At 41.2% G+C, this 72,089-nt stretch overlaps 3 protein-coding genes across 6 annotated transcripts; 1 reads left to right on the top strand and 2 right to left on the bottom strand.

The window, feature by feature from the left end:
- Positions 1-14,213: 14,213 nt before the first annotated feature.
- rnf144aa (ring finger protein 144aa) lies at positions 14,214-39,285 on the bottom strand. 4 transcript variants are annotated; one of them, XM_026302215.1, is made up of 9 exons: positions 39,134-39,235; positions 38,685-38,906; positions 25,821-25,971; positions 24,382-24,486; positions 23,531-23,591; positions 21,902-22,118; positions 20,136-20,283; positions 19,800-19,889; positions 14,214-17,882 (listed from the first exon to the last, which is right to left on the bottom strand). In XM_026302215.1, the coding sequence occupies exons 3-9, from the start codon at positions 25,953-25,955 to the stop codon at positions 17,751-17,753; spliced, it is 888 nt and encodes a 295-aa protein (XP_026158000.1). In that variant the 5' UTR covers positions 25,956-25,971; positions 38,685-38,906; positions 39,134-39,235; the 3' UTR covers positions 14,214-17,750. The 4 variants fall into 4 exon arrangements, with proteins under 4 accessions (XP_026158000.1, XP_026157982.1, XP_026157992.1 ...); XM_026302197.1 differs by lacking the exon at positions 38,685-38,906 and having other exon boundaries at positions 39,134-39,285; XM_026302207.2 differs by having other exon boundaries at positions 38,685-39,234.
- An 825-nt stretch (positions 39,286-40,110) lies between these two features.
- rsad2 (radical S-adenosyl methionine domain containing 2) lies at positions 40,111-42,178 on the bottom strand. The gene is made up of 6 exons (XM_026303813.2): positions 41,839-42,178; positions 41,587-41,748; positions 41,202-41,431; positions 40,959-41,108; positions 40,739-40,771; positions 40,111-40,467 (listed from the first exon to the last, which is right to left on the bottom strand). Exons 1-6 carry the CDS (start codon positions 42,170-42,172, stop codon positions 40,303-40,305), a joined length of 1,074 nt encoding a protein of 357 aa, XP_026159598.1. The 5' UTR covers positions 42,173-42,178; the 3' UTR covers positions 40,111-40,302.
- Positions 42,179-42,332: 154 nt separating this feature from the next.
- On the top strand, positions 42,333-46,459 carry cmpk2 (cytidine monophosphate (UMP-CMP) kinase 2, mitochondrial). The gene is made up of 5 exons (XM_026303802.2): positions 42,333-43,066; positions 43,679-43,793; positions 44,180-44,381; positions 44,595-44,828; positions 45,748-46,459. Exons 1-5 carry the CDS (start codon positions 42,494-42,496, stop codon positions 45,866-45,868), a joined length of 1,245 nt encoding a protein of 414 aa, XP_026159587.1. The 5' UTR covers positions 42,333-42,493; the 3' UTR covers positions 45,869-46,459.
- Positions 46,460-72,089: the final 25,630 nt, after the last annotated feature.

Below are 72,089 nucleotides of genomic sequence, written 5' to 3'. Positions count from 1 at the left end.
TAGGATTAGGAATCTACCTGCTGTGAAGATCAAGCCTGGCTTAAATTGCATGGAGTAGCAGTCCTGTTTGTTTCATCATCCTCGTGAGAAGCAACATCTGATTCAACCCCACATGATGCAGCTCCTGACTTAGTGTTTACAGTATCTCTGCAGCTGTTGTATCACACAGGTTATTGACAATGTCACAGCACCCCCTTCAGCTAACTCACCAGAAGTGAGTGGCATCGTGTCAAAGAGCATGAGCATCTCTGACCCTTTCCAACAGTGGTGAATGGAAATGTATGCTGCAGTTGGCTTTGATGGTAGTTTGTTAGCTGTTTCTTTTCAGAGCTCCAAAAATATTTCTAAAATTGAAAAAAAAAACATGGCTCCAAGGCTGAAAGTTTCTGCCAAACTTTCTTCTTCCGCTGTGTTTGCTGTTGAGTCTATGCGAGCGGGGAACACTTGAAAATGAGAGAACAGCAGAACATGGTGAGGAATGGAGCAGTGCAGGTGAGGAGAGGGGAGGTAAAAAGCTGACAACGTTAATATGGAACCAAAAGGAAAGTGCAACCTGGCAGTCACTCAAATCCTGCACCTGCACCTTTATAAAACAAGCTCTCTGGTGTGCCTCTCTGGCTCCCCCTCTCTCTTTTTGTTTCCCTCATTTCTCACTCTTTCTCTCTCTCTCTCACTCTCTCTCCCTCTCTCTTTCCTTTCCATGTGCTATGGCTTGGGGCGTTGTCATTTTCGGCATGTTTTCTCTACACTGTGCACTCTGTGTGTGTGTTAATTGCGGCCATCCTTGGGGAAAGAGAGAACGATGAGGAGGACCTGTTTGAGAGGAGCCGTGCCAGGTTTTGTGGTACGACTCAGTGTGGGGCTACAGACACCTGGTCTGTCTGAAGGGCAAGAAGAAAGGTAGACTTGCGTTTGCTGTTCTCCCTCCTTCTGCCCTCCCTTTGCTTTCTGTCCAACCTCTCTCCCTTTTTTTTCACTCTCTCACTTTCACACCCCCGCTCTTTGCTCTCCTCGAGCTCGGAGAAAACAGCTGCTATGCAGCCTGTGCACAGGCATCCCACCTAACCAGCCCAGCCCAGCCCATCAATCATGACATACTACTCACGGCCATTTGTATGGATGCAAGTACACTAGGAAGGGAGAAACTTAGGATTTTGCGGGTCAGTGACTTTAAAACAATTGATACAGAAGTCCTGAGATCCCTGTACCTGCCTCATAAGTTAAAAACATATATCACTGACCATCCTCAACAACTCTTGAGTAAAGTTATCCACTTGCAATGCAAGACTCCCACTGTCCGAAGGTATGCATACATTTACTTAGTCCTCAATAAGTGCTGAGCTCTGTAAATATTGATTACATAGACTGATTGGACAGGAAACAGCAGTAATAACATGATCAGAAGAGATGTAAACACGACAAAACTTAGGAGTTTAAACTGAAAATCACCTTAAATGTCATTAAAACTGTATTATTTCCAGATGTCAGTAATTAACCTAATAAGTAATGTTAGCAAGTTTCAATCTACACTAATGTTATAGGAAATATGCATAGTTTTCTGACAGTGTATCTACATGAGCAGCATGTTTGGCGGCGCAAAAAATAAAACTTATTTCTCAAAATACTGGACTATGCTTTGAAAGTAGAATCAGTAAACACGAAACAGGTGATGGTGTTAGTTTTTACCTATTAGTCCTACTTCCTATAAATTTATTTATTTTTCTGCATCAGTCCAGATTTGAATGCAGTGTTTTTAAATAGACCATGACATTATTTCTGTAAACTGATCACCACTAAATTTAAAAACTGCATTGTGATCTATGTCTGTCACCACAATGGGGCTTGCATTTCCAGTCTGCAGTGCTTTCACTTTGTCGCTTGCTCCTTGGCCTTTCTGTTCAACTTTGACATTAACCATCAGCTTTGTAGCCATATGTGCACATGGTGGTTGAGTGATGAGAAAGTTGCCCGTTTTCATATTCAAGTCTGACATATTGAGGAATGGAAAGATGCTCATGGAGCGCTTGTGGGCAAAGACAGTGACATACGGACACAGTCTCTCTCTGTCTCAGATACATACACATACGCACACAACTCTTGGTCAGCAGCACAGATGAGTTCTGGGAAAACAAGCAGCTGCAGGAGGAGGAAAGGACCATAAGGCTGGATGGCTTGCCAAATTTCATCATCTATTATGGATTGCCTGAGATGCACACTCTACTGCAACCAGGGGCATGTCTCAGTTTTACATGCAGACGACAATCTGCATGCACACATACAGTCAGTCAGCAGTTTATTAGGTACATTAAGTTACAACTAACACTGTCTAATTCAACAATCCTGCATGAAAGTGGTACTGTGAGGGGTGTTGGCTCAACACTTTGGTTTGATTTTGGAAAATGTAGTTCGTGGTGCTGTATATTGCATTGTACCAATAGGTGTTTCTATTGTTTTGTCCACATGGTGGTGACCGGCACTTGTGTAGAAGATACTGTTGAATATTTGTCCTTACCTTTTTAGTGCCATGCATAGCTTTTTTTACTGTCTTTTTCAACAACACCACTAGGAGTCACCAAACTTAGAAAAATTCACTGTGAAAATGAATAATGTGTTAGCAAATTAACAAAAAGAAACACCCACATTAGTGCTCATGCAAGATTTTAGGAAACCACAACAATGTGGTGAAGTGGTTTATTCATGGGAGCAATTGCTCTGCTGATACTATGACACCAAGCCAAAGATCAGATTTATGAAACATTCTACAAGTGGGAACTATGGATATACTGGATAAAAGACCAGTACACTATAAACACAAGAGCATGAAAAAATAGACATAAAAACCTGATGTGGAAATGTCAGTAGCACAGTATATTGAAAATGCTTTTCTGAAGATGTTGCTTGTGGGCAAAAGTATGATGTCTGTTGTGCTGCTTACCAGGGCTAATGATTATCTACTCAGGATAGTATCGTCAATGTGTCTTTAGTCTATTGTTGAATATTGAGTAGATTGCTGAGTTTATGTTTGTTTATGTCAGTACACTACAGAGCATATAGTCTGCAAAGGCTTGTTATGCTTTGTTCGGGAATGACCACATGGTGGTGGTGACACTTGTATAGAAGATACTGAGATAGTATATTTCCTGAGCGGAGGGGCCACACAGCAGCTGGTGACTGGTCCACATACAGTAGATTCTATGTAACAGCTGCTGTCATACTCAGTATCTAATGTGATTTTGTGCTGTGCTCAGCATGGCGTATGGTTTCTGTGGGTGATGAGGTCAGAGCCTAAACATCAAATATTAAATTCATAGAATCTGTAAAAAAAAAAAAAAAAAAAATCTGTAATACTTGTGTCGACTTGTCTGGGAGCTAATTAAAACACATATTCAAGTATATAAATCCAAAATACAGCCAATGCACCATGTGATATTTATGCTGTCTATGCTTCACTCTCTTATTTAGCTGTATGCTCATTCTCCAGTGCTCATTTACACACACTTGCTCTTGCCCCAGCTGCTGCAGCTGTTTGTGTGTTGTGCTGAGCTTATTATAGCTACTTACTCTATATAGCAATTCATAAGCCCAGGTCCCACCCCAGAATCCAATTGCAGCCTTTCAAGGTGCCAGTGTGCTTCATCAGAAGTGCCAGTCAGACAACTGGACACCTTTCCAGTGTCAGACTTGGTGGGCTGTGTCCAACAATATCTGTAACTTTATGAAAGCCACAATCTGACAGTGACATGCAGTGACTGGCAAGCTCTATAGAGGTGTAAAACCAAGTTGGCGTTGAGCTTCTCTATCAAACTCAGTTTTTTAAAATCATTTTTCATACAATGCATATCTGTATTGTATATCTGTTTTTTGTATTTATAAGTGTAACATTATGAAGACCATCCAGAAGAGACCATCTGTAAATATGTGTGATTATCACTCTCTGCACTCTCTTTAATGGCTTTACTTTTGCTTACCAATGTGGTTGGAAAGCACTTTGTATCAACTAATTCTTTTCTAGTATCTCTGTGCTTTGAGTCACAGTTTTCACAAGGAAGGATTTTATTACCATCACTCCCAAAAATCAGAGTGGGCCATTTGGTCTCACTGTGATTTTTTCCAGAACACAGAACACAGAGATGTTCATTGTGGTTTTTTTTCCCATTTTTTTCTTGTATTTGTTATTGGACTTTCCTGTAAGTGGAACATTGAGACAAGTGCCTTGAACATGCAGTAAATGGTGTGGGCCTCAACAACTCACTGGCTCATTCTGTGGTTACAATTTATAGTTAGGTCTTGGCATTCTTGGTCCCATCTTCAGGAAGGGAAATGGGATAACTTGTTGTTCTGCATGTTTGTGTATCTTTTCAGAGGGAGCACTTTGGCAGGCACCATTACCACCCAGCAGTAAATTGCCTTGTAAATTACAGTGCCGGGGTAATAAAGCCAGATTTGTATATCACCGGGAGTGGAGACTGTGTCTGTCTTGTAAATTTAATTAAACAGCAGGTGCAAAATCAGGTCATATGGCTTTGATGTGCCCCATGTGAGAATGACAACCAGACAAAGATTCTAATACGGGCAGCATTTACATATTTTTGCATGCGGCTGGCGGCTTGTACGGAGGTAGGGGGAGCCTCGCCTATCACCTTGTAGTGTATTAAATTTCCCCCAAATTAAAGAGGATTCAAATTAGCTGTCACCTTCAATTTTAATAGATCTACAGCAAAATAAATAGTTAAGCTCTTCGAAAAACAGCCTCTTGCTTGTTTAGAGGTGCATAAACGCAGCCATTACCAACACCTAGTGCCGAGTGAAACACTTTCAGACTAATTGGCTCTTATTGCCTGTCTACTGTACATTACACAACATCAGAACCAAGCCATTAGAGTGCAAATAAAGTACTTCTGAAGAACTTCAGTTAAACAAGATGTGACACCAAGCTAAACCAGCACCTGAAGTATACAGCATTAGACAGAGTGGGATTCTCTAGCCAAGTAGAAGTTTTTTTTTAATATAGATCTCCTTCTGGCTGATGTGCACTGAAGCCAAAAATCATCCTCTTATGGCTGTGCTTGACCTGTGACACTGTCAACGTGCTGTCTGGGCCCCAGAAGGGCCTTTCTAGTGTGTCGGTTTGAGCTCTCTGCCAGAGAGCCTACAAATGTGTCAGCGGCATCAGTTGACCTGACGGCAACACCTTCCCTTGTTTCTTTTTTTTTTTTTTTGTTGAGAAGAAGTGGTTGATAATTACCACCTAGGATGTAGCCATCTGTGCCGCCCTTTCACGGCCTGTTAAGCTCGCTTTTCAGAAAGTTTACTGTTGACAGAGGGCACGTGAGAGGAGTGAATGCAAGAGCGCGTTAAAAAGACTGCACACTCGAGCAACATTAAAAGCACTGCTAAGGAGCTGATTTATACGCAGTAGGTGGAGGAGGCAGCAAAGGAAGAAGGATAGGAAGGAAGAGACAGTTGTAAACTTGCATCAACAAAAGTAATCCTGGAAACTTATATCCAAGTCAAAACCAGAATGAAAATGAGATCACACTGACGTCACACAAGTTAATAATCTCTATCTTGTTTTGTCACAGTGTGCAGACTTTCCTCTTGTTCCACCTCTGTAACTTTTCATCAAACCCGTCCATCACTCAGAGGTGCCTATTGTCATCAGCCGTGAGGGACACCTGTGTTTCTGCAATAAGGCAGCAGTTATCATCAAGCTGTCGGATATCTGTCACTATGGCAGGCTCTATGTGGAAAACCTTCGCTGTCAAAACCTGTCAAATTTTACTGAGCCTTTAATGAGAAAAAGCCAAGTTGAAACCACAGGCACAGACGTGTGTGAGTGAGAGTTAGAGATAGAGCAGGCTGAGGGAACAGGTGCATAGCTGGGAGCTTTGGTTGTGGTGGGAGCAGTAGGGGCTCAGTACAGTACGACATGTCTGGCTGACGGTTCCAGTCTCACTAATCAAACGCACATCAACTGCCAGTGACTAAAAGACACATGACTGACATTAAATAAAGAGCAGGGCACTGGAAACTTCTATTTCTTAAACTTCATGTGAAGTCCACATATAGAAACACATTTGTTTGTTTTTTTAATTGTAGCTGTACGGATATAAAAAAAAATCTTTTGCGAGCTGTTTAAAAAGAAAAAGGTTTATGCTAAACCAAAAGTAAACTGAACTTCAGAATGTTTCTTTAATTTCCCTACATTTTTCTCTTTACACCTGGCTATTTGTTGACTGTGCACTCATTGCAATCCAAATCCCTGCGGACTTTGCTGTTCTCAGGTACGTCAGCGTGACAGAAAACAGAGTTTGTTATGTTACCCCGGGCCCTCGACAACTGTCATCCTCACCAGGTCGTCCTGCTGTCCCAGCAGGCCTGTCGGAGACCAGGTGAGAAGGCTCAGGTGATTGACCCCAGGCAAAACTCTCCCACATAAAATTGAGAGAAAGGAGGGAGAGCGGGGCAAAACAAACACAGAATGGCACAGATGAGTTTTAAGTCAAGCATTGCTGAAGCTTAAGGGAAAGGAGGTAATGTGATGATATATGAATAGAGGAATGCAATCAGTCATTGACACTGACAGGCCTCTATGCAGTAGCTTGGAGGAGTGTTTTGAACATACTAATATATACTACAATACTATATTATTGAAGCAAAAGTTTGTACAGTGGTAATTGTAAAAAGGAACCACAAGAGTTATTTTATTTTAAATTGAACATGATTTTTTGTTTATCAAATTGTTTTTATTTATTTATTTTTTTACAAAGATTTTATTATTATTATTATTTTTGAGAAATACACTCATTTGCTTTGCTTAAATGAAGCTGATACCCATCTTATGTATGTCTGATAACTATAAATGTACAGACAGTTGGTTAACTTAAGCTTAGCTGAAGGACTGGAAATGATGTAGTGTCGTGGCTCTGTTTAAAGTAAAAAAAAAAAAGATCTACTTGTCAAAACCCATGGCTTCTAGAGAGGCTTGGCCAGTGGTTACAAACACACCATAATCTACAAATATATTATTTAATGCATGAAGCTGGTATAATAGATTTGTTGTTCTTACTACCACTACCTTCAAAACTCATATATGTATATTTGATAAAATGTTATTGCTTTGGCATGTTATATGTTTGTTTAATCCATATTAAATTCTAAATTCAAACATAAAAAGTAGTCATTTCATTGTGTGTGTATGCGCTGGATTATTTCTGGGCCAGGAGCAGCGGTGTCTCCATCAGTTGCCTGGTACCTTCAGGAAGTCACTTCAGGTTTTGTAACTAAACTAACTATAGAGGTGTTGATCAGTGGAAGGTGTTTCTGCTTGTTTTATTCTTTATGCTAAGCTAAACTAACAGTTTACTGTGTGTAGCCTGATATTCCCTGTACAGTGATGTGAGGTATTGATCTTGTCATCTAGCTCTCAGCATGTTGAATTAGTCCTTTCAATGCGATTAAATCTTGTAGTTGATTTGACAGTCCAGAGCACAGTCACTTTGAACCACAGGCAGCTAATTAGAACTAATAGGTGTCAAAAGCTTAAGGGACAAAGAGCAGTACTACGACCTATTGGGATAAAATAGATTAGAGGCAGGACCCAGTCATCGTATGTCAGTCGCTGGCTGAAGTACAATGGCCCTTGGTCACAATTAGAGTGCTTCGAGCTGTTGTGTGCAAGAATGAGCAAATGTACATGCCTATTATTAACCCTTAACCCCCATTGAGACGTGGCAGGGAGCTCTTAGCTTTTATTGTCAACGTGTGTTTCCTCCATTCTTTCCTCGTCAGTGTCTGACGAGGAATGAGCCTCTACTACAGGCATCAGTGCTCACTCGGGCAGAAAACACATAGCTGTATATTGTCGTATGGTGGACTGAAGACAACTAGGACACACAAGGGTGCTGAACCATGAATATCAGATCTATTTAATCCTGGCTGATTTGAAATGTGTCTGCACCTTATTTGTCATCCATTAAATGCTTCACTTCTTAGGATTTAATGTATCGAAGTGTGTTTTACAGCACTCTAGTTCCCTCTTCTGGCAAACAGATCTACCATTAATATAAAGTGGGTCTTAGTGTTACATTATGTATTCAGTGCTCTGAAAACAGCAGGGAGGTGTATTCAACTGCACAAGACATTATAGGTACAGGTGCAAAAGACAGAAACAGGAGCTCTTTGAAGACTTTATTCCATGAACTGAGATTTCAGTGCAAGTGATCCAAATAGTTTTAGCTGGTTTGCTGACCAACGTTTTTAGATCTTAAATATGTAGCTCCCATGAAAAATATGTGATTTTCTCTGGTGACCCTGTTTCCGGTAAGCGATTACACTTCCTGTTGTGTTGTGTGTTGGTACAGCTCCTTCACAGATAAGCTCGTCTAACTCACCTAAACACTATCTAGATTCTCTGTACAGCGACTCATACACCGTCACATATTCCTGTACTAGTCAAGTACCGTCTTTTTTGTCCAGCACCTCTTGTTATTTCCAGACTTAGCGTGTTGCTTCTGTCTCGTTAGCCGACAGTTAGCTCAGCTAGCTGCTAGCATGGTCTCTCCCTGTCTCTCCTGCTCGGTGTGTTACATGTTTAGTTTTTCCTCTGGCTCCTTTAGTCACAATGAGACCTGGAATAAGTGGGAGGTTCTGGTCGCTTTGGATGTGAGAATCACTGAACTGGAAGGTCCGCACCGTTGAACCAAAGCCAGCTAGCCTAGCCCCGTTAGCGGGTGTGGAGCCCGTTAGCTGTCCGACGGAAACCTCCCGCTGAGCAGAGGCCCACGGCTCATCACCTGCCCGTCCACATTTCTAACAGATTCCCCCACTCAGCGACACACCCGTGGAGAAACCGACTCTGGGAATTGGCAGCTTCATAGTGAGAAACGTGAAGTTAGAGACTCCAGGTATCACCGTCCAGGGTTTCCTGGGACCGGAGCCACATGGAGTCAGATCTGAAGCTGCTGGATAAGGCTGATCGTAAATATGGTCAGATTGTTATTCACGTCGGCGGCAATGACACCAAGGAGGTCACGAAAATGAATATTGAGTCGGTGAGTAACTTTTTTTAAATAAAAAAGTGCTTAGTTGAGATAAAGTCATTATAATGGTAGAGTAACATACACGTGGATGTTGAAATTAATAGTTTCAGCACTGCATTTAATTCAGTTTTAGACTCAATTGGTTTCTCTCAAAATGTAAACAAACCCACTCACTTTTTAATCACACCCTTGATCTTGTTCTGACATATGGCGTCGAAATTGAACATTTAATAGTTTTTCCCCAGATTTTCAACATTAAAAAAGGGACCACTGGGTAACAGGTTTTACAACACTACCACTGCAAGGATCTTTAGAGGCTACAATATAGTCAAATTTTATATATATAGAAGTCAGACAAAAATCATGCAGCTTCATCTGGACAGGTTATAAAATATAAACTGCTGCTCGTTTAGATAACTGCAAAGTAGAACTTCAGCTTTTCTAAAATAAACTTTCCTTATTTTCCCATTCAAGGTTTAAATATTAGAAGCCAGTCCTAAACTGCAGATCTAGTCAAACACATGTGCTGATGTTATTGATCCCTGACAAGCCTCTTCTGCCCTAGAAAACAAGTAATTACACAACGTGACACTGCAGTGATTGTAATGTTTGCTATTTGGCCCTTTTATGTTTGTTGCATAATACAATATCTACCTGTTCAGTGGTGCCAGCAGACATGGCTAACAGAACATACTTGTGGGGAACAAAATGGAAGTGGCCATTATTTATTATTTATCAGGATTTAGAGCACATTGTAGTAAAGAAACAGCTTTATTAAAAGTCACCAATGAGCTTCTCTTAGCCTCAGATAATGGACTCATCTCTGTACTTGTCTTGCTAGACCTTATTTGACACCATCAACCACAGCATCTTATTACAGAGACTTGAGTGGGTGGGTTTATGTGATTGGGATCAAAGGAACAGCATTAAAATGGTTCCAGTCTTATTTATCAGGCAGATTTCCAGTTTGGTCATGATGACCCTTCTATGTTATTGTATTTGGGCCTAAAAACCCTCAGCAATAGCTTTTCTAAAATTATAGCTACTTTAGATGGCATAGCTTTGGCCTCCAGCACTAATGTGAAAAACCTTGGAGTTATCTTTGACCAGGACATGTCCTTTAACTCACACATAAAACAAATCTCTAGAACTGCCTTCTTTCACTTGCACAGTATTTCCAAAATTAGGACCATCCTGTCTCAAAATGATGCAGAAATACTAGTCCATGCATTTGTTACCTCAAGGCTAGATTACTGTAAGTCATTACTATCAGGATGTCCCACTATCTCCATAAAAAAGCCTCCAGTTAATCCAGAATGCTGCAGCCAGAGTCCTGACAGGAACTAGCAAGAGAGATCATATTTCTCCTATATCAGCTTCTCTTCATTGGCTCCCTGTAAAATCCAGAATAGAATTTAAAATCCTCCTCCTCACATTCAAACCCCTTCATGATCAAGCTCCCTCATACCTTAGAGACCTCATAGTACCATATCATCCCAATAAAGCACTTCGCTCTGAGAGTGCAGGTCTACCTGTGTTTCCCAGAGTTTCCAAAAGTAGAATGGAAGACTGAGCAACAGCTTTTTCAAGGATTTTAGAAATAAATGGTAGGTTGGATATTGGTCTATAATTAGCCAAGTCTCCTGGATCAAGACCAGGCTTTTTGAGTGTTTGATTACTGCAGTCTTAAAGGCCTGTGGTACATAGCCTGATACTAGAGATAAATTTACTGTCTAGTAAAGATGAGTTGATTAATGGCAGGGTGTCTTTAAGCAGTGTAGTCGGGATGGGTTCTGAGAGACACGATGATTTAGATGAAGCAACTACTGATGTAAATTCATAGAGATCTATGGGAGAGAAGCAGTCTAAACATAACTGAGGTCTAACAGATGATTTAAGAGCTACTGTAGTAGAGGATTCATTAATGGCAGCTATAGGAAGCATCCGATGAATCTCATCTCTAATAGTTGTGATTTTATTTGTAAAGAAACTCATAAAGTCATCACTGCTGAGAGCTAAGGGAACACTGGGCTCAACAGAGCTATGACTTTTTGTCAGCCTGGCTACAGTGCTGAAAAGAAACCTGGGATTGTTCTTATTTTCCTCTATTAGTGATGAATAGTATGCAGTTCTGGCTTTACGGAGAGCTTTTTTATATGTTAATAGACTGTTTTTCCAGGCTAGATAACATTCCTCTAAATTTGTGGAACACCACTTCCTTTCCAGCCTTCGTGATGCCTGTTTAAGGTACAAATATGTAAATTATACCATGGGGCTAATCTCCTCTGATTCACTAACTTCTTTTTCAGAGGGGCCCCAGTATCAAGCGTTTCACGCAGTGAGGCTACAGCGCTGTCAACATGATCAATTTGGTAGGGAGTGGGATTGAGGCAGCTGCCCTCCACTGTGTTGGCACATGGCATAGATGTAAATAAAGATGGAATCATTTTCTTAAATTTATTAACAGTGTTGTCAGATAAACATCTGCTGTAGTGGAATTTTCTTCCAAATGCTGCATGATCCATCATCTTAAATTCAAAAGTTATTAAAGAATGATCTGACAATAGGATTTTGGGGGGAAACTATTAAATGTTCAATTTCAATGCCATAGGTCAGAACAAGATCAAGGGTGTGATTGAAACAGTAGGTGGGTTTATTAACATTTTGAGTGAAACCAGTTGAATCTAATATAGAATTAAATGCAGCGCTGAGACTATTATTTTCAACATCTAAATGAATGTTAAAATCTCCCACTATAATGACTTTATCTGAACTAAGCACTAAATCAGGCAGGAAGTCTAAAAATTCAGTTATAAACTCTGAGTAAGGGACAGGTGGACGGCACACAATGACAAGTAGAACTGGTTTTTGTGTTTTCCAGTTTGGATGTGAAAGGCTCAGAGTGAGGCTCTCAAATGAGTCATAACTGTTTAATAATAAGTTTGAGTGGAAGATTGCAGCTACTCCTCCATCTTGACCTGTGCTTTGAGGAACATGACAATTTTTATGACTGAGGGGGGTTGATTCATTCAGAATGACATATTCATCACCAGCTCCCAGTCTGGGTTCAGGAGGCAGACACCCTCTATACTTTAAGGTTAGATTTAAAACCTTCGTTTTTGACAAAGGTTACAGTTAGAGTTGGCTCAGGTAACCCTGAACCATTCCTCAGTTATGCTGCTATAGGCCTAGATTGCCCGGGGACCATCAGTGCACTGAGCTCCCCTACCTTCCTCTTCCCTCCCTGTCCTCTTCTTCCCTCTCCTCCCCCCTCACATGTATATACCACCATTGAATGTCACTAACGCTCTTCTGTAGTTTGTCCTCTCTCTCTCTCTGTACTTTCTGCAGGTGTCCCTGGTCCTGGAGCTGTATATTGCTTATGTGCAGTTACTGGCCCCACCAACCTGCAGTGTCTATTTGTTGTTCATTGTTGTTGTTCTTTTCTCTCTCCTCTATCACAACATCTCTCGCCTAACCCCAACCGGTCGAGGCAGGTGGCCACACAAACTGAGCCCGGTTCTGCTGGAGGTTTCTTCTGTTAAAGGGAAATTTTCCTCTCCACTGTCGTCAAGTGAAATATACATGTAAGTAAGTAAATATGTGATTTAAATACGTGATGTAGTTCCCAAATAAGTGATTGAAATACGTCATGTAGGAGCCATGAAAACTATGGGATTTTAGATATGTCAATTCAGACATGGACCTGTGTTTGGGTTTACAAGTAGACAAGATTAATGTACTGCAAACTAAGCTATGACAAACTAAGGAGGTTGGGAATTACTCTACTGTCAATGTGTTAACACCCTATGTGCAGCAGAGAACCCAGTTCACAATTCATAACATATTATAGACCCGAATCATTCAAAATACCATTAGTCCTTCTTAATTCTGTATGTAGTAAGATTTTCTATTGCCTCTAGCTTTGTTACTATTATGTATTGATGGGTTAAAAATTTGCTGGTTGCTTTGTAAATGTAGAGCAGCAGAGGAGAGGATGCTGATGGGGAAACAGGAGGATGACTTGGCAGCAAGGTGTTGCAAGGTAACGCCAGAGCAGATCAGCCTGATCGGCCTGCAGCCAGCACACATGTGATAGCAGAACCTTGTGCTTTATACAGAGCAGGTGCAAAGGCCTTGTCTCTTCTCTTTTCAGCATACAGCTTGGCTGGCCATCTTCTGTTACTCCGAGGTTCAGCTTTGTCTTCCAGGTGATACACTCCTCCCTTTCTCTATGTCCATCTCCCCATTTCCATCCTCACACCTCATGACTCTCTCTCTCTCTCTATCCTGTATCATACTTCATTTGCTCCAGATAACACATCAGCTTCATTGCCCATCGTCAAACCCTGTCACCATGGTGCCCACAGATGGCAACTTCCTGTGGTTCTGCCCAGTGATTGGTGGAGAGACTTCCAAACAGAGAACAGCTGGTGAGGGATGATATATCACTGAGTGTTTGCACTTTCATTTTCAGGGTTGTCTTGTTATTGCTCCCAATCCAGCATCTGGCAGGAAAAAGACACAAAGGCAGGAGAGGGAAAGAACAACCTGTTCTTTGGCAGACCTTAACAAAAGGCTGAACCACGTCTGATGAACAGACAGAGCCGCAATAGAACAGACAGGACTAAGTCTAGATAAGCTTATGTGCACATTTTCTACAAAAGTTCATTAAGAGTGGGAAATGATAAATACACCTAATAATCAAAAAAGCAACATGTGAAATGTTACTATGCTACTAGTACTAACCATGTTGAAAGAATGAAAAATAAAATACCTACTTTTATGACATATCACATTTTTGATGGTATGTTGATTTGAGCTTTATGGAATATCTCCAGGAAATAGAAACGAATTAACAGAACATAAGTCAATTTGTATTGTCTAGGATAAAAGCCCAACTCAATTCAATTGTCAGGTTTAGTTGTTCTCTTGAAGATGTTCAGTCATTATTTTTCATACTATATCTTTTTTTTAGACTGATATTTCAATCATCATCTCTTGTTTAACTGCCAACAGATTTTTATATATAGTTTCTTGTATTTTAGATTGAAGTGTACATTTTAACACCAGAGGGAGCCATTTCACAACCCAAAAAGACGTCAAGGTAAGTTTGAAATGAAAAAAAATGTGAAATTTCAATTAAGTGTGTGTGAATGAAGCAAAACAGAATCACAAAAAACAACAACCTTTAATACCTGGTGTCACAGTGTTAGTGGAACTGTAGATATACCAAGATGCTGAGTCTTATAGTTGTACAGAACTGATAAAAATATGCCATTTTACAGTGTTGATTTCTTTACCCCCAACCCAAGTTAATTAACTTTAAATCACTGGTTAAGCTAGAGACAGTTTACCACGTGTAAACACACAAGTGTTGCAAGTGTTGTGTACAGACAGCATTCCCTCTGACAATAATCTGCTTACTGAGGTGACTGAAATTTAGTCGCCCAATCAAACCTGAAGAATGATGCATATTATATGGCTGAACATCAAAACATATTTTGTAAAAGAAAGGGAACAAAAATTTAACATAAAAAAAAAAAAACAGACCACTGGGCAACAGGTTTTACAACACTACCACTGCAAAGATCTTTAGAGGCTACAATATAGTCAAATTTTATATATATAGAAGTCAGACAAAAATCATGCAGCTTCATCTCTTGACAGGTTATAAAATATAAACTGCTGCTCGTTTAGATAACTGCAAAGTAGAACTTCAGCTTTTCTAAAATAAACTTTCCTTATTTTCCGTTCAAGGTTTAAATATTAGAAGCCAGTCCTAAACTGCAGATCTAGTCAAACACCTGTGCTGATGTTATTGATCCCTGACAAGCCTCTTCTGCCCTAGAAAACAAGTAATTACACAACGTGACACTGCAGTGATTGTAATGTTTGCTATTTGGCCCTTTTATGTTTGTTGCATAATACAATATCTACCTGTTCAGTGGTGCCAGCAGACATGGAAGTGGCCATTATTTAGTTAGTGCTTGCTGAAGACTAGTGAGGTGGTATTTTTGTGTTAAAATGTATACATTTAAAAATCTTTTTTTTTTTTTAGCAATGATATATAACCCTGCTAGATTAAACTGTGAAAAGTACAGCTGTAATGTCTCATATATGCCGACTTTCCTTTTGAGCTGATATTTCTATTAACACCTCTATTAAACAGCAGGCACCATACCTTCATCCAGTGCAGATCATTTTTAGAAGTAACACAACAAAACCCATGTACAGTATAACCCTTACATAAAAAAAAAGCATGAGAATATTTTCCACCCTGTAAAGACTGTTAATATGCATAAGGTAGACAGCCTCATTACCTTCTCTCTTCCAGGAAATCTGCTTGGCACGATTGTCATTAAAAAAAAAAAAAAAAAAAAGCAAAAGCCTAAACTCTTTTTAGGGAAGGAACCAAACTTCAAAGGCAGATAATTGGACTGGCTTTTATATCAAATTATCATGCTCATACAGTAGGTTAGGTCAGTGAAAGCAACACAGACTACAGGTAAGGTACCCTAAATGTAAAGCTACTAATAACAAGGATTATAATGCTAAATACAAAGGGCATTGCTGATGATTAGCTACTGTATAGCTTAGATTAGCTACTGTTTTTAACTGCTGATCACCTTTTTTTATTTATTTTTTTTTTATTGGTAACAGTAGCCAGGAAACGCTACATGAACACTGGTGACCTCCACCAGTTGGACGGGATAAAATAAATGGCTTATTCAAAACAGTGGAATGGCTGTTCATGGTAGTGAAAGTCAAATCTGTTTAATCAGAAACAATGACACTTTTTTTTTTTTTTTTAAACTTTAGTCAATTAACATTGAGATTGTTGGACTGTTAAAAGGAATTTCACATTTCTCAGAAAAACAGACATTAACAAACATAAAATGGCCAAATTCTGTCAACCTTAAAAATACAGCTAAAAGACATAATAGTAATATACATGATGTATGGATGGTTTCTGAAAAATTCCCTGATAAATAAAAGCAATGATATGCACATGTATCGTGACATCCTGCCTATGACATACGGTATGACCAGTCAATAGCTTTATGAGAATGGTAACGTACAAACTTGCATAGATAAGGTGATAATATAGAGCAGCTTTATAATAATGTGCCCACAAATGGAACATTCTCTTATATTTTCTCTATAGGCTTTTCTGATATCCCCGCAAGGATTAGCTGCTTGTTGTTGGAGGTCTAACTACCAACAAAACAAAATGTTGAGACTCGGACCACTAACATATGCAAGTTTGCAATTTGCCCCAGCAGGTATTTGTCAAGTCTAAAAGAAGAGGAGAGCTGGTCAGAGTGAATCTTCAGGTCAGCCATGATGGTGGCTGGGTGGATGTGGACCAGCACTCCTGCTCAAGAAGGCTTAGGAAATACAGGCTTTAGGTCACACACATCATCAGGTAAGGACAGTTTGTTTTTTTACAGTATGGCTATTAACAATGTGGCATATGGATGACATCATAGAATCATCTCTATATAAAGGGCTTCACTGACTTTTTAATGCTTTTAAAATGCCTTTTAACATGCTCTCCCTGGGATTATTTGGATTTTTAGTTTGAATTGTTTTTAATGCACAGGGGGAAATGATTTAGTTTCAATTAAGGCTATTCATCTCTATTTGGCTAAAACACTGTCTGGGGACTGAGAATTACAGGAGTGACATCTCTTCTACTGAAATATTAAAATGATTCCACAACATGTGGATACAAAGTCCTTTGATAGAAATTTATGCTGAAATTAAAGGGGATCACCACTCAATTTTTAAAAGGTCCAGAATTATAAAAATCTGTAACATCTGAAGAAAAAAACAGTCTCCCACGAAGATGACTGCGATTCATAGGTGCTAATGAATTAGGAGAAATGGTAATATTAATGAAAACCATAACCTTGTGGTTAACAAAGCCTTCGCTGATGCTCGACAAGAGAATATGAGCATAGTTTTAGATTTGAGTGGCAATCCCCTTTAATGTGTACCTAACAGTTTGGACAAGACACAGACACTACTCTGAACACAATCCTATTAAAAGCAACTGGTTATAAAACATTGACATCATCAAGAAGACGTGCTGTACATGGAGTTGAGAGTGACAACAGCCTCCCATCTCTACCTCAGTCGTGAACATGACGAAGAAATCATGTTCTGTGTGCAAATCGAGTGAACACCAAACATGCGTGGTGTAACCCTAATGCTACTGACTGAATCTGCAGAGCTACATGACGTGTGGTGGTAGGGGAAAAATTTTTTGAGTATGACAAAATGACAAAACAGAGTGATAAAGAAGAGGGTCTTTTCCTAATGCGGCTCTTGCATTATATTGTCCGTACAAAAGAAAAGCATTTCTCAACATTGATTTTACCCTACAGTTTAAGACCACTTAAAGTGGCCCAGATTTACTTGAACCACCAATGTCTTACAAACATGGACAAAATGGTCCTTCAACAAGTTTGACCTCTGCTGACCTTTGACCTGGCATCTTTTGAGGTCTTCAGTCTAGGGTCACTTTTCTACCATGCCTCTTTCATGCAGAGCGATGGATCCTGAAGCGGCCAGGGGCTGGTTGCAAGCTCAGCCCAAAAAAATGAAGCACTCAAAGCTGGTGGGAGGAAAAGGATGGAAAGGGGTGAAAAGAGGAAAAGATAGCCCATCCTTGGAGTGGCTCTCTGCTCCAGATCCGATGGCTTAGGTTGGCAATGGGTCATCATCGCCTTTGCTGCACTTGCACTTGCAGCAGAGGACGATGGGAGTGGCCAGAAGGAGGAAGGGGGAGGCAACCAACAGGAGCAGACCGAAGCCAGCAAAGATCCCCACGACCTACAGAGAGAGAGAGAGAGAGACAACAAATATGTTAATGTGAATGCATCACTCTTAAAAAGCTAGTAGCATTTAGGTGTTGCACTACTGCCATATTATTGTATTATTTTCTATAAATCTACTTAAAGTGAACAACATCTGAAAGTGTTATCTGACTCTTCCACAGGTCTGGCCTTGAATATTCCCAAGCAACTACAATACCACATGTTGTCCAGCAGAGGTCAGCAATGCATGAGGACAATAAACTCTACAGCAGTGTTCAAAGCTTTGCTTTCTCATTAATCTGGAAATTTAAGGGTTATTTCAACTAAAAATATTTAACAGCACTTTCTCTTGCTACTGCCTACCTCTCCAAGTAGAACTAGTTATATTATAATCAGTTGTCAGGCACTATACCTTCTTGAGGAAATTCAAGGGTGTGATGAAATGTACAAATAAAAACCTATTAGTCTACAAGCTAGAGGGAGTGCTGCACAGTGCAATACAAAACACAGAAAGCATTTTGGTCTTCAGCATAGTGTTCAGACAAGGACTAGCAAATAAACGTACTGGGCTAATGACCACATATGATCTTGGTAAGTTGATGTTCTTCTGTATTTATTAATTGCTTACCTATTGTTGGAACTTGTACTAGAACTTGAATCTGTTGGTACATGACCTACCATGACTTGGTTGCATGCCCTGAATTCCACATGTAGTTACATAATCATGCAAATCTCAAATCAACTGACCATAAGTAAGGTTACTTTACAGCAGCACTGTTTGGAAAAAGTATATAATTAATACCAAATACATTATTGACTTGGAAAATCAATGCAGTTATAAATATGGGATGGTTTTACCAATTACTAGATATACTAGTAATCATATTTTTAAATTTCTATGCACTTCAGTATTGCCAAGGCAAAAACAGATACTGGATTGCATTAGAATTTCTCTGACCTCTTAATTCACCACATGGGGGAGCCAGACACAAGCAAATTTAAAGCCACAGAATGAAATATACAACACAATCACATGCAACTGTGACTTATAAAAGCACAATGCTTTTCTTTCTGTTCTGAGGGGATCACTTGCATGTAGGTTTCTGCTACTTATTAAAAACACACTACTGCATTACTAGGTCTGTTTTTTAACAGTAAACAGTGTTGTGTCTTATTAACAGACTTTTTGACTGATTGCATTGATGTTTAGGACATGACCTGATGGTGCGGCTCTTGCTGACCCCATCATTTACAGACTGGGAAACAAGATGTTTTTGCCCTGGTGCATACATTTATGAGGGAGGGACTGAGAGACAAAGGAGCAGGGGGTGAACTGAGGAGAGCAAGAGGGAGACAAAGACACCCAGAGCAGCAAAGCTATAGCTGGCTTCCACCAGCTGAACTGTAATCATATGACTCAGCCTGCCCCACTAGGCAACAGATGCCAGTGTGTATGCTAATGTTGACAAAATAACAAGTATGTTGGACAAAGGGACAAACCATCCAATGAATAGATTATTTAGCTAAAGAGAAACACTGAGGAAAAATTTGGGAGCAGAACAACAGGGTTTTGATCTCACAGGCTTAAAACACATTATGACGTAGGAAAGTAAATATAAAATCATTGGGTGTTACATATGATGTGTCATTTTGTTTGGTTACCTAATACTCATGGAAGCCTTTTTTTTTTTAAAGTAAAAAGTACATAATAATAGGCTTAGTTGAAAACAGCAGGATACTGACCATCAGATACCACGTGGATCAAGCTGTCCTTTTCCTACTGTGCTGTCAGTATAATACTAGTCCGTCATTGAATGTGAGCGCGTGAGCCAGAAAGAGGCAGAACCAGAGAGCACATGTAAGGCCGCATGCTCGGGGTGGGATGTGATGGAAGGAGCAGGGGAAGAAAAAAGGTGGAAGATGTGAGTCTCACCTGTGTTCTGTGCCAGATAACAGATGCTCTGGAGTGGCCAAGTTTGTTTCGACAGGGCCCTTTGTCGTAGTGGATCAGGAGAAAATCATCCTGTGACACAAACGAACACACGCAGTACAGATAAAGATTGACCATTAACAGTCTGAAAGACAGGGACAGATGTTCTGAGTGAAATTGCTTTTTAAATGACCTGCAGCCCCGGTCGTCTGTGCTCACATAATTAAGATTACATAAGTCACCCATATCCAAGCCACAGTGTTCAAACACACTATGGCGAAAAAAAAAAAAAAAACACTGAATAGCAATGAATGCAGAAATTATTAAGGACTAACTCACATCCAGGGACTCCAGACAGTACCAGCAGAAGGCATGTTTGCAGTTCTTGCACATCATCTGCGCACAGCCCTCATCCCTCTCGATGTAAACTTTACATTTAGGACAGCGCTTGATTGGTGCGTCATCCTCTTCGTTTTTATAGAAAGAGCTGGGGAAAAGAGACAAAAGTAATAATTAGCAAGTAAAAGTAGCAGTAGCCATATGATATAAAATCCCAAATCATTCAAAACTCACTTTACTAGAAGTGCTGGAGATGAGATTGCTTTAGTACTGTAATGAATATTTACAATCTTTGTGGTAACAGGATTTTGTGAAATGGAGGATAGTTTCAGTTTCTTCTAAAAACCACCAGTCACTGAAGAGTCTTGAAGGCCCTCCCACATTCTTATTCCTCATTCCTGCTGGTGTCAGTTCGTCTGGATCTTATTTCTATTTCTATGAAAGTGCTGACAGCACAAACCTGGAGGTGTGCAGGTAGCTGTCATTCTGGGCATTGTCCTGAACAGCAAACAAGCCCATTCTTTTCTAAGCCAATATCCATGAATTGATTCTACTGTGCTTTTGACTGAATTCTCCATATTCTCCATTCATCTGACGCCTGGCAGCCATCGTGGCACTGGAAAAATAAAGATTGCTCTAAATTTCCTTGAAGATTCTCGCTATGCATTTTAATAGTGACTTTTTTTTTAAAAATAGCATCTTCAGCAAATCTAGCAGTCAGCAGTGTGAGGTAGATGGGTTAAAATAAAAAAATGTGTCTGGAGAGAAAACACAAAAGAAAAGGGAATTTTCTTATGAAACAGACATCTCTTCACAGTGTGCTCAATTAGTCACTTTTAACATAAGTCTAGTAATAAGAGCAGGTAGGGAAGGGGCAGGTGAGGTTTAGACTTTCTTCAGTTATAAAATGTCAACGGTGCAAAGAAGAATCATCCAGCCTTCAGAAACACCCGATAGTGAACAGGTGTAGCTCAAATATAGAGGCTCTTTACAATTCTCTGACAGAATAGACTTGCTAATCCTCTCAGTCTCTTTTTCCACTGTGGCCTCAGAGCTTGGTCCTCAACCTGTGCAGATAGAGGAAAGCTCTGCAGAGCTAATGCCATTTCCAGAGTAAGAGGATATCACAAAGTAACGGGTCAGCTGCATAGGTCTCGGGGCAGTCCTCATCTATCCTCACAGACGGAGCTGATATCCTTAAAATGGATAACAAGGCCATCTCCAGCTGCTTTACTGCAGTTTAGTTTCAGCAGATTGTTTTATGCCTGCCTATTAATTTGTGCCTGAGCCCTGGCTGGTGCTCAACTGAGCCATGGCTGCAAAACAGCCAGCCAGACCAGCTGTCAGTCTACATTTAAAGATGCACTAAATGAGTCCTGCTGTATATCAAGAAGTGTTCCTGAACTCCAGGTGAGATGAGCATGATGTGGACTGCTGCTCCAGTTCTGACAAACTGAGCAGTATTTCCACATAAAGTATCTGGAGATTAGACCCAATCGTGTCACAGAACATGCTTCCAAAACAGAAAAACATTTTAAAATATAAAATAAAATGAATAAAAATAGTTACGTGCTGGGTAATAAACTGGAAATTGCTGGGAAATAACATTTTCAACTTGGTATTTAGCTTCCAAGAGTCACCAGAAAAGAACTGTCTAGTAATAGTGTACATGACTCATGAGATAGAGGATACAGATGTAAAAAAATTAGAAAATAAGAAACCAAGCTATAAAGAGGATAAAAATATATAAAGATATAAATCAGTACTTGTTTTCTCCTGGTAGGAAGGAGGCGATGGGGAGGCTGTTCTCTGGGCAGGCCTGCCCGGGGTGCCACTTGGCCTTACAGGCTGAGCAGAACTCGAGGGCACAGACGGTGCACTGGACTAACTGGGGCAGCGCTGCAGAATCGGCTTCCTTCAGTTGGCACACGGCCTGGCAGGTTGAGGAAGGGCACCACGTCCGGCATGGGTCCAGCAGGACCTCTGATGACACAAAAGAAATGCCTGGGTCATTACTTTTGAAAAAGGTCAATTCACCCAAGTCACCCCAACATAAAAAGAAACATCTTCAATAGGAATATTTGGGGTAGATAGATAGTAGTCATCAAATACTCTTGTATATTAGTCATCCTGCTGTATGGCTTCAGATCTTTTAAAATATTTTCTAAAGAGACCAGTTATGCATTTTACATTTTTCTTGCCAGTTCTGTCCGTTCTATCCTCTCCTTCCTTCCTCTTGCCTCTTTGCCAAGAACTCGGAGCACACATTCCATGGCTCAGCCTGAGAAATATGGACTGGTTACAGCAACTGTTCTGCCTGACTGAACTGGGACATTGATGAGACGGCTGACTGCCCTTATCCAGGCAGCATCAACAGCTCTTTCTGAGGATTTTTCTTCATTATAGGACTCCCACCCACTCACCCACTCCCCCTCTGTGTTCCTATGCACTGTATGTGTTTTTGCGTTCAAGCATTTATTCCCATGTACACTTTGTGCTTCTGTGTAGGTGGAAAACCTGCAGGACAGTACCATCTGAAAGTGACGGCGCTGCTTGGCTGCTGCTGTCTCTTGTAAGCAAGGAAACTAACATTACTGATTAGTGTGTTTATGGAACAAGGCGACACAGACCTGCCATTATCGTTTCAACGCCGACATATGATCCTTGTATCAGAAAATTAACAATTTACTTCGCAAACAGTGTCAACTGCAGACCTAAAATATATAGCTGCACACTGAGTCAGGAGATAAGGAGGATTTACCTTAAATGTCTTGCTGTGCTAAGAGACCTGCCTCCATCAGCCTGTCAAGCAGGAGCCCAACCAATCCAATTAAAATCTCTTTAAACAAAGTCTGGAGGCTTTCCCCTTCGTGCATATTTGATGGGAGCCGGTGTTACACTCCGGTGAGGTTGAGTCAGAGTACTATAGTAAAAATCAGTTAGGTCTGAGTGTCTGTTACAGGAATAATGATACTTTGCACTTAATGAATATTACTAAATACAGCATGTTTGGTGTCAGAAGTGAAAATTAAAAACAGTTTCTGAATATGTTGATGTTCAATCTGAATGGAAATGAAAGAGAAATTGGAATCACCTGTCAGTGTGCAAGATGGAAATTTACTGAGCAAACATGCACCACTCAAATATTTTCTATTGGCTTTCTGCAAATACCCCCATGGTGTAATTCAATAGCAAATGTATCCAAGGGGGGTGACTGATTGATTCTAGGCGAGGCAAACAGCAGTGCGGCTACATGTGCAGGACAGGGTTATAGTCATCCTACAATAGAGTATCCTTGGAGGACGGGGGGGTCCACGTGTGTGTGATTGACTGTCACTGCCCACATGCTGAGGAGCTGTCATTGACGTACTGTGGCTGCTTTTGCATCGACTCACCTCTTTCAAACTGCAGCTTCTTATATCTCTGCATCATTTCTGTGGCCACCATGCACTCGATCTACAGGGAGAAGAGAAGTGGGAGGGAATAAGCAGGTCATTGTGCATATTTATAGACAGAAGCAGCAAGAAGCAATTCTACATTCAGTATGTGAATGTAATTTCCAGAGCAATGTCAAATTCTAATTTCTACAAGATCAGGACTTGCCACCTGCTTACCAATAAGGCCTTTTACCTCATTCTTATACAAAAAAAAGAAAATCCAGGTGCCAGAATGTATTCAAGGTGCATGAGCAAGCCCACTGAAGGTTAACTGTACTCATTTACTGGGCAATGAAATGAACAATCTGGCTCTATAAAAGAGCAGTCAATTACAAGGTGAGGGCACTGCTGTCAGAGCAGACAGGGAGAAGACACGCTTCCGCCTGACGGGCAGGAGAAGCTGGGGCTCTATCAAACACGCTGGCAGGTGGAGCGCAGTGATCTCCTTGAAAAAGGCCTGTGTTGTGAGGAGGTGTAAAGGCGTTTAACTCATGTGTCTGTGTCACCGAGGGAAAAAAAGAACAGCATGAAAGAAAAACAAGCAACCTGTAGAGATAACATGACTGCTAAAACATGTGCACTACCATTTCTGCACACCTATAGTACTGCAAGTCCCATGCTTGTTTCTGCATGAAAATAAAGTGGATACTGTTTCTGGACATTGCAGCACTAATAAAATCCAATCTCAGGCACATAAGACATTCATGAGGCTGATACACCACAGGGGATGTTTTAACACAGGGAACCAGTCACCACTTAAAGGACAGACTAATCTAATGACAAAGTAGAAATCTGACTTTGATCAATACCTCATTTTCCTGCAAGTGGCCTCTTTTGGGACAGGCAGAGTCTGGACAGCTAATTGCAGTTTCAAGGCCTTCTTTGATCAGGAGTTCCACATACTGCTTCAGGCACTGTGGGAAAACACACAGACAGATACCACATTGACCCAGTTCAATATTCAGTCAGTCAAGTCAGTAAAAAATAAAAACAGAAGTACAAGATAAAAAAATGTTATATAATTTGAAAAGCCTTAAACACAAAGCTGCACTACTTTTATACTAATAGCAGATTAAATAACTGTGTAATATGAATATAAACTTTACACTCTGGGCTGTTTTAGGTAAGTTAGTAAGAGTCATTTAAATGGAAATATGAATTTGTATATAAAGAAGAACAATTCTGAACATAACTAAAAAAGCAAAAGAGTTGGTGGGATTTAACAAGGTTCCTATTCAAGAGGCTCAAACACCAGCACATGATAAACTTGTGTATTTTGTTTCCTAGTTTTCTAATCACTTCATTAAATACAAGCAAACCTTGTTTAAAATGAATATCACATATAAAATGGGTTAGTAAAGGAAAAAAGTGAGCTGTGTGAGGAGAGTGTCTTGTGTTTACCCTGGGGCTGACCTCTGGAATAAACTGATATTTGGTGCCACCACCCCAGACTCTAGGCTCTAGGAAGTGGCTTCTATTTTTAGTGGCCATTCTTGGGCATTTCCTCAACTCTGGACTGGACTGGTTAAGATCTGACAGCCAGTGGGTGTTACTACTTCCCTGTCCTGGCCTTTTCACACAGGTTTAGTGTTTCACTGAAGTGAAGTAGGGTTTATAACAGATCCTGAGGTCATTCTTGATTACAATGAAAGTCCTATATGGCTTTTATTAGATTACCTGACAATCCCATTTATTTTGACGTGGCGACAGATTTTCAGAAGACTCTTATCCTGCATGTCTCATATCATGCATTGTATTTGCCGATGTCTGTTGTTTGAGCTGCACTGTGAATGAACCACGGCTTTTTTTCCCCTCTACATCAGATTTGTGTGTTACTGGGTATTGTATATTCATCAAACACCAACATCAGCTAAGCAGCAACCACTATTTTTAAAAGTTAATTTTAGTAGTGTAAACAACAGCTTTTAACATGGAAAAAACAAACAAACACACACACACACCCAGAAGGACCAGAGACTGAAGTCCAGGCTGTCTACCTGACAGAAGAATTTCAGAGATCTTAATCAAAGCAAAACCTTTTGCTAGCATTGTTGGCGTTGCTATGCCAACCATCAGGTGACTTATGTTACTTCAGCCTTCCTAGTGGTGAAACCATTTGAATGTGAACAGAAAAAAAAAAAAAGACCCTTAAGGTCTGTAGTTCTCAGGTCTGTTCCTCTGGGGTAGTTCCTTAGAAACTGTTCTGTTGACAGCCGCAGCAAGTGTGATGCTGGAGTGTCCTGCTCACCAGTGTACAGAAGACACATTGGCACTGCGTGATAGTGGTCATCTGCTCCAGAGGGAACTCTCCAAGGCACAGCTTACAGGAGACCAGGGGGTCCACGGCTAGCTCCCACGTGGGACGGTACCGCGCTGTGGTCATTTTTGCTGCCACAGAGCTGAAAAACAAACGGACAGAGTAACATTAATAAAGCAAAATGGATGAATCCTGCCAATGAAAAATGAAACTTTATTTTATCACGTAAATCGAAGCACTTTTTATCAATCTACATAATAAATCCAGAGAATAAGACGTGCTTTGTTTGTTGTGACAATCATCATGAAGCTATGAGCACAGACTGAAAACACATTGTGAGTTGTGTCCAATGAGGGTGTACACACACACAAACAGGCCTGCTGTATGCAGGGTGACACCAGCTCTCTGTCTAAATGGCCCTTGTCAGCAGTGTTCATATTAATTCCAACCCTTATTCATCCTGGCAGGGAAAAAAAAGGAAACAAAATGCAGCTGAAAAGCTCCTGAAACTCTTGCAACTATCAGCTATTTCAATTTTCACTTTGGGGAAAAACAGACAAAAAAAAAAAAAAAGAAAAACATGCATCATCACATCTCCTCTGAGAGTCAGGAAGGGTTATTTTAGGCCATCTCGTCTCACTCTCTCCTTCCCTCTGGAGCTGAGAGCAAAGAGCACCCTCTTGGCTGTTTACAGGAAGTAGTCCTGCGCACAACGTCAACACTGTCAAGCTCTACCCGTGCTGCTTAGCAACCAGCTGAAGGAGGATTTTTAGGGGTGGGGGTGGGAGAAGAGGGCGGGAAGAATGGCGGAGGAGACGAGAGAGGGTGAGGTTGCAGTTTGCGTTCACCGGTCACAGTGCAGTCTGCCTCAGTGTGCAGCTGGCTGCCCACAGAAATACAAGGAGCGGACTCTGAGTGGGAGGAGAGGGGCTGTTCACATGATCGCTCCGTGGACACTTGTGCTGTCTATACATGTGCTACCCAGAAAGCGGAGTGGAGAGAAAAAGAGACAGTGTGTTCTGGTTTAGCACAGATATGATACTTCACACCGCCCCTCTTCACAACACATTTAATCTTTTCAGGAGGAGGAAAAATTCAGGCTGTTGCATCCACCACAGACACACTTCATTAGGGTGCTAGGCAAAGGCAACACACAAAACACGAGACAGACACTAATCTAAAACAAAGACGTCAGAAAATGCACCGCAGCCTTTAGTGCAGGGTGATGAGTCAAGTAGGACACGGTCTCCACCTTATTTTTTTTTTTCCATATCTTGTTATCCCTTTGACTGAGAAACACCATTCTTGGCAGTGCAAAGAGAGAGCAACGAGGCAGGATCCCAAAGGAGACCTCAGTGAGGATACATGAGAACATCTTATGTCAAAGTCTATAATTGGAAAGACCCACTACTTCACTAAAGACTGCAACTGGTCTACCTAGTGCCTACTACAGTACAAGCAAACAACAGAAGAAACAGCAGAACAAATTCAGGTGTCAAGATCAAACTAAATGTGTTAAGAGAAGGTTGTTCATGTGTTTCTTCAGTAACCAGATGGCCTCTACATTTCACAGCTTTCTCATGCATCTTAGCACAGTGACAGATTAACTATTTTTTTCTGTACCCCAAAGGCAAATTATTTTACTTTGAAGGTCTTTAGCCACTTTCAATTCAACCAAACTCCAAGTGCAATGAAAAAAAACAAAAAAAAAAAACAACAGTAAAAGGGTAGGTATTTTATTCTATTACATATAAGACAGTACAGAGCAGCTTAAAGACCACAAGATGGTCCTGCTCAGTATCTGTAAATGGTTTCAATTCAAATGATGCTTGACAATGAAAAATGTTGAGATTCCTCAACTCAGCCTCCTCTCATCATGTCTTCAGCAGGGAAGGGAAATGCAAAGTGAGAAAACAAAGTGCTAAAAAAAAAAAAAAGAGATGCACCTCATATCTGTTAAACTGCCTGGCATTCATCCATCTATCCACCATCCATCACACTGACCAGAAAGCACTGAGCGGTGAGGAGGCCAAGATATGTAACTCATGTACAAAAGCTTAAGTGGCAATTTGTTATCAGGATGGAGACAAAGGCTACAAACATGACCCACAGAGGAGTGTGTGGGAAGGTGTGTGCATTGGTTGTCCAAAATAATACATGAAAAAGGACTTTACTTAACAGGATTGGTGCTTAACACTAAAACTAAAGCCTGGATCATCACCTCTGTGGCAGAGCCTCAGAACTGTCCAGCTGATGACAATTCTGACTTGATAATACATGAAAAAAGACTTTTTCAGACTGCCTCGATGGGGATAAACAAAACAGTTCTGAAGGATGGCCTGAGGAAGGAAGTAACACTTTTTTGTTTAAAAAAAAAAAAAAAAAAAAAAAAAAGGTGGTGCAGTGCAATTCTGTTGCATTATTAACTAGATGGTCCATTATCACTGAGAAACACACACACAAACAAACATATACACGGTATATGGGATTGTGCATCTTGGAGTTCTATGTTTATTTCATATACAGCCTTCCAGAGTACTAGAGATGTGTAAAGGTCAAGTCAGAGAGTTAAAAATCATTAAAGTGGGAGTAAGAAGTGAGTCATATGTTAAACATCCATTCGGAGGAGTGGTGATGATGTGTCAGTCATCAGACTGAAGGGGCTTCACTCACAGCTTAACTGGCTACAGCAGGGCTCATAACATAATGACTCCAAGAGACAAAGACATACACATGCATGAGAGTGTTGTATGCTGGGATTTATTATAGTGGGCTATACAAATAAAATCTGATGTGACACACAGGCATAACAGGATAGAAATGATCATGAAGGAGGAAAAGTATTTCTTGTTTCATACTGGGAGAATTACTTTGACACATACTAATTCCCAGAGTAGGGTTCACTAAGTTTATGAGTGCCATGCCGTTTCTAAAAGATACCTATTATTACACCAAACAGTGCCAAGAAATTATTTGTTAGCACAAGCCATTATACAGTGAAAGTTACTGATGCAGCTTCATTTCCTGTTAATGATTGTGCAAGCCTGCAACAATCGCAGTATTTTTCCTGTCAGTCCTAATTCAGAGGTGAGATTTTCACTAGAGCACAGAAAATTGAAAATCTGGTCATTTATATATAATAGGAACATACTGAAAGTTTGGGACTGTTAGAGAGCCAAACAGTAAAAGCAAATAAATGTTTCTCCCTAACATCTACAGAAAAGAATTTTAAAAAATGCAAATTCTCACCTGAATTCAAGCAGAGATGGGAAGCAAAAGCCTCATGCTGCAGAGTGATGCAGCCTTACAGCACATTCACAAGTAACTAAGGGAAAAGCAGTGTTTCAGCATCTCTTGATTACTTGGGTTCACCACTTCTACTGTGTGTAATTCTATAAACTTACAACAAAATACTGCATCAAACTCCATGTTTCCTATTGCTGATGTGAAAGGGAGCTGTTCTGGGAGCAGCCCACATCATTTTCAATCTCTTGCACACATGAACATTCTTTCAGCACAAAGCAACCCTTCAGAGGATTTACGAAAATCTGCTGTCATCCATTTAGATGAGTTCAAGAGTGTGCACTGAAAGAGGAAACCTGGAGACTGCACCATGTTCAGCAAGTTAGAGAAGAATGCTGACAATATTATACCTGTAATCTTGGGACAAACCAATAAATGTTCACTTGTGTCATTATTTGCTGCAACAAAATTCATGTAAGGAAAAGAGTGATATGATACGAGCTGATGCAAGCAAACTCTGCTCTGACTGGATTTATCAGCGAAACTTAATCTCGCCTCAAGTTTACTCTCACTCTTATTCAATAGCTCTGTTTGGCATACCAGCGCAATTATTTCCTCACTGGGTCCCTGGGCTCTTGCTGGTAATTTCTTTTTGCTGTAACATATGTATGTTCACAAAGCATGTCATTTTTTTTTTTACATCAAATTCCACATATACTGAATCTTTCAGCGCCACAATAAACAAGAGGCGTAATTAGTGGCAAAGTAAACAGTAAAGAAAACTAGACTGGCCTGTCTGCTCTGTTATATGAGCGAGCTCGAGGTTTGTAATAGGCACTTAGTGATGCTGCCGTCTGCTCCTCTCTGCCCCATCCCTGTCTGCATTCCTTCCCTCAAGAACCTAGCCCTGCTCTTCGTGACCAATTAACCAAGCCTTTAAGTTTCATTTATGTCGCAGCCTCTGTGCCCTCCGCTGCACTGAAAAGGCAGAGAGGCTCAGTGAAAGCGAAGAGAGACAGCGAGTGGTAATGTGCCAGTTTCTGTGTGCCTTGTTTCACTTTCTTGTCAAAGCTCTAACTGAACAGCAGAACACACAGGCAGAGCAGACCATAGACAAAAACACACAGCAGACACATCTGAAAACTAAAGCAAATAATCCTCTGAGTGACATCAACATCAGAACCTAACCCTGAATCCAGGAGGAACATTAGAAACACAGTTTTAGTCCCTTTAACTGACCATATGTCAATTAACAACAACAACGACCCCAAAATGATCAAATTAAAAAAATTCAGATATTCCTTAAATGAAACCTTTATGTAAAAGTGACATTTCTGGATGGTTTAGATTACTATTGCAGAACGCGTTAAATAAAACAGTAACTGAGTTAGTTGACAGAATAACCTGAGGAATCATTCAATATAACTAAACAACCCTGCGAGACAAAATTTCAAAACAAAACAAAAAAATTAATCCAACCAGTGTAAATACATTATGCTTATATTACAATATATTTCCATTGCCTCGTGTTATATAGACTGTTGTGTTCACTGCTTGGTGACAGCAGGAAAGATCCTGGTTGGTAACTAGACAATATGACCACTGAAGGGTACAAATTACACCAACACTGTTCAACACTATAATTATTTAATTCCTTGCATATTACAGTGAGCACTGCAGTCAACAGAGAGTAAACAACACTAATACTCAGTCTTGGAAGCAGATGAATAATAAGCAGTGGTTTCTCTATTGACAGTATCTGGGGGCAGATAACTCATTTTCAGTTCCAACACAGGCTATGTTTACAGCCTTTACCTTTCTAACCAGAGCCATAAACGTGTGAGGAAACAGATCTCCTGTCATATACAGTCAAAAAATATTCCAATTACAGCCACATTGCAGGTGATCAAATACACAATGGTTTTTGAGGTCCAAATCCTGCCCTTTCCTGGACGCTGACTGACATCTTCTGCATTATACATGCAGTGATAAAGAATTCCTCTTAAACAGATGTGCGAACGCTAAACCAAGATTCAAGAGAAAAGATTCAAGAGTTGCAATAAATAATCCATTGGAATAACCTGTGAATAAATGTAGCGGTATCATAATATTTAGATTATTCATTTCCATCAGATTACCATTTTGGTTTGGCATTAAAATACAATTAATGTGAGAAAATGCTACTGTGTTATAAGGACATATGACTGCTAACACCTCCTAATGAGAAGAATAACATGGATCATGGCAGCAACTATTCTGAGTAAGGTCAAGGTCTATATGGGTCATAGGTTGCTGCAGATTATACATCACTGAAGTGATACCTGTGCACAGCCATAACCCACATTGCCTCTGTGTTATCCTCTCAACTAGCCTACATTCATATCCCATGGCTTTATTTTTAGAGCGCTCAATCGCTTAATGTGAAAGGTGAAATGCCTTTGTGGACAAACAGTGTTTAGGAACAGTTGCTGTCATGGTGAGGGGTGGCGAGGGACCACTAAGATGGTAACCAAGAGCGGTGACAGGCCTAGTTTTTCCATGCCCCGAGGAGTTACACAACCAGATGTATTTTGGCATCATGAGGGATGTTGAAAATCTGGGTGTGCGTCTTGGTGGCTGGCAAGTCAAAGTCTGCTTCGCACTTTGGTCTTGCCTGAAAATGTACAGCCCAAAAAAAAACCCCTCCATGATCTCATGTTTTGAGGTCTCTTGGCATTTACTGCAGTGCTTCCTCTAAGTAGAGGTCATAAATGAGGGTGGGTCTACTTGGGTTGGTTTGTATTGTGCCGAATGTGTTTGTTGATGGTGACAACAACATGGAGAAGGCTGAAGAAGGATTTAGTGATAAAACAGTGGAGCTAAAATTGTTTCTTAAGGCGTCATCCTCGTTCTCATAACCACTGCTACAAGAAAAGGTGAATGAGAAATGTAAAAAGAATAATTTCAAAAAAGTATGAAAGGTAGTGTAAAACATGGCAAAACTGCAGTAAATACGTGATGTACAGTAGTTTAAAATTGCTGCTGCTTGCAAAAGTTAGAATGTGTTATACAACATTTGTCCAAAAACAGTGTCAGCAGAGACTGCAGCCTTGTAGCATTAATGCTGTCCAGACAGAGAAACCATAAAGCTGTCCTCGGAGACAAGAGAGAAAGGAAAACAGAACAAAACAGATGAGTGAGATGGGATAAAATAAGAAAGAGGAAGGACAACAGGGAAGGACACATCAGCAAGCAAAAAAAAAAATGAGTGAAAAGAGGCAAAAAGAAGGAAAAAAAAGGAAAAACAATGTTTAAAAAAGATGAGACAAAATGCAGGAAATCATGTAAGATTGTAATAAAAAATACACACTATACACACTAAGTCTCCTAATTGGACCATTAGGCAAAGCAGCAGAGACGCCAGCAGCATTTAATGACTGAGTAAATATTCATGGGATGTGTTTGGTTCTTCAAATTTTAAAAGTTTGCACCGCACAGAATAAATAAATAGAATAAAATAAATAAATAATAATACCCTGAACCCCAGGCTGGGCACACATTGGGTTTCAGGTTCCTAAATTTCTTCTCTGATTGGTTCCAAGTCATTTCTCCTAAATGGGTTCATTTCCTCCCTTCAGATGACTTCTCAGCCAATCAGAACAACAGGCTGTGTTAAAACACCCTCTGACTTGATGCATTATTGTTGAGCAACATGCACAGAGCAAAACATTCAGAGGCTGAAGCAAAAGGCAGTTCTTGCTCACAGAGTCTTATTGTCCAAGGCAACAACAAGACCAGACTACACTGAACAAGTTACAATGTCCTATTCTGTACAAAACAAATATATAGAAATAAGATGAAAAACATATAAAACAGCCAGAGGAACATTATTAAGTCACGTGTTTCTGTCTTACTTTGGTCGGTAAAAGGAGGAACTGCCAGTGATCCAAGTGCTTTAAGACCTAAACAGGCTCACAGTATTGTCTCAGAAGCTAAATGAAGACAGCAGGCGTGCCACACTCCGCCTGTTTCTACTGACAGTCGCCGACAGCCTGAGCAGAGGGTCGACTTTCCTGGCAACCTGTTGTCACTCACTACTCTACAGCTCCAGTCTTTAGGTGTACATGCACTTTCTAACCAGATTAAAGTGACCAATGACATTAAATCTCCAAATCACTAATTTCGATGTTCTGACAATCTTGACTCTTAACTGTACTGTCATTTACAAGATCATTTTTCTAAAGCCATAATGCTGCACATGAATATGGCTGTAAATATATCTGAACTCAGCTGCTCTCCCATTTGTGTTATCAGGGGAACTTGTTAAAGACAGCTATATCCATCCATCCATCCATCCATCCATCTCTTTGTTCTTTCATCCAAACCAGAATCCAATAAAGCTGGCAAAATTTGCTGTTTCAAAACTCACTCAGTTTTGTTGGTTAATGTTGTTGGCTTAATTCTGATTATTTTATTGTGGTATCACTGCCAGGAGTGTTTTTTTTTAACTTTGAATTAATCTTTGAAGTAAGCCTCATTAGAATTCCTTATGAATTTCCATCCAAAAACAAAATATGATTAAACAAAAACCAAAACACTGCAGTGATAACTTGGATGCGATTCAAGGTGCGTGAATAGAGGAACGGTCCTTTTCTGCAAAGAATATCTCACTTTTCAGCAACACAGCAAACAAACACAAAAATCACACCCACTAAGTGACACTGAGCTGAAAATCAGCAAATGAGGGCTGCACTCACAGGCTGAACAAAACTGATATATAACAGTGCATATGACTGTGAACCCACCAACTACAATAAAGACACCTTTGAAGGCTGGTAGTGTGATAGTTTGATTACACCCCAGTAAAAACTGTGACAACCTATGGAAAAAAGCAACAATAAACAACTTTTGTTAATTGCTTATTTGCTACTACCAGTAATTTAAATTTCTCAATGGAGTATTACACTTAAATTGACCAATATAAACTGATCAGGAAACTGTAAAGACTACTGCCTTTGCAGAGTGTATGTGTTTACCCTGTTTTATCATCTAGACAAGCTGAGACAAATAAACTAAGGAGGAGTGTGTTTCCAAATACAACAGTATGACTCCTTCATGTCTTCAAAGTGTGTTAACATTCACAGAAATGAAGAGTGTGGCCACTGTGCAATGCATAACTGCTGCCACACATAGTGAGGCTGAAGAAAGTGAGCCGGTCATGGAAAGATCTGGAACAAACTTGCAAGAAAAACAAAAGAAGTATGTGCCCTTTCATCTCAATGATGAACAGCGATTAAATGGAGTCACATCCACACTGCTGCTGCTCTTTCACTGATGTGACCCTATTGACAGCACTAGATAGCTCATACTAAAATAAAGAGTGTGACTCCTACATGGTGAGGACTGCTGTCACTCCTCTGGACAATAGAGTTTTCATGGTCATAGAAGGAGAGAGCCACTCCAACAGAGAGGCACTCAGTCTAATCTGTGGCTTATGGTGGTGCTCTCACCAGCAGTCGGTGAAACAATTCACAGGCAATTTCAGGAATCGTTGAGTTAGGGCAAAACACAGCAAAACAGCCAAAACAACATGATCGTTGTCATCCCTGGCTCTCCAGCACTCACCTTTACTGCCTTCCCTGTTCTCTACACAGCAAACCATCGACAAAAGGATCGCTCGTATCACGCACCTGTACGCCTGACCACAGGAGCATGTTATGTCTCTTAATTTCTGCTCTGTCCTCCAGCCCTTACCTTCCTTTTCGTTAAAGAGCAGCTCCTTTAAAAAAAAAAACGAACCCTGTCTCTTAGAAAAAAAAACTACCTTAGGAAACGTGTTGACATCCTGTGGCTGGGTTGGTTGCAAATACACAAAGGATGTAAAGCCACTAAAAAGTGTGGAGAGGAAACGCCCCAAAAACAGATGGGTCTGTGTGGCTTTCATATCAAAAGAGTGAGAAACTAAGAAATTACAACACTATGGTGTCACATTCAATGGAGGTGCTATGAGCAATGCTTTTTTATTTATCTATTCATCTTTTTCACTGGTGAAATTACAGAGCACAAGATTTCCCTTTAAATATTTTATAGCCCATATTTAGGCATTACATTCTACATCATTCATTTTGATATATTCAAACTCACTAAGCCTTTTCAGCGCCTGTCAGACAGACTGTAGGTGCAGCTGCCATTACTGAACCATTCACTGTCAGGATTGCAACATAATGGATTATATGATTGGGAAATCAAGCCGTAACAAGCTAGAGGGGAACATGGAATCAGAATTATAGCTAAAACTATTATTTTCATATAACCTGACAGAGCTGCACACTCATTATGCTTCGTAAGGCGCAGAGTGTGTGCCTAAAGACTGACAGCACATTAAGTTGTAATGCAACCAGAACAATCCTCAACACACACACACACACACCCAATCATTGTGCTCTTCATCTATTTTATTTGCCCGGGGCATCAACTCACGCTTTATGCTTCGACAGGTTACACTCGCTGTGGCACTCGCAGATCCCACCCTACCACCTGACTCATCTATTTCTACTTCAGTTAGCGATTTCCAACATTTCTAAGGATTACTCTCAGCAGGCTACGGGCCTGAACGTGCTGTGTTCAACCGTTTTCTAGTGTGGGCAGAAAGCACCAGTGATAGAAACAGGCATAGTAAGAGCAAAGGGTTGGCTTATTCCCACTCAAGCTGTGAGTGCGAGTTGTACCCCTTTAATGAACACGAAACCTGATTTGTTGTTGGACTGTAGTCTGTTGAGGCCACTGTAGGTGAAAAAAAAAAAAAAAAACTACTGTCTCAACCTACAAAATGTTTCTCCCTGGCTTTTTTTTTTTTTTTTTAACAAATTAGTAACTTCAGAAAGAGGCCCATGTGGTGTGACTGCGTAGGACAGACACCAAAATGTGAACTTGTTTTAGAAACTTACATACTTTTCCTTCCTGTAAAAACTCTATTATAGCTGTGCTGGAAATATCTCAGCATAATGACGTTACATAGTCTATATTCAGGCCATCATCTGCAGGAGTCAGTAAAATCACCACCAAATAAAAAAAAAGGAACCAGAACTGCAGTGGTAGCTGTTTTTAGACACATTTTGGCTGTGTCCCTCATTAGGCAGACACTATGTATATATGGATGGATGGTGCCGGTGTCACTGTTTGGAAGCTGTTCAGTCACTATGACGAACACAGACTGTGTTTCCTATAAAAGTGGAAATAAGGAAGATGAACACAATTGTGAGCGCAAGCAGCCGTCTGGAAGAAACACAGCACGGACGAGCACCACGTAATTCTGTCATAAAGATCCCAAACTCATCCAGAGTACAATCTTAATCCAATCTCCGACTGGATACAAGCAGTAACACAATGATCTGAAGTGTTCTCAGAGAAATGAGCAGTATTTTCAGGAGCCTTTTACAACTCGAGTGACTGCGTTGTTGACTGCCCTGCCCTCAACATCACCACCCCCGCCTCACACACACACACACACACACACACGCGCACACACACACACGCGCGCGCGCGCACACACACACACACACACAATGTACATGTGGAAACCAGCGCCACTCTGATTACTCACTTGCTGAAATGGCATTTAAACTGTTGCATAATGCTTGGCAACCCGAGTGCACAAAAGTACGCAAGAACCCCCGAAGTCAGATTAAACCAAAATGACTTCTTCTCTAGGTGTTTAAATGCTACGGGAATAAAGGAATAATTCAACAAAAACACACTGCAGCACTGTACACCTTCCACAGCCAAGTGGCTTTAGAAGCCTCAGTTCCTAACCAACGCGGGTTGACATTTAGTGTTGCCCTTTCACACCTTCCTCGATTCAATGAGACCACTAACTACACAGGTAATGAGGAACTGGCAGTAATTGGATTTTAATAGGTGATTTCAACACAATGGGTGTCACATTTGTGATCAGCTCAGGCTGACTAATGTCCTTTAACACTGGGTGCTGATGTGTGAAGATGGACAGAATTATAGTTACTGCACAGACGGGACCTGAACATTTATTCAAATATATATATTGTGATTATACCAGAATGTAAAATGACAACTCAAAGTAGACAGACATACATTGCATTTACTACCCTCATCACTGTGATCACTGACTCCCCAGCATATTTACAATATCTGTTAGGAAAGTGTCTTATCATCACCATCACAGTAACATATTCAGCAGAGATCCTTTTCAAAACCCAGCACTAATATTTTCCACTTCATGGAGAAGCCAAGGTCAGTCAGAGTCATAAAAAGTTTAAATAAACATTAAATATTTACCGAGAGACTGCCTGTGCAGGCAAAGCAAACCAAAATAATCACACAGCCGTAGCTGCTGCTCAGCTGTATGAAGTGCCCTTCACATGCGCACACCTGACCACCTATAGGTTTCCATGTACATTTTGTATTTGTGAGCGTGTGTGTGTGTGCGCTCCATCTAGACTGGAATGGCACGTCGGGTTCTGGACATCATAACCTCATTCTTTCCCACTCTGAGTAACTGAGCACTGCTGCTCACTGAGGAATCTGTTACTGTTTTGTACAGACCATCTTTCTGGTGTTCTGAACAGATCCTTAGCTGCCTGTATAGCAGCTTGATGCATTTATTCCCCCGATGAACGGGCTCAAATAAACGCATCACTACGTCACCTGCATATCTGTGAAATATTAGACACTGGGTAAATGTGTGTTTGTAAGAGAAGGGGGGAAAAGTGTGTGTGTTCAACACATGTAGCTTCTGTAATATGAGCAGGAGCATGAAACTGGAGAGAAAAATCAATAGTGCACAATGAGAAGCAGCTTAAAAGAAGTGGTTTGGAACAGGAGCTCATATGTATGTGTCTAGTTCATGAGCCTGGCACTGAGCAAAACTGGGCACACAAACACATCATGTCAACCAGTTTTTAATTTAAATATAAATGTAAATATTTTACATTTAATGGACTTAACATTTTTTAAAGGACCCTGACAATACCTTGAAAACAAAGCTCAGGTTCACTGTCAGAGCTAAGTACATCTAAGTACACTGTGTACACTGTGTATACTGTATACACTGTGTACAGGTGGGATACACGTTAGAAACCAATCTCATGTGCCACAAACACACCCCAGAGTCTCGGCAGCGCTGACCCGCAGGAATGGATTCAGAGCTGTGTCTCTGCAGGTGACTGCACCCTAAGGAGGAGGGGGGGGGGGACCCGCACCCTGAGAGGGGGGACCCGCACCCACGTCCGCTATGAACACGTTCGGCCCGGGAGTTGAGATGCAGCTGCGGTTTGAGAAACAAACCCAATCTACGGCTGCGAGGAACAACAACTACTGCAACTGCGAACAAGTGTCAGCAACAAACACAGACACCACGGCCGCACACACACAAACACACACCGAAAACCTTACGTAATCGTGAATCCAGTGCGTTGTCATGTTATTCCCTCCCTGTCTTCGCTTGAACACAATGAAACAGAGGCAATAACACACAATAACACCGACATCGACACTGACTGAGAGTCAAACACGGAGAAATGGCGAAAATATGCGCCAGCGGTTTGTACCTGAGACGAACAGAACAATCTGCGTTACACGGATAAATCAGAGTCGTACCTCGCTTTGTCCTGATGGTGTAACCTCGGCTAAGGTTGAAAAGATGATCTCCTGAATTGGCTTAAGGAAGAGACGACCAGCCAGTCAGGCGGATGAGGAAGAGGAGGAAGAGGAGGAGGGTATCTGTGAACGAGTGATGCCCATGATCATTGTGTGTCAGTCCAGCGTGGGGGTTGGAAACATTTGACCCGCTACCGCCTGAGATCAGGCCCCGGTGACTCACTGGGACCAGCAACCATCGAGGAAAAACAAAAAACAAACAACAACAAAAAAACAAGCAGAAAAATAAACAAACAGGAGGAAGCACACAGACTGACAGCAGGGTGGTTAACACAGTCTGCTCTCGGTTAGCGAGGACTGTGCAGTGTCCACCGTCCGCCTGCGACCCAAACCCTGCGAAAAGCAATCGGTGATGTTGTTGCAGAGAAACCCGGGGGCGGTGTGTTTACCTCCCCGCCGTTCCTGTTGCTGTGCTCGGCAGGAAATCAGCTGCTCCGCACTGGAGGGACGCCATTTGTGCGTGAGAGGCTTTCCCGTCTGCTGGTCCTGCGCTGCCGCTTAGAGGAGACCGAGCACCTCGCAGCCTTTCACAAGCAGCAGCGCCCCCTGCTGGCCGAGTGCTGCAAGTGCCTCCTGCTAAGTGCTGGACTACAGCCAACACCCGGTGTACAGCATTTGACCTTTAGCGTTTAAAATGACATATACATTGTCTTTCTCCAACATTTCTTTATTTTCAGAGTGGATGATTCACTGACCCCAGTTTTTATTACAACTATATATAAATATATATAATAAATGGATCTAGAGTGAAGGGGATCTAAGTGAACTCTACTCTTTAACAGCTAATAAATCTGAGTAGGCTCTCCTGAACTGGTTACTCAAGAGTGCAGAGAAATAAGTTTCAGTTTAGTTTTACTATTATTCAATTTCCCAGGATGAAATTAAAGTAGGCTCTGATCTGAAACCTAAATCTGATCTCTAAATGTGTTGATCCTTGGTTGGATTATTTCCAGATCTTGTCAGGATTAGAACAATAATGTCCTGGACTCATTCAGTGTTTACACAGTACACTAACCTTATCAAGACACAGGCCTAAATATTGCTGCAGCATTTATGATTTAAACTCAAATACAAAACCTCATTTACCAAATGAAAGGCAAAGTAGTCCGACCACAACAGGATGACAACAGCTCACACTGTTGTTTACTCAGAGGATTGTGTGATGAATAATGTATATTTCGTGATGGTATAAAGTCACGCACCATAGCTTATGGTAGCTTAAGAGAATGGTTAACTTGTTGTGATAAACCAAGTGGAAACTCCAGGGAATAAGTCCCAATAAGGCTAAGGCACACTAATAAGTGTGGTTTTACTGTGTTTTTGTGATAATTTAGGGTTCAAAATGAAAAAAAAGAGATGAAACCAGTTTTCTTCTTACTAAAATATTTAATGTAATTATATCTGCCTTGTTAAGAAACAACAATACTTGTCTTTAATAATACATTAACAATCCACTGCATGTAAGTTTGTTCTGCATAAGCAGCACAGTAAGTTATAAAGCTAAATACATTCACACACTGATATGTGTAATCATTCTGCAAAGGTAAATCCTTTAGTTTCACCAGTCTAACTTCATGTCAGCTTTGCTCCACACATATTTCCCTCCTCTCTTCAGAAACATCTTCTCATCAAAGCCACTGAAGCAAATGGCTTCCTTCACCCCAACATCAAGGATGGACTTGGACGGGTCCTTCCTTCCTTGCCGACAGTCCAGAAAACGCATCTAAAGGGAGAGGGTGGAGAGTAAATAAGTTTTTCAGTTTTAAACATTTAAATACTAATCAGGTGCATTTAGTTACCTCCTCACTCTAGTCCTCAAACATCATTTAAAGACTTCAAACTGAATATGAACTTTGAGTGCAAAGCTCTAAATCCAATAGTTAATATAGTTTTTAACACAAATTTGAAAAACTAATTTTGAAAGTAGTGGCACAGTTAGGTGAGATGCATGTGGTCTGTAGACGTAGCTATCCATAAAAATATAAAGTACTTACATACTCATCCAGGATTAGGTAGGAGTTCCTCATCTGTGAATACAACAGACACAACAAAGTAAAATTTTGTTTGATTTTTTTTTTTAGATGAGAACTGTCAGTCCAATTTTCACAAAATGAGAATTTTATTACTGTGAGCAAATGGGTTTGAGTTGCTTTGTGCATTTGATCATATTATTATAATTATTATATCTGTTGCCACTCTTTGTAAATTACATACCTTCTCATTGGACTCAGGGACAAGGCAGGAGACGCTGCTGTGTCTCTCCAGAAACTCCTGAAACATCTGGTCGCTGATGATGAACCTCTCAGCCTCTCTCAGGGCTGTCTCTCCTGCATTCTCCCCATCAATCAACAGGCACTGGAACACCTGAACACAGAAAGCACAGACAGCGAGGATGAGGATGAGGATGAGAACATACACCTGAGCGCAAACGTCACAATCCTCCCGCTCTGTCATCACCTTCCAGCGGACTGGGTTAAGCTCCGTGATGTGCTCGGTCATGTCTTCGTCAACGTTGAAGGTGTTGATGACCGAGTTGATTTTGAATGCCACTTTATACTGCTGGCACCAGTTGCGGATCTTGTAGAGGTTGTCGAGGTGGCTCTTCCTGCCCTGAGCTCTGCCAATCAGCTGGTTGGTCGATTCATCAAAACTATCACAAGAGATGGCCAGGATGTCCAGGTAGTCACCTGAAAGAACCACAGACAGCATGGATTTAAATTTAAATTCTCTATGTTCACATGGCATCGGTGCCTGAAGTCAAACTTGTTTCATATGTCATGTGCAACATAGTGAAATAGAGAGAGTTTGTCTTAAAAAAGCTGAAGATAATTTGAGATCTTACCATATTTCTGGAACCATCTCTCTGTGATCATGCTCCCATTGCTTACGATGCTGACGCTTGGGAGCTGGAGGTCCACTTTACAGTACTGAACCAACTTCCCCAGAAACTCTCCTTTGTCCTCCAAGTAAGGCTCTCCTCCAGAGAAGTTGATCTTTTCCATGCCTAAGAAACAGACAGATAACATCAACAGTATGCAACAGGTTTGATAGTCCTTCTGCATAGAGACCAGGATATATTTTATTAGAAATTTACGGGATTCCTTCAGAAGTTTGAGGCCCCTCTTGGCTTCCTCCAGAGGAAGGACGAAGGAAGTTTTTGCGGTGTGGAAACAAAATCCACATTTGTAGTTACACTTGCGCGTAAAATGATAGTTGACACTCGTCGGAGTCGGTGCAGTTTGGAGTTCGCCCAGTTTTCTGTCAGGGGGTGAGACAGGAGGTCTTGGTGTCCGGTAGGAGCAAACTTTTGAAAGGACGTAGGAGAGGGTGCTGATGCAGAGCTGCAGCAGCATCTTCAGAGAGGAGAAAAACATTCCCAAAACAAACCAAAGCGCAGCTGCTCTGTTCTGACTGTGTGGGTCAGTCATTTGTAATATGAGGAGGGAGGGTCAGACCGCGTCAAAGGCTCAAGAGTTTCTGTTTACAAACATCGAAAACGAAACTTAACTGGGTTGATGCCACAAATTACACACGCCTGGAACCAGAAACAACCACAACACCTTATCACAAACATGCAGCTGCCGAACAGACACCACCTTAAGGTGACACACCAGTCAACTGTAAATATGAAGAAGTGTATGAGTTTCGTTTTCGCCGTCCAGTGCTGGTAAGTTTCGCTTTGCCTACAGGTTATGTAACCCCTCACCGGTGGCGGCACCAGTCCAGGTTGGAGACGTTTGGACTGAAACATGGCACGGCGCACAGGGTCCCTTCTTCAATGGTCCTCTCGTGTTTTTTCAGTGGAGCTGGATGGAGCGACCTTTTATTTTGCAATTCAATACAAGCCCCGGGGAGAAGAAGCTCCGCGGCTGTTCAGAAAGCTGCAGCACGGCGACACATGTTACTCTCTCCTGGTCTGCGGCAGCGACAGAATCAGAAGAGCCAAGTTTTACGGAGAGCTGAGAGAGAGGCTGCTGAGAGACCTGTCTCCGCACTGTGATTTGTCTCCCATGTCCTCATTTCTGCCAAACGTCAAGGACTCTCTCATCAAGGGCTATTTTTTAAAAGACTATTCTGACTGTTCCTCCGATACAGAAGGTCTTTTGCGAGATTTAACACGCAATGATCCGGTGCTCGTGTGCTCATACTTAAGAGGAGAAAACGGACTGTGGACTCAGCATGTGTGGCCGGATTCAGAGAGTCGGTCAGGTCAATACTATGTGGTGCCCACAGAAGCCCCGGAATATCACCCATCTACTCTCAACATCATCAACTCCGATGTTTTCTACAGCTTTGACGAGGCCTGCGAAGTTATAAAGAAGGTTACAGTTTCATTTTGATTTGCACAGACCAGTTCAAATAATAACCAGTGATGAAATGCTGCCTGAGATACTGCAGTTTGGGGCCCCCCTGTGGCGGAATAAATTAGTGCAAAGCAAGTGGCCCAAAACACTTTAAAGGTCCAATGAAATACAGCATTTACAAATATGATGTCATCAGTGTGTAATGACCAATTGTTGAATTTTCTTAAACTTAGAATGAGCCTTTTTATAGGGAGCAGGTCTCCTTTCACAGAGGCAGACATGGTAAAGGTGCCATTTTTCTACAGTAGCCAAGAACAGACAAAGTTAAACACTGGCTTTAGAGAAGGAACTGGGTTTTGTTTTAAAGACCATGGCCACTATACCCTCCGTTGTGCCTGGAAACATTTGATTGGGGTGTGAGTGGTGCTCAGAAAGTTGCATTCTGGATGCCACTACATCTGTCATATCTTACACACTGCACCTTTATGTGTCAGTGCCAGGCAATCCACAGTAGTCTAGTAGTGTTTGTGTGTTCATGTGCGCCACAGTCTGCCCCCCCCCCCCCCCTCCTCCCTCCTCCCCCCTCCCCCCTCCTCTCACAGCCGCCAGCTGATTCTGTCTGTTCTGCAGTGTGGTGATATCATCCCAGAGGCGACATCTGTACTGGAGCTGCTGCCTAAGAGCGTGCAGGCTAGAAGTAAACCAGACTTCCCTGTTATCATCATAGAGGGCCTGGATGCCACAGGTTAATGCCATTACCTTATAAATAAATATGTGATCAGTTTTGATGTATAGATGTCTCGCTAAAGTGACGGGTGGTTGCTCTCTGCTAAAGTCATTATCTGCCAGTGAGCATCGTCTAATGGAATATCATGTATCATGACCTCAGAAAAGTTACATCACTGTGAAAATGGTTCACTTAATAGCTCGCTCGTATAATACTCTTTCAAAAGCTCATGAAAACTTAACCATGTAGGTAGGATGGAAGATTTAGGTCAAGTTGTCAAGAGTCACATCAGGCCTGTATGAAATGTAAAACAGAAAAAAACAGAAAATCTACTTTTCATGCCCTGAAAATGTGCCCCTTTTTGTCTTATATGACTCTTTCTCCCGCCTCTTTCCCCATCACAGGTAAGAGCACACTGACCGAGTCTCTGAGGGATACCCTGGGGGCCGTTATAATGCAGTCCCCTCCCCCCTGCCTGTCCCCCTGGAGGGCCCGCTTTGATCAGGAGCCACCCCTCATCCGTAGGGCCTTCTACGCTCTGGGGAACTACATCACAGCAGAACAAATAGGCCAAGAGGGCATGAAGACACCTGTCATTGTTGACAGGTAAAGACAGCTGCGATGGTGGAGGTGCACTGAAGTAAAGAGTGTTTTGTGACTTTGTTTTCTCTTGTAAAACATGGAGGATAAAGGGGGCCATAAAACACCTTCCAAAGGGATCTAGATGTGAAACTCAATATTTAACAGCCTGTAGTCTCCCTATGAGGCTAGTCACCAGATCATACATCCATCATTTGCTTTTAATCCATCTGTCTCCAGATTCTGGCATAGCACAGCAGCATATGCCATTGCCACAGCAGTGAGTGGCCCAGTGTGCAACCTTCCACCTGAGGGTTCAGAGGTGTATTGTTGGCCCAGTGACCTGCTCCAGCCCAACCTGGTGGTCTTACTTACTCTGGATCCTGAGGAGAGGAAGAGGAGGCTGAGGAACAGAGGTCAGGGAAAGACAGACGAAGAGCAAGAACTGGACCACAACCAGCTTTTCAGACTCAGGTGGGACACTCATGATTTCTTAGAAAAACCAAAACACAGAGAAAGAAACCCCTGCTCAGATTTGACATTAAGAATACATTATTGATTTATGTGGAATTCTTTTTTTTTTTTTTTTTTGGCAATCAACCATCTGACTAACAGATTTATCCTTTCAGAATAAACTCTGTTTACTTTTCGGAATGTAAATTTAAAAAAACTAGCAGTAGGTCAAATAGTTTTCAATGCAACTAATCTAGCTTCAAGAAATATCTGAATTGTTAGGTTCATCATACTAACATACATATCTGTTTTATTAGACAAATCCCAAATCAAGTGAAATTGTAGCAGAGACAAGTATTCCATCCAAAATGAATCTGTTTTGACCAGAAGCCTAAATGCGTTAAGATGGAAAATCAACAATTACAAATGAATATTTCTGTGTAGCACTGTAGGCAGACATTGTAACATAAATATAGTTCTTATAATAAAAGTGTAATTGAGATTGCAGCTCAGTCTGAGCAATAAAACAACATTAGTTGCTACGCGGACATGTTAATTGCTACTTTCATTCATCCTCCATCCTGAGGTAATGGTCTTTCCACATGGGACAGCCAGATGTTGGGCCAGCAGAATTATAAAACGGAGGGAGTTGACTGTCTGCGGCTGAGAGAGTGAGAGATTCTGCAGGCTTGGTCAAGCACCAGCACAAGAACTATTCTTCATTTTTCATAGGAAGCGGCTGCTCACTGACCCATCTGTTGTTACTTGTTCTCAGAAGTGTTTTTTTTTTTTTAAATCACTGTCCTCACTAAAAATCAAAGCAGTCAAAATTCTCCAACTTATACTGAGAACAGATCAGGCGGAGTAATGCGAAGTGACATTTGTTGTGTTTTTAATGCATGTTTTGACCAATGGATTCATTATATGTGTGTGTCTGCAGAGTGGAGGAGGCTTACAAGAGGATCAGTGGTCCAGCATGCGTCACTGTGGATGCTAGTCCTTCTACAGACCAAGTGCTCCAACAAGTGCTGCTTTTAATTAGGGGCAAATGCCACTTGTAAACAGTTCTCCATCTCCCATGCTGGCAGCCAAGCATCAAGTGGATGCAGTACCAGCTTTTACCACTGGGTGCCAGTAAGGTGTTGTGAATGTGATAGCAGGAAGGACAGCAGCCAGATTGGAAAGTGGAGAAGAGAATCTGTACAGAATGAATAAAGGGTGAATGGCCAGGGGCCAGAACTGTACGCTACAGTCTGAAATACATATTCATGTGAGCACACAACCACATATCTATGCACAGATTATTATTTAACTGCTGTTGTGACCTGCAACTGTGTAGCCCCCAGACACAAAGTAACTGCAATTATTGACAACCACTTGTGTTTTGAAAATGTATAGAAACATTTAAATAATCAACAGTCGGCTGAAGTAATTTATGTTCACCAACAGGACAAATCCAAATCTCAACATATACAAAAGAACCACAAAAAAACAAACTTTCATGAAGCTGCAGGATCTAATTTCATATCAGCTGAAAGAAGTTAATATTTGTTTAAAATGTTTCAATATAAAAACATTTACCTTAAACATCTGCTTGTGATTTTTAGTTAGAATGTCTTGCAAAAGCTGAATAAAGAGGTTTGATTAACTTCTTTGTTAGCATTCTTATGTAAATACATAGAAAACTTGTTCTAAACATATTGTTTTTCTGTTTCAGAAACTGTGCCATTTGCACTGCAGTGCAGATGGCATTTCCCTAAAGTTCAGCTGTGTGATATGGACTCAACTGATGAGCCTTGTATTGATAACCTCTGTGTCTCTTAGTATAGCTGTGTTTTGGCAGACACAAAATGATCCTAGAGGTGAATCAACAAAATCTAAACAGTAAAAGCTTTAGGAAGGAGGATTTATTGCAGGACTGTTGTATTAGACAGCGCTAATTTGAGTTATTTGTACCTAAGAACCTGCCAGTGTATACTACAGACTGTACTGGATCTAGTCATGGGTACAGGTACTCATGAGTGTGCACTCAAATGTACACATGCTAACCTACTTGCATAAATACAAGCATGCACATTTACTAAGAGGATACGCTGTAATTTATTTATATAGGGAGTAGGTATATATTTGGCCTATGTGATGGGAAGATTAATTAGAGGTTTTAGTAATTATGAGCTTGGCAAAGCTGCGGGCTGGAGAAGACAGAGTGACCCATCTCTTTTACTGTGATGCATCAGCAGAGCACCAACCACTGCAGACCCTATTCATATGGCAATTAATGGAGCGCTGTATATCAATGTCATTCCAACGCTCCCGCACATAAGCACATGGATTACTCTCACTACCAATTACAGAAATCCAATAATTTACTGATTGGAGAGGTCCCTGGGATGCAAATCTTACTATCACATGCAATCACATAAACTAAAACAAGGTGAGGTAGGAATCTGAGGACAGTTTACTCAATTCATATGTCCTTAGCTGCCAGGTGATGCTGTAAGACACAAAATGAATGAAGCATGGGACTGTGTGGAATTTTGATTGCCATTAACACAGTAGCCTCTGTCTCAAGAGAGTCCAAAATTTATGAAGCAGGAGAGCAAAGCAATTAGGCATTGCTCCATACATCACACCTGAATGTAAAAGTTGTGTGTGGCGGTGGTGCCATATTTCCATGTCAGATGTTGTTATGCTTGTTATTCTTGGCGACAAAAATTAAGTGGTGATTTCATGCCATTACCACCCCTCAACACTGTAATATGACATTAATGGCCCACAGTACATCACACATGCGCTGAAATAATTCTCTTTACATTTCCTTTTTGAGACATTAGGGATTTGTTCAGTTGTTCTTGTCACATGGCCAGGATACGCTTAAAGTTCTTAATAACTACTCACACATTCACACACTTGAATTCCTGTGTTTCAAAGCTGAACTGTGGTTTGAAGGAAAAGTTAAAAACATGTCCAACCTCCTTTCAGTCTGTGAACTCGCTACTGAAGTTGTAAGAAAAAAGTCCGAGCTGCATTTAAGGAAAAAAAAAAAAACTAAAATCTGTGAGAACTTTAGGAGGAGCTTGGGCTTTCCATATCCATACACACAAATATATTGTCTGCTTACATTACAGAGGAACAAAGTAGCAGACAAGCACATATGCATGCACACACACACACACACACACACACACACACACACACACACATCACTCTGTATGGGGCCACTTTTCACTACACTCCTCAACTTCAATATTTCATCTTCGCAACAGAGAAGGAGCAGCGGAGAAGAGGAAAGCCCTCCATGAAATAATTAAAGATCCAGCAGGGATGCAGCAGCACAGCAGCCGCCGTCCCATCCTAAGTAATAGATCAAATGAAAGCTGTCCCTCAGATCATTAATAATGAGTATGGTATGGAGACTGAGGGCGTAAGGGTGGGAGGGGAGTGGGAGGGCACAGGGCTGGTACAGACTGGGGGAGGGTGAGAGGGCATCGAGGAAGCACAAGGTGTTTCTATGTGTGTTAGGAGTGTGGTTGGGTGGGGGTGGGTTTGAATAGCAGTCTTGGTCCCTTGGCAAAGACCCCAGTGGGCCTCACTTGGCAGTCACATGAAGCGGCATGGCAAGAGGAGTCATGCATATGATTTGGCACCAAGTGTCTGCCAAACTCTAAAGACCCTACAGCAACATCTATATGCACCTCTTGTCATATAACCAACATTTTACACAGTGAACGGGCAGGTTAGCAGCAGCTAATAATGGTTTCAATCAGTGAGGCCTCTGGGCAGTGGTATGATGGTGGAGTTTGGGTTTGCTGAGTAGACAGGCAAGGTTGGGCTTTCTTTGATGGGGGAGGGGGGATAAAACAGAGACAAGGAGCCGTGGGGAAGAGTGGAATAGGAGGAGAGGATGGTGGAGGAGGAGGAGGGAGGGGGCAGAAGAGAGTGAAGGAAGATGCTGCGGATGCTATCATCTGTGGGCTCAAGTCCCTCCAGACTCCTCCAGCTGGCAGGTATGGCATATTTCCCAAATATTATCCTGACAACAAAATACAGTATGCAGCATTCCCCAAGCAATTTCAAACACCATCTGAGGTATTTTCTGAATATTCACCAACCTCAGCCTCCTTTACAACTGATCGCATCGCATCTGATTGGATAATGAGAATTCGATTAAAACAGAGTTACAGCAAAAACACAATTCCAAAGTATGTTAATTGAAACAGCCCACTTATTGCAGCTAACCTCATATTTTAAGACTTTAAACCAGATTAATAAAGTACTAACCATATTATGTAACTGTGTTAAGGAATACAGTAGGCTAAGGATCACAATTAAAACACCTTCACTTGCTTCTTTAACTCACACTTCTTATCAAAATTTTGTCAAACCAACCCAATTGCTTCTATAACTCCTCCTCCAGCATGAGCACCCACACCCTCCACCCACTTCACACACTTCAATAGTAGCACACATAAACACACCACATGCATACACACAGACACACACACACACACACCACAACTTCCCTCTGAACACAGCAGGTGGTGGCACACACCCCCAGCATCATTCTCTGCTAGTGACGGGTGGCGGGATGTAAAAACATGAAGGGTGCAGGAGCTGAACTGATCAGTGGTGAAATGTTTTTCAAAAACATACAGCCGAGCTCAAAATGAGGTGGAAAAGGCAAACGCGAGGCAGAGATGGGGGAATTACTTTGTCGGGGAAAAAAAAAAAAAAAAGTTTTGAAAATATCCCATCAAATACCAGATGTATAATTCAACAGCTTTTCATCATCATGCTCACCCTTTGTCATGGTGTCTGAATACTTATTTTCAGGGGCAAAGACGGCATCTCTGTCGATAGGTGCGGGTATTACGCACAGCAGGCTGTGTATTCTGAATGCCATTATATATTCAGGTTGTGCTTATTTTCTGATGTTTTCAGGGGATAGGTGCTGTATAGTCTGTGATGATTGCATGAAACCTCACCAGTTTTGCCTGGCGGCTGTTGAGGAGGTTTCACCAGGAACGGTTAAATATTTAAACACTGCTGTGAGATCTCATTAAAAACGGCACATCGGCCCCCATAAGGCCCCTACAGCACACCCTCACACACTCCCAAAAACCCAGTTAGAACTCAGTGGAGCGTGACAAAACAGTTATTGTCTATTTACAGTAGGGAACTTTTGATAAATCATCAAATTCTGTCAAATAAGGCAGCTGGCAGTAGTGTTGACGAGTGGTGAATCATCCTATCAGGGAAGAAAATGATTGAGATTCAGTTCTGTTTTGACAGCTGCAGACAAGCGGAAATATGCCAAAAACAAAATAACATGACAAGTAGACCAGACTAATATTTCCATAGCACACATATGAAAACAAGACAGAGAACAAACTTTGGCTCTCTGGAGTCTTCTTGCCTTTTCACAAAATCTGAACAATTAATTCCAACGCTATTGTTTGGGGCTTCCCTATTTTTAGTCTGGCTGCCCTCTCAAATAAATTGATTTCCTGTGGCGGACTTGGAATGTTCCTTGTGTGCCATGTTTTTTCCCCCCTCCAAAAACACAAATACGGTCCTTCTTCCCCCAGCGGAATAAATCAAAGGCAACACTGCCAAGTTTTACGCAGCTGAGTATGTGCATCTGTTTTTATACATGAAAACGGTTATTTTTGTTTCAGCTCCATTAATGCTTAGGCATGTCTCCTACTTCATTAGGCACCAGCACAAAGCTGAGAAGCCACTTCCCATAGCTCTCAATATACCTAAACTGACTCACTCTCACTCTTCCGCTCTGATTTAATCTCTCATGAGGGACAGAGGTCTGGATTTCTGTGGTCACTACCACAGAAATGATAGCTGGGTCAAAACAGACTAAGCTCTCAGATTGCAAGAAGATATTTAGCACTACACATAAATAAAAGCAGAGCAACTTGATCCTGGACTCTTGTAATGGTATCAAAAGAATCACTGGTCTTTGATGAACAAGGCCAAAGATGGGAGCACGGTGACTGAGGGAAGATGCACTTGCAGGAAAAAAAACAACTGCAATACACACACTGGAAAAAAAAAAGTAAAAAATACTAATGAGGTACATGTATCACTTAGCCAAGCAAATGTTTGCTCAACTTCACTGGTACAACTCTGTAAAAATGCACAGCACAGTGTCACATATCAAATGACTTTTTAATTATAATGCTGTTATCTCAGTGCACCAAATGCTTGCTTAAGTTGAGTCTGTAGTGTGAATTCATGAGTGCGTTTTCCAAAACCAGATGACCGTGGATTTGGTGAGGCTTACGTTTCAATTTCTGTTACCCACTGCCGTTGTCACAGACTGCAGAGTGAGAAGTAAGGATTGTAAATAAGGCCTTTGGGGTGTGAAAACAGATAGTGCTATAAAGAGAGAGAGGAGGAGGAGAGAGGCAGAGAGACACAAATGAGAGCAGCACACCAGCAGATCCCAGTTCCTTATCCTGACTAAGCCATCTGAATCCCTCTACACCCATTTAGCTTGCTCACTCTATGGCTCTCCTGTGTGAGCTGAGGCATTTGCCTACTTTATAGTCTTCTCACTGCACCTTGGAAAATATTGAGTTTATAGCCACTCATCTCCATAATCAACAGCATGTACCCAGCAGCCTACAGGAGGGACTGCAAGCTAACAGGGGAAAGGGACTCACACTGGCTTTACCTTCCAACTCTTCCCACAAGTCACTCTGCCTGCCTTCTAAACAGAGTTTAGTGAGCAGTCCTCAGGGGCTGATGTAAGAGCAGAAATGGTTTTTATAAGTCTCAGAGTTACTTGCTTTGATCCACTGCCAATGCTGTCCATCTCTGATAAGAAAAGTTTAATAGTCAAGCCCATGGTCAGCCATGTGTAGAATACGATATGGAGAATGGGCATTATTGTAAATGGGCTGCCACCTGATCTGTGGAGTGTTTAGTGTTTTCCATATCTTAATTTGCAGCCAGCAAATTATTCAAATCTCAGATGATGAAACATCAGGTTCTAAAAATCAAGACTGGTGACAGAAAGGACACAAGTTAACATGCAAGTAAACTACACCGAAGAAGTAAACTAAAACCGCAGTGACAAAAGAAAGAGAAGGGAAAACATCTTGCCATCCAAACACCATCTGCAGAGCAAAGTGATGATGTAGCTGGCTAGAACCTGGCTGGGGCAGTTATCCATCTTGCCCTGTGCTGCCAGCTGTCAGAGTACACAGCTCCAGCTAGCCGTGGGTAGCAGGTGTAATCAATATGGACTCCACAGAGAGTTGCACTACCAGAGGCCAGTCTCCACTCTCTAAACCATCTCTCTCTCCAGGGAAAACAGTAGGCAGGTGGGCAGGGAGAGTGCGTTTGATGTCTCCTCCAGGCCAAGATGGAGCAGCCCACTATAGCTGTGTAGCAGCGAGATGATTAATCCTGCCGATCGGATGCAGCATCATGTTTGAGTTAGAGCAGACTGTTTTCTATCTTATCTTAAGTGAGTATTGTCCTCCTGCAAGAACTGCTGCTGTTGAACTGTTGGACACTTATGCAGACATCAAAACATGCAAAGCTTTTTAATATTTGAGGTATTAAATCACTGTTACGCCAACAATGATTCGCACCTAACAAAACTTACACAATAGTTTTTTTTTTTTTTAAACATAAACAAATGTTAGGCACCAAACTAAAAACTATTGGGTTAGGAAATAAATAAACATGTTCATATTAACAAACAACACAGTAAACCCGTTTAGCATGTTTTTAGTAGGTTTGTGTATCTAATAAATTTTGTATTATATTTAGACTGTTTGTATATACTGTTTGGTCATTAGCATTAATAGTAATGTATATTAAGAACAATCCACACAATGCAAAATTCATAATGCTGTCAAGTTGTGTAGGAGTTTTGACGGATGCATCATTATCACTAATTTGAGAGAGGGGCAGACAGCCATATAAACACAAACACACACATATAGCAACACCCTTGGAGGTATTCACTTCACCTAATTTAAATCATTCTCAAAGCATAGCTATGGCGAAGCATAAACAGTGAATTTAAATTATCTTTCATTTTAATGACTTGTTGTTGCTGTCTTTAAAAAATCATTTTCTGAAATGTTTCAGGGGATCTGTGGAGGAGTCAGCTAATTTCAAATAATGTAGATATTGCCTGAAGACAATAAATTGTATGTATTTGCATGTACTATGTGGGGGGTTTTTTCTAGCGCATCCTACTCCATATGCACATAGAGAAGGGCTTGCAACGGTGAAATATTTAGTCATGAGATCTGGGATTTCTTTTCCAAACTCTAGAGTCTCAGAGGTATTTGTGCTGTAATTACTGCAATCTTGGTTTTGTTCTTTAACAAGAAAGTTACTTCTGTTTGTATTTGACATGAACAAGGTGGCAGCTTTTCAAAGTTTACTTGTTGAGCAAATGAATCTATTCTGTTGTATAAGTAACACAATAGCCCGGCATTCCACAGCGTAAGCTCAAAACCAGTTGAGTCATTCTTTACAAAAGAGTTGAAGGCAAATGTAACTGGTAAATCTCAAAACCACCTGACAAACACTGACCTTTGGGTTACCCTGAAGAAAGTCTAGCAACAAAAGGCAGAGATACTATTACAAGGTTAGGACTATCTTACAGATGCATGCAGTCCCACTCCACATGCACACGCAGACGCACCTACATGAACACAGGCACAGATTCATAACAGGGGAGGAAATGCCTCTGACAACTATTACATCTGAAGTAGACTAGTGGTGATGGAAAACAGTATAAAACTAAGGAGTGCTAGGAGTAATGATCTACTGTAAGACCACTGACCATCAAACTGCTTTTAATATGTATGCAAAACCAATCCTAGATCAACACTCCTACACTGAGGTGGTTAATGGATACTCGCCAAGAAGAAAGTAACTCAACCACCCTCAGGGTGTTATAGTCCTCTATCTTGGTGTGATTAATATGCACACTGCAACATTTTAATTTGAATAGTCACTGGTCCATTGAATTTCTCTGTTACAGGCATGTCACCCCTGAGACACCCACACTGCTCTCCAGAAGAATCTGACACCATGTTATTTAGCCAAAAAACACTCTCTGCCTGTCCCTCTGACTCTTCACATGTTTTTCTTTAATCTCTAGTTCTTTCTAAAGTCTTTCTGTGTTTTTGAGCCTCATCTCATCTGTCTTTCTTTCCTTACTTGTTGTATAGGACCTCATGAACGTATCAACAAAGAGAAGCAGCCAAAAAGCAAACAGATTTACTGCTTGTTTTGGCATGACTGCAGCGTGAGAGCAGCAGAGAGAAACAGAACAGAAATGAAGAGAGGTGAGTATCAAATGATGGTTAAAACGTTGGAAAGTAATACTGCTCAAAATAATATATATCGTGTTCTGTTTCTGTGGTTGTTACTATGTTATAACTAAAAAAAAATAAAAAGACTTAAGACAGTGAAATTAAAAAATTCCAAATTCAGGAACCCCACTTAAAATAATTCATGCTCTTATTACCAAGGTACTGAAATTTGGATTAGTTGATCACTACGAAATCCAGAGAAGGTATATTCAGCATCAACAATGAAGACCACCATAGCTGTATGTGTATATGTGAGTTGAGTGCTAGGTACGTGTCTTTCTCTCACTTTCACTCCTATCCTCCCACACTCCCGTTCCTCTTTCCCTCTGACCTCGATTTTCTTCCCTCCTAAATGACTGATCCTTTCTCCTGACCTCATACTCAGTCAGACTGCTCTCAGAATGATGGATTGGTGCAACACGGTGGCCCATTTAAAGTTAACTTCTCTATTGTACAGTAGGTCTGATGCAATGGAGCACCTTGCGGTATGCAATTGTGTCGGCAAGATGCATAGAACAAGACTCAAAAAAATCCGTTGAGTTTATTTCAAATTCAGGCAGTATTTATCGAATGGTATCCACGAGCTGTTATTCTACAGCTTTAAGAAGACGATCATTTGGATATACTTCAAGGAGAATGTGTTGTTGCAGCCTGTAGCAGAATCCTAAGCTTGATGTCTCTTATTGCTTCTAACAATTGTTTGAAAGCAGAGAGGCAGAGATCACACCTGTTCACATGGCATAAAAAGGCTTACTAGAGGGCTGTTCCTGACTCTAATGTTTATACCATCCTGTGTGTTGTCCCCACAGGCCACTGAAAATGCTGTGGATTATTTAATAGTGCTGTATACTGATGGCAGGCTACAGTTTCACTGCCACTTTATGATCCAGAGCTGGGAAAGCTTTCAGCTGAAAAGATGGAGAATGCACGAGGAGGAGGCATCATTCATTGCCGTGCATTGTGCTTTACACACCATCACTATAGTTCCTTATTCCATTCCGGGGTGTACACAAGTCACGGGGCAAGACAACCTCCCTGTGCACATTAAATCTAGGCCTGCAGATAAATTGGTCAGAGCTTGGCCGGAGATTGCTTTGATTTACGGCGTAATTACTGAGTTTTGCTGCAGCATTGATATGCCTGGCTGTCTGTGCCTCAGTTCTTGTGTATGGTTAATAACAATGACGCTGTCAGGTCTCAGAGGCAAACAGACAGGTCTGATGTTACCAGGGGTATGATGTGTGTGGCGGCATATCTCATGTAGCAACCACAAGTCATATAGAGGCATGTTATATTACACTGCAGTCTCCAGTATGTCTGTGCATCCTGGCTGAGAGAGTAATCAGATAAGATAATGTAGTCAGGAGACAGAAAGAGAGAGAGAGAGCAATGGCTGCAACACTCACTGTCAGGATGGGAGTGCATCCCTGGAAGGAAGGATCTATCATTCTCAACACTGAAACTAACACACACACACAGTCACACCTGATGAACACATTTAAACCCACACACAAAGTTGAGCTGAAAAGACAAGGCTGTGAGGGCTGGTCGGAGACAGGGAGGATGTTTATAAAGCTGCCAAGCTCAGTGCATCCTTCAGGTTGCATTATGGGTGCTATCTAATTGGCGGTGGTGGAGGCAGAGGTGGGCCTCACTAGAGGTTCAACCAGAGGCTAGCAGTCTCACAGCATCTCAGCAGCTCGTATTTCACTGTGCTCAGTGTGCTAAGAGGGTCAGTCTGTGTGTCGCTACTCGCCACACAGACACAGGGAAATATGCACACGTGTACATGCATATAATGTGAGTGACTATTCCTGCAAACATGCAGATACCCAAATAAAAGTTCACTCTGTTATGGATATGCTGGGCCGTGCATACTCCACCACACCATAGCCACACACAAACAAATTCACAAGTTACACAACTCATACACACATACTTAAACTTCCACATTCCTTCAGTTCTGAGCACTGCAGAGTGCACTGTGTTGCTTTCTTAGTTAACAAACTTTCATCAGTGTACGGTAACAATTAAAACATTAGGAGACCTACAGCTCAAACTGAAACAAGAGGACTTGGATAATATAGAATATAGATGCCTTGACAAACTCCTAAGTATGCTATGATGTTCATCTGTTTCTGTTGATATCTTTAACACCATATTCATAATATGACAAAATGTACTCACTCTTTTGAGCTTGTATGATAAAATCCCCTCACTTTGCTCTGCTGATAGCCAGCTACATGTATGATAATCGACTGCATTCATCAGTCTCAATATAAAAATTTAAAGCAAAAGCCTAACAGTCTAACAATAAGTAATGTCAGTGATGTATAAATTTAGCACACAATGCTTCCTCTGCCTTTTTGCTTTTTTAAATGATCTTATGCAGCTAAAAACAGGGGAAAATACAATACTTCACTTCCATCCAAGAAATAACTCAGTTCTCCAACAATTCAATCATTAGAACACAGTTCAGGTTTATTATATTGCATTCCAAACAACACTGATTTAATTGGATTATTATAAATTGAAAAGTCCTTCTTTGCATAACATAACCTGTCACAGTTCTATGCAGACTGCAGGAGATCTAGGGAGATCATCGCTCACCTCAACTCAAAGCTTTGGACCCTCAGGCTACTCTCCCACTATTGTGGAGTAAATTGGAAACGCTGCTTACATCCTCAACACTGACTCCACAGAAGTGCTTTAAATCATTTTTAATAGCTGTCTGTTCGCAATAAAACTCCAAAATAATAATAAAGTGCTTTAGTATTTTCTTCTCTTCTCTTTTGGTTTGCAAGCCATAAAACTACTTTACAACTAATTTACCGTAATTTAACCAACAGCACTATACAAAACCAGTGCTGCAATATTACAAATATAGCTAATACCAATGAATATAATATTTTACATGTTTAGTTTATACTATGCCTTATAAAAATGTTGTTCCTAAACTTATATCACTTGATAGCTCTACTGATAAATGGATCAACCTTAACACAAAGCCAGAGCTAGTTATTAGACTCTGTCCCTCTCCTGCAGCCTGGTCTAGTTTCAAGTGTATTCACCCCTCACACAGGTTTCCCTCCTATTACCCTTGTGCTTTCTGCAGTGGCCCACTGTGTGGTTAGGGTTAGGACAAGGTTAGATTCAGGTTAAAGTAACGATAAACACATTTTGACTGGGAAACAGACTTCCACACAGCAACACCTCCTCTGGTCCTCACTGCTGTGTTTACTACCACTGCAACCAAAACTATAAAGCAGCAACAAAGCTGATTAATCTGTTAAAACAGCATTATGTAAAAATAACCCGCTTATAAAAGCTTTTTAATTCATTTTTATTTTCCATTGAAATCTGAGTCGCTCACTGCCCCATGGCAGCGCCTCCTGCAGTCTGTGAGCATGAAGGCTGCATTTATTTTAAGTCCTGTTTAGCATGAGTGGGTGGTGGATAATCGCTACATGTTAACAGTAGTGTTTATGTGGGGATGCAACGCTCTAGCAGAAAAAAACAAGAGAGGGCGTCTGTGGTTTTAGTGCGCTAACAGGTGTTAAGTCTACCTAAAGTTTCAGAATTTGATTAGTGGTTAAACTGCATCAGTGTGTGTTCAGCTTCCACTACAGCCATGAATCTGGGGAGCCTGCTTCACTTCAGTAGATCCAACGACCACTGACTGTCCAGCTTATCAGCCCACCTCTGGCTGTATCTCTCTCATCTCTTTGTCCTACTTCAGTCACATTCTTTCACTCTCTCACTCCTCATTTAACTTCCACTGGATGTGACTTTTTTTTTTTTTTGCATTAAATATAACACTTCCACTATACCCTTTCAACCTACCAGTGCTCTAGTTCTAGTGCAAAGTAGCCAGTTCCACTCTGTCTGATCACTGGACTGAGAAGATCCCACTGCGAGGGACTTGAAGGGCTCGACTGTGTGATTAAGCAAGCCTTGGTTCCACCAGAGGGCCACCGGAGCAGATGTTCTCATTAAAAATGCAGGCTCTGCGAGCGAAGGAGATTGCCTTGTTCCAGGAAAAACCTGGCCGGAGGTTTAAAGCTCTCATTCCTCTCGCTTGTAAGGCCAGCCAAGTTTCAATGCCTACCCACCCTTTAAGCAATGTGGCAAACACAAAAAATGAATCATTCCAAGAGTGCCATGCAATCTTTGGTTATTATCTTCAATTCACTGTTAAAAGAAAAGAGATTCCCTTCAGCTGTCTTCTGTATTAAGAATCAAACTTAAACTGCACGGCTCTTGTTGTTGAGGATTTCCAATGTTTCCGGCTTCCTCATCGCCACTTTACATATCTCTGCATGGTGCACTTGTTGAACATCTCATTTGGTGACTGAAGTTAAAGGAAGTAAGCATTTTAGCATGTCCAGTCGAGTAATCAAGTGCAGATAACTGAATATGAACACTCTGGCTTTTGGGGGTTAAGAACAAGCCGCCCATGACAGCTTGGGATATTCCATCCTTTCCAGCTGGCACCTAGACAGAGCCTGATATCGTTAACATGAAACTACAGAGCACTAAAAAGTGGTACAACACTCCAGAGGGTGCAAGTACACTCATAGTACATATCTGGTTAATAGAATCAAGGATATCCATCAAAAGCTTGTGTAAACCCACAGTGAGACAGCGGCCGTCTGAAATCTTTGTTGAACCCTGAGGATAATCCTTGGGTATTAAATATTGTCAACACAGACACAGTTTGGCCTATAATGCTAAAGTTGTTGGGAAGTTAAAGGGGGATTTGTGTGATCTGGTGAGACATTCTGGTTTTCATCAAACAAAGACACTGGGCCGGGACTTGATGTTGGGGCTACATGAGATTGTCAGTGTGAGTGTGTTTATGTGTACAGATGCATACACCGCACGTCTTTATAGTGCTTATGTGGGAGGAAAGGTTACTGACGGATTATAGCCCTCACCTTTGAGGCTGACCCCATTACTGCCCTGCACATCAGCCTCCCGTTGCCTTCTTCAAACCTCCTCTCTTCTCCTTCCTCTTCCCTGTTGTCCTACGACCCCAACCCAGAGACACACCGAACACTCACCCTAACAGCCGCTGTCTTGTCAAACTGTAGGAGCACGCACACGTGGAATGCTGGGTTGAAGTGTAAGGAGGCAGAGCGCTTAGTTAACCTGACATGCATGCCAAACAGAGGTCCCTTCCCTGCTGCTGGATGCTGTAAACCAGACAGGCCCCAACCTTAATATTCGCCCCAATGTTATTTTTAAAAGGGTAAAAAAAAGCTTCCAAAGTTTCAACTACATGTCGCTGATGTTTCACACACCTCAGGATCACTCGCAGAGATGGTCTGGACAAACGAAAGATATCGAGGGTGACGGAAAGTACCAAAGCTGTCCTGAGCATCAGTTGTGTTTTTTTTCCTTTGTACTTAAGTTGTTGCCTTGTTTTATTTGACTCCAGTTATTTCTAGAGAGCATTCTGGGAAACTCTTTCATAGAATAGGAAAAGATAAAAAAAACCATGAAAAGATTCAATTGAAGTTTAAGGGGAAGAAATTGCCAGTTGCTCTTGTGGGGCACACAAAAGGTCACAGAGAAGAAATAATGACTCTGTAAACACATTTGTTACAACTATGTGTAACTTACTCCAAAACTGACAGGCGGTGACTCAAAAGCAAGAAAATTCAGCATCGTAAAGGAAAGTTTCTGAGACTAGAGTACAATCCAGTGATATAAACACACCAGCGTATGCACATACAGTATGTACACACAATTATAGACCACGCAGATTTATGAAACATTCTTGTTTGTAAGCAGCAATCTCAATGATGCTCTCTAATGATTTACCACAGCAATATCAGGCGGGAAATACTGCCAGACATTTTACATAATTCACTTTTTTCTTCTTAAATACGGGGCTTTGCAGATTATTGGGGAGGGAGGCAGTTCATTATGCACAGCTATATCTCTTTCTTGTGAGTGTAACTGTGAAACGTATATAGTCCATAAAACAAATGGCAGTTGTATAGAACAGATTGTGTTGTTAAAGCAAACATTGTTTGTAACATTCGAAGGCAAGCAGAATTTCAACATAAAAAGAGCAATAACCTGTATGTTACAAAGATTTATGCACCCCTGGATGGCGTGCCTCCTCCATATTGAGGATTGCCAGGTAGTAAATTAAGAAATGCCTTTTGGCAAAGAGTGTGCCCTCAACCCAGCACAGTCATGCACACATGCTATATTGTATGCTTAAAACTATGTTTAGTCACAAGTGTGAAAAGCAAACTTACTCATCACTCTGTGCAGATGTAAGATATATGTAAGACATATATGTGAACAAATGTGCACAAGCAAGTCAGAAAGATTCCAGATCCCCCCTTCTCTCTTACATTTAACCACGATTTGTTCTTCTCCCATAAAGAATGAACCTTTTGTGTTCTCACAATATAAGGTTTTGCTCTTTTGTTAAAAGGCCATGACGTCACTGAGAATCACAGTCTGGAAAAAACACTCATTCCTTCTTACACACACACACAAACACAACTTCCCAATATGACTATGCTTTATTGATGGAGAGACAGGGCTGCATATCTAATGGTGTTAGCGAGTAGAGTGAAGAGGCTGCTGGGTATGAGCCATTTATTTGCATGCTAATAACAGAGCACATTGGGCCTGGGACGAGCCAGAAGATCTCTCTATAATCGACCATCCATCATTAAGATGTGACTTTCCCGTCAGACACAGCGCATCATTACTCTGCTCACACCATAGCCACACACACGCATACATGCACAAACACACACACACACGCACACATACCCAGAAACACTTAACTGTAATTGTTCATTTCCTTCATCACCTTTCTAAATAATGTGTATTTGTATCAATCAGGAAGAATCGTCTGCACATAGTGGAACTAGTGAAAGTCAGCAAACTTTAATGATGGCACAGCTCTGTTCAAAAGAGTCTTTGTAAGCCACACTTCTATTTCAGCAATGAAGTAGTAAAAGCTAGTCCCCTCTGTAAAAACAGTGAGCTGAAACTACGCACGCACTCAGTTGTTACACACATACGTTGCTTATAAGATCACTGAAGTAAGCTGTGAATACCACTAAACTAAGTGTGTTCTGAATGACAGTAGCTTCAGGAGAGATGCTGTGGTTTGAAGGTCGGGCCTGAGGTTAAGGTAGCAAGTCTCCAGTGGCCTAGTGTCAAACCTCGCCCCCCTCAACCCATCAGCGGCGACGCTGGGCGTTCGGGTTCAACTTTTTGTCAAGAGGTGAGAGCACTTCAGGGCCTGTCTGTTCTTAGGATGCCACATTTTTAATTGTTCTCTAGACCGCACCCTACAGACCAGACCAGCAACTATCTGTGCTGGATTACATGTTTTGACTGTGATTTCATCCTTTTAATTTAACTGGTACCTGATGCTGGGCTATAAAATCCAGGAAAAAAACATAATACCTCCGTTTAAGGTAATGCTGTGCCCTATCTATCTTAACTTATCTTTCCAAGCATCAGATGCAAAACATCATTAAAACTTGCCTTAGGGTAGCTGGTCTTAATTTTTCTGTGTGAGCATTTGATATATATGCATCTCTCATAGAGCTGATATGAAAAAGGCTGAAAAGTTGATTGGACAGAAGAATGTGTATGAATACATCTTATTAATCACACACACATTTATCTTGATTTTCTGCTGGTCCAAATATTTTCACTTGATATTCAAACGTCTGCTGATCACATTTATCCAGCATAGAGCATGGTTTGCTTGTTTGTAATAGGGATAAGAAGACATTTAGACACTCCAACCACACTCATGCATGCATCATTAAAACAAGGAAACACACTGGGACGCTGTCACACAACTTGCTCCCACTCACTCGCACTAAGACCTACATATGGCATCTGTGAGCAGGCGAGCTAGGCAGCTGGCTGGTATTAAATTGGATCCCTGGGTTCCCCACTGTTCAACGGGACTTAAAGCCATATTAAAGGCATCTCCTACAGTCCTGCAGCAGTGGGAGAGCATGGACAGTGGCCAAGAAAAGCAGTCCAGTGCCAGCCACACCCCTGGAGGACAGCATCTGCTCACACTCTGTGGCCTCATTCCGTACAACATGACATATTGTCCCAAGCGCCCATATGTCAGTGGTACCAGCCTACATGTGCTTTAACACAGGAATGTGGCATTTCACATTGGTAATAAACCTAAATGAACACATTTTTGATTATGTGTATCAGTGTTTTATGTGACTTTGTGAAATGTTTGTGTGTTTAAGATGGATGAACATGGGAAACGACACATGTTTATGCTTGCAGAAGCCACCTTTCTATGAAAGAGTATATAAAGTCTCAAATCACACTGTCTGCTGGGATTTGAGTCCAAATTGTTGATTCCACTCCCTTCAGTTTGAATTTATGTTGAGCATTATTTAATCTGTTGAAGTACTAGCAGGAAGAGGGAGTATGTTTGTGCTTCCAGTGGCTGCTCAGGACTGGCCATTCGGTGTGGTGCAAATTGCGTGGGCAGATGCCACTTTATGCACAGAGCTCATTTTTATCACCGGCTTGTACTGTACACCAGTGACATAAAGCTAGTGGTGCAGTCATGCCTGAAGAAAGTGAGAAAGGGTGCTTGTGGAATAATTTCCCTTTGTATCTCACACATAATTGAACTGGTCTCATTTCCTGCCAAAACAAATACGTTGGCTACATGTCAGAAGTGATTAAAAGTGTTTTGTGAAAGAGCAAAAACGCTTGATTGAGTGAGCTTCGTTCACACAAGGGCAGTCATCTGTTTAAAGAATGTAAGAGTGTTTATGTCCTGTATGTTACTGTGTCTGACCAGAGTCAGCGTGCAGAGTTGTGAATTTATATCTACAGCTGAAGAAAAGCTGTCTCTCAAACTGCCACTTTGGTGGTGGCCCTGTGAGAGAGGGAAGGATAATGGAAGTAGTCTAATAAGTTTGTTTGGCTTGTTAGTGTGATTGTTTTCTCACAAAGCTAATTAACTGTCTTGGCCTTAGGGACTCTCCATCCTATATCCCACTATCACCACCCATCCACACACACACACACGTCTAAACACACATATACACACATTCATCAATCCATCCCCACCTTGCTGAGCCCCCTGATTCTGCTTCTCTCTCACCCTCACCATCGGCAGCTCTCTGTCTTTGGTTCTTGTCATGTGTAAATTGATGGAGGGTCTAGTGATTGTGGTCCCAAGGTGCCTTTCCCCACAATGCAGGCATCCTCCGGTTTCTTCCTGGTTCGCAGTTGATTACGATAAATCAATCTGAGGGGTCAAACACTTGAACTGGGGCACTATCATCTCCAGTGGCTGTGAGGGTAAGCCAGCCCAGGATAAAAGGGTGTTTCCCGGAACCCCTGTGACCCCCTCGACCACTCTCGTTTCCGCGGTGAGACCTTCATTAAGGGACAAATCTGTTCCTGGAGTTAGATAAAAAAAAAAAAAAACTGGGGGCGTGGGGGGATGTAGTGAAAGATGCACTTGTTTTCATCACATCTGGTGGCCTTATTTCTCTGTCTGGTAGGCCTGGAAACTGACAGGTAACGGTGGAGCAAAGCAATAACACCCCCCCCATCCCACCCCACACCCGGCCTGTATAGCAAATAATGCCGGAGATTTAATCAATGGCTGAGAGGAAAAGCAAGGCCGAATCAATAGGAGCCTGGCTGTTTGCTTCCCAGCTTTGAAGGTGAATCTGGGCTTTGCTACATAAATTGGACTAATTGAAGAGCATGCTACAAAACAAGCCCCTCACAAAGCGTGTTTGTATCAGCATGATACTTGTATGTGAAATTCATCAGTCTGGAAGTGCAGAGGCTGAGATAATAAGCCACCATAAGCCTGGTAAGAAAAGTACAAGAGATAAACACATTATTAGTTGCACTTACACATCTTAACTTAACATCCATCCACACACACTTATCTGACAAGTGTAGGCGTACGGCACCATCCATGGCAAAACCACTTCATTTGGACAATGGAATTATTGTCTAAGTGGTATGAAAGGATACGTGTCATGGCCCTATGTATCGAGTATGCTGCTCTTCATTTATCTATCACATAGAAGCATCGATGATCTGTTTCCATAATGTAAAATGAGTGTGAGTGTTAAAAGGACCCCTTGCATGTTGAGCTGAGGACATAAATCCAGTGACAGTGATACATCTCGTCAGCAGAGACAACAAATTAAAAACAGTCACCCAGGAGACACTGCTGTTCAATAAATTGGCCTTATTTTCAGGGAGAAAATGGGGCTTTCTCTACAGAAAACAATCAATCAAAGTAAATGACCCTGCTATTCACAAATCTGTCACAGCTGAGCTTTGCTGTATTAGCCACTGGAACATATCAGCTGGTCAAGTTGAGATCTTCCCTGAGACCTCATCCCATATCTTTCATGGGGGTTGGCCCCTGAGTTCTTGGGTCCTCCGGTAGCCCTTAATTAATAAGTTCTGCTGTAATGGCGAGAACAACAGTAGGTACTAACCCTCTTGGCAGAGTGGCATGTTATAGCATTGTGTTCCTTTGAAAGGGGCAAGGGAGGGGGAGAATTAAAAGATCTGTGCTGTGGATTTGCTCACAATGCACCAGGAAGGAGATCGGAGCCCAAATGAAATGATTGTATCAGATAGAAATCAATAGCAATCCATGCCTTCCTTAATCCTGCACCGGCTCCCAGATCACTCCCTGGTGCAGGCAATCTCTCAGCCATCACTGCAACACCTAGGATCGATAGCAGGCAGCGAGGCCTCTGGTTAAGTTTCTGGCTACCCTGCAAAAGTGTAGGAGAAGAGAGTAAAGGAGAAGAGAGATGAGACAGGATGATGAGAGGCCACAGGGTGTTAGTATGGCTTTGGGCGTCTGACAAAGTACAACAGTGTTGTTGTTAGAGGTAATTAACAAGAGAAGACAGCAGAAAACAGGTAATCTACCTTAAATCCTGCCAAAGCTCCAAAGCATAAAATCTTTTGTTGTGTTATTATCTCACAATAGGGGATTTGAGTTAAGCGCCAAGAATATTCCGCTTCAAGAGATGGATGATGAAGCTTGGAACTGTGTTTTATGGTTGTAATTAGAACAGGTGCACATCATCTATCAAGGCATAATAAAATTTTACAAAGTGCTTTCTTGTCTGCAATAGTCCTGACATTGCCACAGCCAATGAGAGAGACCATCCATGTCTCACTGGCAAGATCTCAAGGGATCTGACTGAAGAAAAACAGGTCTGAGTTATTAAGGGAGATTTTGGTTGTGCAGTGATTGCATTCATGTGATGCAAAATAAGAGAATACAACAACATTACAACTATGATAAATAGGAACCTTTGCAGCCTGGGCGCAACACCTGCAGGAAAAAAAAAAAGTACCATGAAGTAAATAAAACCGTTTTGATGAGATGTTTGTGCACAGAACTTGCAGGTTATTTGTTGTGCATTTTCCTCTTGAAAAATTAATTGGTGTATTTATCATTAACACCATTGGCCTTAACAGCAGGAGGATCCATCATTAACATTAGTGGCCTGAGCAGCTGGAAAAGCAGAGAAAGCGCCTTTAGGTTCAGCCTCCGCTTTCTGTGTTTTGTAGTCAAGTCACAGTGTCTGCTTTAAAACCCCTCAATTAAAAACGGCGAGTTGGGCGCCGCTTTAATGATAGCTGTGATTTTAATCAGGAGTGCGGTATTCCTAGTAAGTCCTGGAGGTCTGGAGGCCTCACTGCACACATCAACTTATTTCTTTCTTAAAGCTCCCTTCCTAATTTCCCACCTCCGTCAAAGTCTGCCCTGTTCTCCCAGTGCTCTTCCCCCCAAGCAGACCTTGTTGTTAGGATATACATTTTGAAAAAAAAAAAAAACACCACAAGTAATTAATTCCATCAGCATCAATATTCTTCTCATGAGCAACAACCACAGGCCGGGAGAGCCAGGACAGAAAAACTCAGTGATGGAAAGCATAGTAAAGGGATATGAGTTGGAAGACGGATCGAAAGAGAAGAATTGTTTACTCTCTTCTTTTTCTCGGTCTCTGTTTTACTGTCTTTTTATTCTCCATCTCTTTCTGAAGAAGCCTGCTGGCGCGAAGGAACTTCTCCGAGCAATTAAGAGGGACCGCAGACACTCAGCGTAATTACCGCTGCACATTGCTGCTGTCACAAAACTCAGCTTGCCCTCTGGTCATAAAAAACACACTGAAGAATATTTAGAAATGAATTATTCAAAGTGATTGTTCGCACTCAATTATTCATGGGGCCCCGGCGAAGGGAGATTTGCATCTCGATGCTGTAAATATTATTAATCTTGCCAATTACAAAATTCTCTGCCGCTCCAAATTCTTCAAATGATGTTCCAAATGTGTGGCATTTTATAGCCTTTAATGTTTAAGTGGCTTGAAATGAATGTGTTGCAGCTTTTACAAATCATCTGGAAAACAAATCAAGTTCTGTGGAATGAGAGTGTGTGAGACAGTTACACCACAAAAGTGCCAAATGTTAACAGCTCAGCCCAGACTCTAAATTTAAACCTGATGGTCAGGCTGTGAAAAACGAAAGGCTGAAAGAAGACACTAAGCCATAAACTGAAATCTGTTGGTTAAATCTATGACCTGGAGTTAGCACTGTACTTAGAAATATTTTGGGGATTTTAAAATTTCAAATCTGTTCGAAACAAAAACAACTACTTAGCATCTGGGTCTGTAAACACACCACTTACTGTAGTCCTTTCAGATTATAGTAACTAAAAGATAGATACACTGGCAGAAAACGAGAGCAATGCATTAGTTGAAAATACACAGCACGTCAGTTTTAAAGTCCGACATTAACTCATAATCACTTTTACAAGTTGTCAAAGCAAGATAACACATGTAGTTGTTTCAAACATCCTAATTTGGATCCAAAACTGCAGGTGCAATTGAACCTACCCAGCCTGTTCCCAAACATACAACATTAAATCAAGTTAGTGGGTTTGAACAAAAAAAGAACTTTGAAATCCTGGAGTTCACCATGCTGCAGTCCACAATGTGATTAATAAATCACTCGTCCTCCCAAACTGATTTGACAAGTTAATGGAGTTAGTGGTGGAGACACGAGACCTGTAAAATATGTGAATTTGCTCTTCTTAAATGAGAAACCAAGCACAGAATTTCACAGCCGAGCATGAAATCCTCTATGTAAAAATTGGTAACTGATATCTTTGAACCGAAGCTTAAAAAGCAATGAAAAAGGAGACAGTTTCTCCAAATTAACTCATACATATGTTTAATGAATCTCCTTGAAGTTCCATATGTGAAATACAGAATTCCACAGCTGTCAAAAATGAAGACAATACCCAACAGAGGTTATGAATTAATTGTGCATGACACAAATCTGATGCAGACGTTACAGACTTTATAAAAGATGACCTTGGATGAGCATTTCTGTAAACATACAGGAGTAAGCTATTGTGTATATCTATTCATTCATAAATGCACCCAATAAGTGGTATAGAGGACATCAGCAGTCTGGATTTTAATAATAACTCCATGTTTCCTGTTTGTCTGCCTGCTGCTTTGCTGGGTCTCAGGATGAAGAGAAGAGTGACACTTTGTAACGCTTCAGGATGAGGAGCTCACTCTAATAGGCCTAGACTTAATTAGTATGGGACTCCCCATGTAAAGCAAGATAAATCCTAACCCCTTGAAAGTAAGGCTGCTGACACATATCCAAGCACAAATAGACAGAAACACACATGCAGATTTGACATAGATGTATGCAGTAACCAGAGCTCTGATGTGGTGCTGACAGTACTTAAAAGTCATACTTCCGTCTCACCTTCTTCTCTTCTCCTCCCATCCCTTCTTCCCAGATCAATGTATCTTTCTCTCATTGCCTTGCAGGCTGCAGAGTGATGTGTCATTTTATAATCCTGCACCGGCTAAATTACATTAGGAATATCCTCTCATTAATTAAACCTGCTATTGGCATCACCTGAGATAAAACAGATTATAAGAGCTGAGAGGGAAAACACAGCATGAAATGCCGGCGTCAGCACTTCCTCATTCAGTGTGTATGTGTGTTCGTGTGTGTGTGTGTGTGTGTGTGTGTGTGTTCCTGAGAGTATGGGGCTGATGAGAAGAAGAGACTGCAGAAATAAATGGCATGATCTGTTAGTGTGCTTTTGTCTGTAGATGGTGCTGCTGCTGTCGGCTGCAGTCCATACACTCGCTGTGATTCAGTGATCATTAGAGAAGATTTATCCATAACAGGACAAATTTTTAGTCTTAATAGAAGCTATTCATGTGATTTTATTGTGCTGCTTCTGATATGTGGTATACATACAACACATATCCTATCATCAACACATTATACAATTTTGGCACCAGCTGGAAGACTTACTACTTAATCTATTGGAAATTCTTTTTGTCACAGGATGCAGTGATTTGATATTTCAACAGGACTAAAGGGATTATTGTCTTATAGACATATTATATCTGTGTGAAGTGCAAAAAAGAAAAAAGCGTTTTACTTTGGCTTTCTTGGTTCACGAAATGAACATAAATCATTAGGTGTTGTTTCAATATACTAGTCTGACTTTGGAGAAAGTATTCAATTTCTTTTTTGGCCCTTGGTATAGAGTAACCAGCAGTGCAGCCTATGTATGGAAAAATCAAAGCAGATAGCCCATTAAAATGGATCAGAGATACCTCCTTCAAACAAAATTAATCATGATAAAAATTCACATTAAACACACTCCTCTTGGTAGCTGTCAAAACTGATTAATGCAAAGGAAAGAGAAGAGAGATGAGGGGAGAGAGAGGGAGAGAAAGAGAGAAAAACTTGGATAAACAGTAAGTGAGTCCGAGTGGGAATGCATGTTGGCTTTGTATTCAAACCATGTAAAGCCATTGTGAAGTTCAAGCGGGTCCCTTACAAACGAATAAATCACTGCCTTCGGACAAATGAATCAAAGTGCCCAGCTGTTTCTATGCATGGCTAACTGGCGTCAGAGCCGGCAGCGGCTCAGACTCTGCAGATGTATTGCCTACCTTTCCGTTCTCAAGGCAGTAGACTTGATGTGGCAGATTGGCTTTGTCACCCTCTGAGCGATGCATTGCCATTTCCCCTCATACTTTATCACTGAGTTGAGATGTTTTTTACACTGTTTCTGCCATCCTTCCCAAAATAAGAGAATGGATTCTGACTTTTGCAAGGCAGCTAAAATACATGTTATCTTACCAGTTTTAAATGACACAAATCTAAAAATGTGGAGTATTTCTGTATGAAAAAACAGCATCTAATGCAAAGTCAAAAAATCCACATTTTGCTGCAGACAAGCAAACAAGTTCAGTGCAATCTGAGTACATAATAGTCACAAGTGTACAAGCAACATCTTATTTAAAACTGTTGACAGAATTGTCAAATCTACATCTGCTTCTGTTACAAATGCAAACGCTGACAGGTCGCCATAATCAACCTTAAGTAGGACAAGAATGGATCGTCTGTCCTGGAGCTGCAAAAACTGTCCCCTAAGAATGGGATCAACAATCACTGTCCAATGAGAGAACATTTTAAAGGAATATTGCACTGAAATCTTACTAGGAAATACTACACTCCACCACACTTTGTGCAAACTAGCACTGTCCTAATGTCCTTCTGCCCCAGTATCCTCGCCTATAGAAAAATATTTATACTGTACATGCATCAGCTGGTTCTGGGGTGTGCATAGAATGGGCATTTATAATTTTTATAATTAAATTGCCACCCACCGGCAAAGAGTTACAGGTTGATGAAATGTATCCATATGTGTTCTGTGTGATGGACATATAAAAACGACCGGCTTTTATTCATTTTGTTTAATGGCTTTTAGTATACATGGCATACTCATAACAAATGAGAATGGATGTGAACAAGAGCAGTCAGGCTAACACAGTAAATAGTCTGTGACCTCTGTCTTTTGCTTGAATTCGCCCCTGTAACCTTGAAAATCCCTGCCTGTATAACCCTACACTTGTACTTCAAGTCAATGAGCAGGTGCCAACATCATGCATGACAGTCATACATATGACATGGCTGCTACTTGCTCTGCCTGTGGCGTCACCATGCACTTAATGTAATGGAGACCTGAGACATTTTGCCCCTTTCTGCCCTTCACGTCCTATTCCCTGGAAACATTTAATACCTCCTAACCATATTCCCGAACCATGTTTTGGATGTTGCTATTTTCTGACTTCTGAATTGACAGTGAATCCACCGCCACACCCTGTTCTTTCCATTCTCTTTCTCTCTTACTGACAGCTGATGTCCTCTGCAAGGGAGATCACTCTAAGCAGAATTTTATTTTGTACTAATCTCATAAATGCTCCGCATCTCCTCTCCTTTGTCGCCCCATGATGCAAGCACGTAATAAACCACTTACATAAAATTCTCCTATGAGACAGCCCTGAAAAAACAGCTGACACATTAAAACTTTCACTCTGCCTTCTTCTCTCTCTCCGGATGCTTGTGATTTCCACCAGGAGTGCTTTATTTGGATCCTTTATTACATGTGCTGTCCCAAAGACTTCAAGGGCGGTTTTAATATGTGAATCCTCTGCTCTGTAGCGTGCGAAACAAGCATGAGGCACACTGAAAAATGTTGACGTTTATGAGCATAAATGCATTTCAGTGGTCCACTTGTTGTTAAGTGACCAGTAGAGGATGGTAATTCAGGGGCTGCAACCTTCCAAGGCTGCATTTTGAAGGCCAACTGTGTCACAACAAGGCTGTCTTTTCGAAAGCTCCTTCCAATGCAGCAGCCCAAGTTTTCCCAGCATTCTTTGTGAACATGGTGGACACAGGTGGTGAATCAGTGGATCCAATCGGTGGTCCAACTGCAAACCACGCGTAAACTACAAAATGGAACGGCATAAAAACAAAAATGCCAAACAGCCATCAGCATTGCTACTGAGAAATGTAAAGAAGGTGTAAAAGTGATAACAGGAATGAGCCAAATCAGTCATGCTCATTTTTTTTGTCTCATTTTAATCTTGACTCTGTACGCATTTTTTGCCTTTCATAAATCTTTTCCTAACATCCACAATACCAACAGTAGGCTTGTGCATGTTTATTTATTTATTTTTTGCTCTGTTGTAAATTAGTGAGTCACGATTTCCACTACCACCAATCACTACCTCTTTTCCACTCCTAACATCTTTCACACCACTCTTCATCTCCTCTACTCAATTGTCTTTCTCCTACATCTCCAGACAAGGTCCCATTCCACCCTGCACCATATGATGTGCCATCATTCACCTCCAGAGACCTATTGTCTGTCTGAATGGGATCATAATCGGTCCAGCTTTCCTTTTAATAGCCAAAGTGACAATACCTTGCATGTGCATATGGGTTACTGAGTGAGTGAGTATGTGAGTGTGTGTGTGTGTGTGTGTGTGTTTCTGTGTCTGACACCTCCGCGGCTGCATGGATGAGCATGGGCAGATGTGCCTACTGGAGCAGAACTGCCTGAGCGCACAGAGACTTGGACATTAATGAGATGGTGACAAAACTCACACTCTCCAATTAAAAGAAGTGAATGGGGCCATTTAAAACAGAGGGACTTGGGAGGATGGGGACTGACAAGGATATCCTGTAGGGAAGGTATGCAGTAATGTGAGGAATAGCAGTAGGAAAGCGTGAGAAGAATTACCTTGTACAGTCCACATATATCACATATATAAGATCAAATCTCAATTCAAACTCATAAATAATGTACTTAAAGGTAGTATATGCTGCCTTTTCTTTCAGGCTTTAGTTTTTCTGAGCTCATCGGAGGTGTAAGGGCCTTGAAGTGTTACAGGGTCCAATGTGTGATAACACCACTCTCCCTGTAAGCCTCTCCCCACCCCAGAATTATGCTTTTCAACCTGCAGGTATGTTCTTTTTATCAAACTAT

This window comes from Mastacembelus armatus, chromosome 22 (genome assembly GCF_900324485.2).
Source record: "Mastacembelus armatus chromosome 22, fMasArm1.2, whole genome shotgun sequence".
Lineage (NCBI taxonomy): Eukaryota > Metazoa > Chordata > Actinopteri > Synbranchiformes > Mastacembelidae > Mastacembelus > Mastacembelus armatus.
Note: the sequence above shows the minus strand (reverse complement) of the source record. Positions and strands in the feature narration are given on the sequence as shown.

Coding starts and splice junctions, on each gene's coding strand:
- rnf144aa (XM_026302197.1), bottom strand. CDS start 39,198: ATGGCGTCCCTCCAGTGCGGAGCAGCTGATTTCCTGCCGAGCACAGCA. Junction 20,284..21,901: donor TTCCTACCAGGAGAAAACAA/GTACTGATTTAT, acceptor TCTTTTCCCCAG/CTCTTTCTATAAAAACGAAG. Junction 17,883..19,799: donor TTATCTGGCACAGAACACAG/GTGAGACTCACA, acceptor CTCTCTCTGTAG/GTCGTGGGGATCTTTGCTGG.
- rsad2 (XM_026303813.2), bottom strand. CDS start 42,172: ATGACTGACCCACACAGTCAGAACAGAGCAGCTGCGCTTTGGTTTGTT. Junction 41,432..41,586: donor GAGATGGTTCCAGAAATATG/GTAAGATCTCAA, acceptor TGGTTCTTTCAG/GTGACTACCTGGACATCCTG. Junction 40,772..40,958: donor TCCCTGAGTCCAATGAGAAG/GTATGTAATTTA, acceptor TTGTATTCACAG/ATGAGGAACTCCTACCTAAT.
- cmpk2 (XM_026303802.2), top strand. CDS start 42,494: ATGGCACGGCGCACAGGGTCCCTTCTTCAATGGTCCTCTCGTGTTTTT. Junction 44,382..44,594: donor ACACCTGTCATTGTTGACAG/GTAAAGACAGCT, acceptor ATCTGTCTCCAG/ATTCTGGCATAGCACAGCAG. Junction 44,829..45,747: donor AACCAGCTTTTCAGACTCAG/GTGGGACACTCA, acceptor GTGTGTCTGCAG/AGTGGAGGAGGCTTACAAGA.